The 72089-nt window shown below is 45.5% G+C and overlaps 1 protein-coding gene and 2 pseudogenes across 1 annotated transcript; all 3 read left to right on the top strand.

Moving 5' to 3' along the window:
- The first annotated feature begins 5484 nt into the window (after positions 1 to 5484).
- Positions 5485 to 6347, top strand: LOC119841604 (annotated as a pseudogene).
- Positions 6348 to 26885: 20538 nt separating this feature from the next.
- On the top strand, positions 26886 to 36972 carry LOC119841603 (olfactory receptor 1M1-like). Its single transcript, XM_043496163.1, has 6 exons — positions 26886 to 26978; positions 28322 to 28414; positions 30466 to 30739; positions 31025 to 31399; positions 32763 to 32826; positions 36786 to 36972. Exons 1-6 carry the CDS (start codon positions 26886 to 26888, stop codon positions 36970 to 36972), a joined length of 1086 nt encoding a protein of 361 aa, XP_043352098.1.
- Positions 36973 to 37170: 198 nt separating this feature from the next.
- LOC122456549 lies at positions 37171 to 70647 on the top strand (annotated as a pseudogene).
- The last annotated feature ends 1442 nt before the right edge of the window (positions 70648 to 72089 follow it).

The raw sequence follows: 72089 nt of genomic DNA, 5'->3' as shown, positions 1-72089 counted from the left end.
CTTTAATTCATTTTTTTGTCAAACTTTGGTGGTAAATATTTTAATGTGTATAGCGTATTTCTGTCTGGGGCGAGGGAGACCTGTGTGACACTATCTAAGTTAAGATTTGAAAAGTTGCCTAGTGCTCTTTGGTGCTCATTTCCTATTAATTTTAATTAGTTCATTTCTTTTTGTTTGGATGGGGGAGGGAAGTCGGGTCTTACGAGCTTTGAAAATTTTGGACAGACATCTTATATTTGCATTTTATATATCTGTATCAATACCTATATTTATATCAGTATCGATATAGAAATAAATATTTCAATGTTGCATTGACCCTGCAAAGATGTATGAACAGGCATAACATTTCACATGGCAGGACACTGAGACTCCGATCCCTCCACAGACTTTCATTTTTTTTTTTAACCAACTACAGATCTGCATAGAAACTGCCCAATCAAAGGTCTCCACTCACGGTGGTGGCAACATTTTTCACCTACATTTCAGAGGCGTAATTTAAAATGGAAGTTCCTAATCAGTGGAGAATGAATGTCATTGGCTTCAGTGGGAGTGGAAGACACCCAGAACCACTCAAAAGATATTAAGCTACTTGCAGAATTTGGGCATTAGTGTTCATGTATGGATGAGTGAAGAAGAGTGCTTTACTGAAATATGAGTCTGGGAAAAAAAGCTCACTTTTAATAAAGACTATCTTTTGCAGTACCATCTTTTGTATAAAGAAGTATGTATTAAATGTATGAAAGATGAATGCTCAAAAAGTAGAAGAAAGAAAGAAAGAAAGAAAGAAAGAAAGAAAGAAAGAAAGAAAGAAAGAAAGAAAGGGTAACTGTTCGCAAGTACTCAAATGAGCCATGTCTAGAAACTATATCAGTTCATCTCTATTTTACTATTGTAACAGGGCTTCTTCTCCACCTCAGTGGGTCTCATGCTTCCTTCTAGCGGTAGATCAGGATAGTGTCTTGTCTCAGAATTTCCCCTCTCTGTTTATAGTGGGAGGGGAAATTTTGTCTCCAAGCAGCCTTTCCGTTTCTGGGCCTACTAGGCTCTCACTGCTTCACTGGCGCTTCTGGCGTCCTCCGTGAACATCTAGGGAGGTGAAAGGGCTGGCGGGGGGGGGGGGGTGCAGTCCAGCCCTCTACTCCGGGCCCCAACCCAGGGAGCCTACATGTACCAGACTCACTCTGGTAGTTCCCAGGAAAACTGATAGCTTCCCTGGGTTACTTTCCCACACGCCTTGGTTTATTGTTTCCACTTTACTTGGGCGGGATTCCTCCCAACCCTCCTGCAGGGAGAGGAAGACCCCTTGTGACATTGCACCCCATAATGCTTTATAGAAATATGCTTATGAAAGTAAATTTGACATAACTGGAATATGTTTTATGCTAGATATGCCATATAACATATCTCTGCAAACATTATGATCTACTGGATATATTCATCCTGTTTGTATGCATATATAATTTTTGTATTCGAAGTTATAAATATTGGCTCTGTACTTGTTTGATTTTATGTCACCTTAGTAAGGCATTTGGTAAGCTTCTTTAGAAAGGAATTTTCAAGTTAAGTGCCCAATCAAGAAAGACTTAACCTAACAATGAACTTTGAGATGCCAATCCACATCTGAGCTTTCCTGGGAATGTGGCCTGGCTTGTAAGGACTGTCATGCATGGATGTGTGACTTGCCCATGTGTCATAAATATAATGGGAAGGGTAACCACCTTTCTGTGTACAGTGCTATAAAATCCCTCCTGGTCAGAGGCAAAATCTTTTCACCTGTAAAGGTTTAGGAAGATCAGGTAACCTCACTGGCACCTGACACAAAATAACCAATGAGGGCACAAATTACTTTAAAATCTGGACGGTTGGGACAAAGGGTTTGGTCTGTCTGTGTGATACCTTTGCCCGGAAAAGATCAAACATGCAAGCCTTTCAACTCCTGTAAAGTTAGTAAGTAATCTAGCTAGAAAATGCATTAGATTTCCTTTTGGTTTTCTGGCTTTTAAAATTGACTGTGCTGAAGGGAATGTGTAGTCCTCTTTTTGTAACTTATGGTTTTGCCTAGATGCATTTTCTATGTTTTGAATCTGATTACCCTGTAAAGTATTTACCATCCTGATTTTACAGAGGTGATACTTTTACCTTTTCTTTAAATAAAATTCTTCTTTTAAGAATCTGATTGATTTTTTTCATTCTTCTTAAGAGCCAAGGGTTTGGGTCTGTGTTCACCTGTACTAATTGGTGAGGATATTATTATTAAAACTTCCCTTGGAAAGAGGGTGTAGGGCTTGGGGAGATATCTGGGGGGAAGACATCGCCAAGTGGGCTCTTCCCTGTTCTTTGTTTAAAACGCTTGTTGGTGGCAGCATACGGTTCAAGGAAAAGGCAAAGTTTGTACCTTGAGGAAGTTTTTAATGTAAGCTGCTAAGAATAAGATTGGGGGGGGGTCTTTCCTGCAGGACCCCACATCTGTATCCTAGAGTTTAGAATGCGGAAGGAACCTTGACAGGCCTCATTGACTCCAATGTATAGAGGGTGGATTTACACCACATAGCTCCACTGAAATGAAAAAGTCAGTTCTCCAGTGGCAAAAATAGTCCTAATTACTCTGAAATCAATGGAAATGTATCAGTTTACACCAGTTCAGTACGTGGCTCTAAGCTTTAGGATTTTGTTGTTTTGGGTGCCACTTATTGACCAACATCAAGCAGTCAGGGCAGCCTGAGCTGTAGGTTTCTCTAGCAGCTGTATCCGAAGAGCTGCTGATGCAATGCAGGAAAGAAAATATTTGTGCTCACTTTGAGTAAACTGTGTGAAGCTAATGAAAGAACAGGGTATTCCAGGTGCTACTATGCTCTGACCTATTTTAGGTCTCATGTCTTTCCTAGAAATCAATCTTTTACTCTGAAGTCCCTTTGGGACACACTTCTGCCTCAGCCCTGCCTTGTTTTTAGCCACAGCTCCTTCCAGGGATGCTGCCATCATGTGAGATCCAGGGTTTTGTGTTTCCCTCTGGTGATGTATGCTCAGCTAGGGCAGGTTATCTGGGAGGTTTGCTCTGGAGGTGAGAGCAGAGCTGGGCCCACAGCCCTGGATAACAGATTCAACTATTTAGCTCCAGAACAGGGAAATCCTTGGCTGTGACTGTCTTTGGAGACTGCACTAGCCTGGACCAGCTCTAGAGTCCCTGTTTCCATTTAGGGCTTGTCTACATAAACAGTCAGTTGACTCTACACCAGACTAGTTTGCCAGGGAATAACTCTGTGTGGCCTGCTGAGGAGAATTAGAAGCTGGTTAAAGTGCTTTTGTCTGGTCCTCTTTGAAATGGGACTAGATCAAAGTGCACTAACTGTAAGTGTGCAGTACCAGTTAGTCCTCTGCTGGCTAGTGCAGGGTGGACTCACACCCCTTCCTGCTATGAATTAAATGTTCATGTAGAAAAGCCCTTAGTCCTTCAGCTCTCAGCCAAACCTGCCCAAGGAGGGGAGCAGGGAGTACCCATCTGTGGAGTGGATCCTGGTCTTGTAGGAACCGGAGAGAGACCCAGGAACTAGCGAAGGAACATGGTAATAGCCGCTCAATAATACAGTAGTAGGTGCATGATAGATAGATAGACCGATAGATATATAGATTAGATTATATAATGATGAATAGTTCTCACCACTGGAGGACCAAATGCATCACAAGCTGGGAAAAATTCCAGACACCAACACAGTAAGTTTGCTATTTCAATTAAATATGTTAGGGTATTAATATACAGGGCAAATTGAAGCATATGATTATGAATTATAATTTGAACATTTGCTATTTATTCAATCAGCATCTATAACCCGGCAGACTCTTTTTTTAGCAGAAAAAAGAAATGACTGTTCAGAGAAATCCCCCCAAAATCCCATATTTTTTGATTTTGGCAACAAAAAATAAACATTTTCAGCTAAAAATTGCTGAAAACTGAAAAATTTCCACTGAAATTCCCCACAAACAAACCAAACAAAAAATGTTTTTCTCTTTTCCAAGAGAAAGAAAGAGAGATGCTACTTATGATGATAATACCTGAGAGTTACCATGAAAATTTAATTGAAAATCCAATTTTCCTTTGAAAAGAATTTAAGAAGAAAATTTAAGTAGAAAATTTCTTCCCCTAATTGGAAGTACCCCTAATTGGAACTTGCTTTAAGCAAGTTTGAGGAACACTCATATTGTCTAATAATACTGTAATTCCAAACCCATTAATTCTATTGCACCCATTTTTATTTCAGTTTCAAAGGGATATCTGCAGGATGATAAAACTTAATAAGCAGTAAAGCCAACAGCCCACAGGCTATGTTTACACAGACTGCTTCCTCTGAACTGAGCGTAAGAGGTGAACCAAGTGGCCAAAGCCTGTTTAATCTGAGACTGCCCAGGGTCAGAGAGTAGGTCAAAAAAAAAAAGGTCTCTAAACCAGACTTCTTGGTCTCGCTCCATAACCAGTGTACAACACTGTTACCAGCTGAGCCATAACTTGCTGTAAATGGATGTGCAGAACACGCACATGATACAACACAGCCCATCCCCCTAAGAGGTCACAGTCACGTAGACAAGGCAGAGTAAGGGAGGGAGGGGCAACAGAGGCATGGAAAAAGGAAATGACTGGTAGAAGGTCTCACAGCAGGTCATTGGATAGAGCACAACTCTCCTGAGTGCCACTGACCCACATAACACAGACATAACTTTAGGAACATAAATGACACAACAGAACAGTAACCAAGTGATGCTACTAGCCCATCATTACACAAACAAGAAAGGGAACGTTTTGGTGCCCTAAATCAACGTTGGCATAGGACGCAGACAGTTATGTGGCATCGGGGTGTAATCATTACAGATGAGCTGCAGCTTAGGATGCTGGGAGGGTCCATGTCGTATCTCCCTGCAAAGTGGGAACCAGATTTTGCTGGCATTTTAGTATTCTAGTGTCATGCCCAGGTTGTGAGCCTGTGGATTGTCACAAAACAGGGGACCTTCGTTGCAAGTATTGTTGGATTTGGGATGTAATTTGTTCCAGATATCACACACTGTGTCAATGCAGCAAAGAGTCCTGTGGCACCTTATAGACTAACAGACGTATTGGAGCATGAGCTTGACTGTGTCAGGTCACATCTTAGAGCAGACCTTCAGAGGGAGTAAACTGACATGTCTCCTCTGGCTGTAGCGAGACATGCCGATTGACATTATTGTGAAAACACACCTGACTGGTGGTCTGATTAGAATAAAAAAACATAGAATCACAGGTTTAGAAGGGACTGCAAGGGTCATCTAGTTTATCCTCCAGCAGAGAAGAGCACTCACCTCTCCTAGTTAAACTAGATAATGAGTGCGGTGATCTTGTGACAGTCACATCATAATATGTTACAGAGAGAGAATTAAAATTATTCCCTCAGTCACTGTAATCCTGATCATTGCCGTTCTCCTTCTCTCCACAGCCATGAAGCAATGACTGAGAAGAAAATGTCCAACCAAACCACTGTGACTGAGTTCCTTCTCCTGGGATTCTCTGATGTTTGGGAGCTGCAGATTTTACACTTCTTGCTGTTTCTAGTGATTTACTTGGCAGCCCTGATCAGGAATGCACTTATCATGACAGCAGTAGCCCTCGACCACCATCTTCATACCCCCATGTACTTTTTCCTGATGAATCTGTCCATTCTAGACCTTGACTCTGTCTCTGTCACTGTCCCCAAATCCATTTTCAATGATCTCATGAACACTTTGTTGAGTTCCTATTCTGGATGTGTTGTCCAAGTCTTTTTCTTCATCATCTTTGCTTCAGCAGATGATGCTTTACTGACTGTCAATGTTATACGACTGATACATCACAATCTGTCAACCGCTTCACTATGAGAGAGTGATGAGAAGCAGAGATGGTGACCAAATGACAGCCAGCGCCAGGATCAGTGGAATTCTCAATTCTGCCTTGCATACCAGAAACACATTTGCAGTCTCCTTCTGTGGAGGATCAATTCTTCTGTGAAATCCCCCAGCTGCTCAAGCTTGCCTGCTCAGATGCATTCTTTGGTGAACCTAGGCTTATGGCCTTTAATGTGTTCTTTAAAGCCTTCTCCATCCACCTACCTCACCTCATTGTATTCTTTTTTATTAATTTGCACTGCTTGCTTTGCCTCTCTGAAACCCACCTCCAGGTCGCCATCGGGTCTGGATCTCTCATGGTGGCAGTTCTCTATTCTTTGGTGCGTCCGATGATGAATCCGATCATCTACAGCATGAGGAAAAAGGAGCTCAAAAATTCCCTGTGTAAACTGAATGTGTGGAGGATATTCACCAAGAATAAAATGTCTCTGTTTCTCCCATGACCGAGACTTTATTCTAAGTTTCTTTATTGATATACTCAACTGATAATACTCAATTGATATACTCAACTCAATTTTATCCCCAGAATGCAATCTCTTTAAGCAGTACTAAAAATCCAGACTAACTCCACTGAAATCTGTGGAGTTATGATAGGGATATACCAGTTTTAAATGACATCAGCACCTATCTTTGTTTCTATCTCTCTATGTATCTTAGGTATTTATACTGCCATCATACCTGTGCTATCTGAGTGTCTTTCACATACAATTAAATAACGATTACTGAATCCATAGTGGACTTCATGGAATCTCTGACTTTTTTATTTGGGAGAAAATATATGCTTGCAGTCTGAGAGTTTCTTTTTGTTTGTGTGACACAATGTTATCAAACCGTGACCTCTCTATTGTACTAAGCATGCAAGCCTTGGCCCAGTTCTGTTCATTCCCTAGGCCAGCCTCTTATACAGTTGTTCAGACAGCTACCATGCCCAGGAAAGGTTACATTCATATGTTATGTTTTGTGTTTTCATCAGTAGATTAATTTGTTTCTTTGTTTCAGGTATTATTTGTGGTTGGGAGTTTGGAAGGGGGACTTTGCTGAGATGGGGGGGGGTGTAAATTTTTCCTATGTATTAGGGGTTGAATGTCATGGGCTCATTGATGGGATTTTCTGACAGAGTTGAAGTTTTTCTTCCTGCAAAGCTGAACGGATAGAAAAGAAGCTCCGTAGATATCTGAATGTTTGAGTTCCTACTGAAATGATTATTTTAATGTTTCTCGGATTTATTCTGTTATTAATGATACATTAGTGCACATAGAGTCTTAGATCACCACATTTTTATTACTTGAACCTAAATAAATCAATCAATGTTGTGTCATTCTTGTTATGGTGGAAAGACACTTTTGAAGAGAAAGTTTTACATTTTATTCCAGAAGTCAAATTGACCCTGGATAATGAGACAAATTTTGATCCCATTGAAGTTTTTAGTGTGATGGACAGCGAGTTGCCTAAATATTTTCTCTTAACTACTCAAGATAATTAAGTCTCAGGCAGACTGCGAAGAGCTACAAAAGGATTTCTCAAAATTGGGTGAATGGGCAACAAAATGGCAGATGAAATTCAATGTTGATAAATGCAAAATAATGTACACTGGAAAACAATCTCATTTATACATATAAAATGATGGGGTCTAAATTAGCTGTTACGACTCAAGAAAGAGATCTTGGATAGTTCTCTGAAAACATCCACGCAATGTGTAGCAGCAGTCAAAAAAGTCAAAGTGAACAGAATGTTGGCATTAAGAAAGGGATAGATAATATCAACGGCAAACAATGCTTTTCACAAATTAAAACTGCCATGTGTACGCCATAACCCCAGAAGCATGGAGCCTACTCTGTGTGCATCTCAAGCACCTCACACCTTCTTCTGCAGTATTTCCAGAGCTGAAGTAGGGCCCACCGCGTGGAAGCTAGCGATGTCCTGCAAGCAACCCTGCTGAAGCCATTGATAAAAACAATTCACAGTTGTTGCTGGCAGTCACAGAGCAGCTGCACTCTGTTGAGTGCCACTTCTGGTCCTGTGAAACAAGTACTGACTGGAGGGTCTGTATCGCTTTTCAAGTATGGGATTATGAGCAGTGGCTGCAGAACTTTCAAATGCAGAAAACCAGCATCCAGGAACTTTGTGCAAAGTTCTCCCCTGCCCTGCAGTTCAGCAACACAAAAATGAGAGCTCGTCTGACAGTGGAGAAGCGAGTGATGATTACTATTTGGAAGCCTGTAATACCAGACAGATACTGGTCAGTGGGGAATCAATTTGGAGTAGGTAAATCAAGTGTGGGAGCTGCTGTGTTTCAAGTGTGCATGGCCATTAATCGACATCTGCCACAAAGGGTAGTGAGTCTGGGAAATGTGCTGGACATAGTGGATAGTTTTACCGCAATGGGGTTCCCTAATTGCGGTGGGGCGGTAGATGGCAAGCATATCTCCATCTTGGCACCAGCCCATCTTCCCAAAGAATACATAAATCGAAAGGGATACTTTTTAATGGTGTTGCAAGAGCTGATGGAGCTCAGGGGGCATTTCAGCGACATCAACGTAGGATAGTTGGGAAAGGTTCAAAAAGCTGAAGTCCGGGACTTTCTTTCCAGACTTCAAAATTTGATGATATTGACATGCCTATAGTTATCCCGGGCAATCCAGCCTACCCCTTGCTCCCATGGCTCATGAAGACATACACCGGCTGTCTGGACAGCAGTAAGGAACAGTTTAGCTATAGGCTTAGCAAGTGCAGAATGGTGCCTGAATGTGCCTTTGGCTGTTTGAAAGGGTGCTGGAGAAGTCTACTAACAAGGTTGGTCCTTAGTGAGGAGAACAGCCCCATGGTTATATCTGCCTGCTCTGTGCTCCATAATATCTGTGAGAAAAACGGGGGAAATTTTCCGCAGGGGACGACAGTTGAGACAGATCATATGGCAGTCATTTTTGAGCAGCCAGACATCAGGGCAATAAGAACAGCACAGCAAGGGGCACTGCGTATCCGTAAGGCTTTGAAAGCCATTTCAATAATGAGTCACAGTAATCTGAGCTGCTTGTCTGCATTGTGTTTTCCCAAATCTTCACCTGGCTTGTATCACTGTCCCCCTAAAGCCAAGTCCCCCAACTAAGCCCCCTGCTTCTACTCAATAAAAAACATTTATTTCTTGAAACCATTTACTTTATTTAACAAAGTAAAGCAGAAGGACAGAAAGAAAAGGTAACCTTGTGGAAAAGGGGTTTTACAGTTGGAATGGCAAAAACATTTTCAGCTGTACAACATAACACCACATACCAGATCATCAAAGATCTGTGAATGGGTGCTGTCATAAATATAAAGAGAAGGGTAAATACCTTTAAAATCCCTCCTGGCCAAAGGAAAAACCCTTTCACCTGTAAAGGGTTAAGAACCTAGGAAAACCTCGCTGGCACCTGACCAAAATGACCAATGAGGAGACAAGATACTTTCAAAAGCTGGGGGGAGGGAGAAACAAAGTGCTTCTCTGTCTGTCTGTGTGATGCTTTTGCCTGGGACAGAACAGGAATGGAGTCTTCGAATTTAGTAAAAGAAAAGGAGTACTTGTGGCACCTTAGAGACTAAAGATATTTCCAAGCGGGCTCTTTCCCAGTTATATATCTGTTAGATGCTTGGTGTTGTCAGCAATAAAGTACAAGGGAAAAAGGAAAATAGTTTGTACCTTGGGGAAGTTTTAATCTAAGCTGGTAAAATAAGTTTAGGCGGTTTTCATTCAGCTCCCCACATCTGTACCCTAGAGTTCAGAGTAGGGAAGGAACCTTGACAATGGGTGAAGAGCGGGCCGTGGGAGTATGGACACGTGAGCAGGGAAAACAGTGGAAGGCACAGAGTTCTAAACAGCCTTGGAGGTGAGACATCATTTCTGTTTTTAACAAAAAGCATCCACAGAATAAACAAGCCTGGAATCCCAATATTTCCCATCAGTATCTGTATTATAAGGGGAGGATATATGTAGGCTTGGCAGAATTAATATTTGTGTATATATATGTAATTTTTACTGATAAGATCAATGTTTATTAGTAAGCATTTTTTTCTCTTTTTATCTCATTAAATTCACAGTTGTGGGAAGTTGCGGGGAGTCAGACAATGAGGAGGCCAGACAATCATTATTTAATGACAGGAGACACTGGGATATAAAAAGTTAAAGGTTTATAACCATGAAAACATAAAATTGTCAAAATGACATGTCAAAATATACAAAGCAAATTGTCAAATCTAATAAATTCTCAGGCAGCACTTTTCTTGCTAACCTGTAAATTTCGACTATTATTGATGGAGGTATTTATCATCATTTTGTGTGTTTGGGGAAACCAAGGTTTACTGACATTGAGCAATAAAAACCTAGTCTTTCCAAGCCTAAATATATCCAAACAAGTGAAGACGAGGTTCAGAAATAAGAAAAAAGTCTAATAATAGCCTATAGCTTCCACTAGAGGGTGACAAAGTGTAATAAGCACGCACAAGAGGATTGGGACAAACAATGAACTACTGTGACACACTGTCTAATGGCCTCTGAAGGGTAGCACATGATTACTAATCAGCTGTAGGTACATATGCTGTATAATGCTCTTTACAGAGCATTCATGTAACCTCGTATGCAGCCTTCAGTTCATAAAATACCTCAGTCATCCTTTCTTTCCCCTTGACTCCATTACATACCATAACAAAGCTTGGCACAATTCAATTTTTTTATGTTTATAAATTTGACAGATAATATCAACGCTTATTTTTAAGCGTCATGGGAGAGTCATTTATTTAAATTTTTATACTTGCGGGAAATAATGGAGGGGCCAGACAACAGGTTGAGAGGGGGGTCAGACAATAATTACTTAATGCCAATATGTTGAGATTCAAAAAGTTAAAGTTTTATAAGAATTAAACCACAAATTATCAAAATATCCTCAGATAAAGCTTGAATAAGGTATCAAGCAGCATTTTTCGTATGGTGCCTATCTTTACATTTCTGTTGTTATCTATCAATAGAAGTATATTTGTATTTGTACAGTGAAATCAAGACAAAACCTGAATCTTTCCAGGCCTGCCTGTAAATACCCCTTTCTCATGCTAGGAAAACTACTGCCTCCATGGCCCAACTATATATAACCCCTGTTCAAATACTTACTCTCGAATTAGCAGATGCAGGGGGACTGGGTCTTCTTCATCCCAGGTGAGGATTCTAACCACTGAGCTAAAAGTTACAAGGTGAGAGCCACCTGCTCCAGACAGATTTGGAAAGGGGATTGATCTGGTAGGTGAGTTGTGAGCTTGCCTACTAGATTGGGTCCCGCACATAGGAACTGATTCTGTGGGTGCTCTGGGGCTCAAGCACCCACTGAAAAAACTAGGGGATGCACAGCACCTGCTGGGCTGGATTAATCTTTTGTGGACCCCCCCCAGTGCCCAGATTGTGGCCCCACCCCCCACTCAGCCTCTTCATCTCAGAGGCTCCACCTGCACTCCACCCCCAAGGCCCCACCCCTGTTCTGTCTCTGCCCTCCAAGGCCACTCTTACTGCTTGCACAGAAGAGGGAGTGGGCAGAGAGAACTACCCACTGGCTAAACCAATAATCACTGCCTGTAGTCCCGCAGGGAAATCAGGTAAAGGAATACCTATCTTGCTCTGCTTTGTGGATTATGTTGAGGCTTAGGCATCCAAGCACTTGGCATGCAGCACCCACACATGTGCACACAGGCAGAAGGACAGGTAAGCAGGGAATTTTGGCAGTGAAAATTTAGGTGCCGGGTGAGTTTTGGTGCCTGGAGGGTTCAGCAGCACAATCGTGGGTTTTGTGAATCTCACTGGTGCCTGATTCTGGGAGTTGGGCACCTAAAGGGGCAGCTAGGTGCCTAACTCCCTTTCTGAATCTGGCCCTGTTTTACCTAATAGAACAGTTGGAAGTGAAGAGGGAATAACTATCACAGTTTATTTTGCAGTTAAAAATACATATTCTCATTCTTCCAAAAAGCTTGGGTAATTATCCTTTGGGTAATTATGGGGCACACAGACACACACCTGTTGGTTTCAAAGCTTCATTGACTTTAAGGCTAGAAGGGTTGATTGTGATCATTGAGTTGGACCCTTTTCATAACACAGTGCAAAAAACTTCACCCAATGAATCTCCCTCAAGCCCTTGTGAGCAGTTCTGTCAGAAAGTCAGCCCGTTTTGAATGGATGGGGTATCACTTGTCTCAGCACATTCCCACTCATGATGAGTGAGAAAGAGAGGGGTAGTTACAGCTAGGCCTGGAAATATTCAGTTTTTATCTTGATTTCACTCTACATGAGAGAGAGAAAGACATTGACATTAATTGAAAATTCCTATCTGCAGAAATGTCCAAGATATTTCACCTTTCTGCATGAAGGATAAATAATGAGCCCACAGAGGCTGTCGCTTTTACACAAGGCACAATGTACAGCACCAAGAATGGCACCAGAATCAGCGCATCCTGACTGGCACCTGATGGTCCCTTTTTTGAAGGAAATTGAGTATATGAAGATTGACTGAAGAAGCTGTATCCTTGTCCTGAAATGCTGAGCGAAGGGGTCATATCACATGATTCCAGATACAAATAGAGCCATCATAGAGGTAAATAAAGTTTCATTAAACATTTCACTTGTATAAGAATTGCAGGAGGACAAGACCTGACAGCTGATCTTCCATCCTCACTGCTCAGTGCTAGATTTTACCCTTCAGGTATGCCTCACCGGCGTATCAGGGAATTTTAGTGATAGATAGACAGATACTGTGACAAAGTTCCACCTCTACCTTGGAGGGTCTTTCACTAATTGTTGTATTTACTCACCTTGAAGCTTCACGGCAGCCCTCAGTTTGGCCATTTTCGTGAACACAAAGTCCAGGTCAATTCCTCCTCTGTCTGATCAGCACTTGGGATGTTTGGGGGGAACCCAGACCCGCCCTCTACTCCGGGTTCCAGCCCAGGGTCCTGTGGAATGCCGCTATCTAGAGTGCCTCCTGGAACAGCTGTGTGACAGCTACAACTCCCTGGACTACTTCCCCATAGCCTCCTCCCAACACCTTCTTTATCCTCACCATAGGACCTTCCTGCTGCTGTCTGAAAATGCTTGTACTCCTCAGTCCTCCAACAGTACATTCTCAGATCCTAGTACCTCTTGCTCCGAGCTCCTCACACGCATACCACAAACTGAAGTGAGCTCCTTTTTAAAACCCAGGTGCCCTGATTAGCCTGTCTTAATTGATTCTAGAAGCTTCATGATTGGCTACAGGTGTTCTAGTCTAATAGCCTACCTTGCTTGTCACCATGAAAGGTTTTCCTCCTTTCCCCCCCTGCTGCTGGTGATGGCTTATCTTAAGAGATCACTGTCCTTACAGTGTGTATGATAAACCCATTGTTTCATGTTCTCTGTGTGTATATATCAATCTCCCCTCTTTTTTTTCCACCAAATGCAGCTGATGAAGTGAGCTGTAGCTCACGAAAGCTTATGCTCAAATAAACTTGTTAGTCTCTAAGGTGCCACAAGTCCTCCTTTTCTTTTTGCGAATACAGACTAACACGGCTGCTACTCTGATTCCTGGGAAAGCTCAGATGTCGACTGGTGTCTCCATGTTCATTGTTGGCTTAAGTGTTTCTTGATTGGGCACTTACTGAGAATAGTCTTTCCAACTACTTCACTGAGGCTATTTAAAATTAAATGAGCCAATATTCATAATTTCCAATACAAAAATGATATATTCATGCAATTATGATGAATGTATTCAGTAGATCATAACCTTTGCAGAGATGTATTACATGGCATATGTAACATAAAACATATTCCAGTCATGTTATCTTTGCATTTATAAGCATATTTCCCTAAAGCATTGTGGGATGCAACAGAGAGGTAGCTGGGTGGAATGTGGTGGCCTGTGATATGCAAGAGGTCAGACAAGATGACCTGATCGTCCCTTCTGGCCTTAAACTCTATGAAAATCGGTTTCAGAGTAGCAGCCGTGTTAGTCTGTATTTGCAAAAAAGAAAAGGAGTACTTGTGTCACCTTAGAGACTAACAAATTTATTTGACCATAAGCTTTCATGAGGTACAGCTCACTTCATCGGATACATGATGGCAACCTAGGCTGGCCTACCGTCTTCATATACCTCCAGCAGGTTCCCATTTCTCACTGTGGTTCCCCCAAGCAGCTACTGCTTCTTTCTTGAGTGTCCCTTCAAATCTTGCCAGATATATGTTGTCGTTGTAGTTTCTGTTCTTGGCCTATCCTTGGCTGTTTTTAAGGGTATGTCTACAATGCAAGAACTGTACTTGCTAAAGCTATGAAAAGGGATTTTCCATTGCTGTAGTCAATTCATCCCCCAATAGGGAGTATCTACTTGACAGAGAAATTCTTCCCTTAACCTAGCTGCATCTACAGTGGGAATTAGGCTAACTTAACTACAGTGGGAGTTAGGGGTATGAAATTAGTTTGACCTAAGTTTTAAGGATAGACCAGGACTAGACCAACCTGTTTTGTAGCCTCAGCAGGAGATGGAGCTACAATCCTAGCCAATGGTTCTGGCCTTGTCCCTTAATTGTTCTTGCGTCAGTTGATAGGAGGTTATCTGGAGTCATCTCTTCCTTCCTGACTGTATTCCAAACAAAGTTCTATTGAGTTGAACCAATTTATTCATACACAGTCCATTGCAGGAAGCCTGGGTCAACGGACTCAGGCTAGTGGGACTTGAGCTACCACGCTAAAAATATCTGTTTAGATAGTGATTTCCAGTTGTGCCTCAGGTTCTGGATCCCACAACACTCCCTAGGCTTCAGAACTGCTGTCAGAATGTCTACCCAACTATTTGGAGTGCAGACACTAGAGCCCAGGAAGCCCAAGTCTGCTAACTCAAGTTGGGTGGCTCACTGCCATGGGCTGTGTAGACATATCCACAGAAAACATCTCAATAACCAGGTCAACATAGAGTATCCATCAGTTCTTACATGGCAGCTCCAACTCCATTACAAATGTATTATATTTTACAGCTGGGAAAAAAATGTTGGTAGAGCATTTTCCCATTGAAAAATGAAGTTTTGTCCAAATCAAGAAATCCTCTTCATTGTGTTAGTTGTGGCTGATCAGCACCTTCACATACCCATGTACTTTTTCCTGGGGAACTTGTCCTTGGAAACCTGCTACAACTCCGCCATCCTGACCAGGTGCTGGCCAGTCTCCTGACTGGAGACAGAACCATTTCTGTTAGTGGTTGCATCACACAATTTTATTTCTTTGGTTCTCTGGCAGCTACAGAAAGTTATTGCCTTGCCATAATCTTATCACCGATATTTAGCAATTTGTAACCCCTTGCATTATGCAGCCCTTATGACAAGCAAATGTTGTCTTCTGCTAAGGTTGCTTCTTGGATAAGTGCTTTCCCGGCCAATTGCTTAGTGATATTTTTGTCATCACACTTAACTTTTTGCAACTCCAATGACATTCCCCATTTCTTTTGTGACTTCTCCCCAATTGTAAAACTCTCCTGCAGTGACACCACCCTCATTGAACTTCTGACTTTCATCATGGCCTTTATAATCACAGTGACACCATTTCTGTTAACTCTGACATCCTATGTTTGCATAATCACCATCATCCTGAGAATCCCATCCACCAACATGTCGGAACTTTAACATGAAAACCTCCTAAGCTTACCAGCTTTAACCAGCTCAGGTTAAAACTTCCCCAAGGTACAAACTATTTTACCTTTTGCCCTTGGACTTTCGCTGACACCACCAAACGTCTAACCTAGGAAACAGTCTGTTTGGAAATGTCTCTGTGATACCTTTGCTGGGAACAGATCAAGGATGCAAGCCCTCCAACTCCTGTAAAGTTAGTAAGTAATCTAGCTAGAAAATGCGTTAGGTTTTCTTTATTTTGACTTGTGAAATTTGTTGTGCTGGAGGAAATGTGTATTCCTGTTTTTGTGTCTTTTTGTAACTTAAGGTTTTTCCTAGAGGGATTCTCTGTGTTTTGAATATGACTGCCTGTAAAATTATCTTTCATTCTGATCTTACAGAATTGTTCTCTTATCTTTTTTTTCTAATAAAGTTCTGTTTTTAAGACTCTAATTCAGGTTTTTGGGGTCTTAAAAACCCAAGGCTGGTCTATGCTCATCTTGTTTATCTTCAAGCGTCCCCAGAAAAGGGGGTGTAAGGGCTTGAGGGGGTATTTTGAAGAAATAGGAACTTCAAGTGGTCCTTTCCTTGATTGTTTGTTAAGTCACTTGGTGGTGGCAGCGTTTAACTAATCCAAGGCAAGTTGTGACTTAGGGAAGTTTTTGACCTAAACTGGTAGAAATAAACTTAGGGGGTCTTTCATGAGGGTCACTACATTTTTATCCTAGAGTTCAGAGTGGAGAAGAAACCCTGACACCTTCCTCCTCTTGTGACAGCCCCCTCCTCTTTCTATTACTCCAGAGGTGAATTGTCTCTTTAATTTTTCATTTTAGTCCTAAAGCTCTTTCAGTTTATGCTAGGGTGACCATATTTCCCTAGGGACGTTTAATGGCAATCAATCAGAACTATGCAGTACAAATATTCAAATGAACATCAGTTTGACTGAGCCCCCGTTTAAAAGGAAATACTGCCTAGTTAGATTCTTTTTATTTACCTTCTTGTCTTTAAGGCGTTAGGTTTCACACAAGGGGGGTGACGCACAGAACCCTCCCCTCCCCCCCTCACACACTCGGGAAGAGGGGACAAACACACAGACGCCCATACACCTCTCTCCCACAGGGGTGGGGTGCGGGTGACCAACTGACCTTTTCTTCCGTGCCTTGTGTTTATCACCCTCAATGCCTGACTGGGCCCCGGGGACTGACCTGCCTCTCCTGATACCGAATACCACATCTTCTTGAGGCGACATGTTTGGGGGCATGCAGGGTCACATGCCCCCCTCCCCAGATTTTTGCCATGGTTCACACCAGAATGTGGCCAGCAGCAGACTTTCGGCACTGTGAGGGAAGGGATGGGATTTACTTCCAGCCACAGGGAAGGAAGTGAGGGGAGGGCTTACGTGGCCCATGTCTTTGCAGAGTACATCAGGGCTTCGCTAGATATGGATCCGGATAGGCCGTCTCTAGAGAATTATCCGTTTGTCAGAACACTTAAGGTCCTTACTAAAGATTGATTTGGGAGGCCAGAGCACTTCAGGACCTAGCTAGAGATTGATGTGGATGGTGCTCAATGTGCAAGGAGTCTCTGTGCACCTTGTGAGATTGTTGCTAAAGATGTTCTGTTCCCCCCCAAAAAATCAGACTACCAATCCCCCCAAAAGAAAACTAAATCTAAAAGTTTCAACCCCCTGTACCAAAGCAGAATTTTTTCACCCCGAAAAGGGAAAAGAACTGGAAACTTCATGATTTCTATGAGGAGCTTCCTTATTGTCATCCATTTTACATGGAAGGTGCTTAGGTACTACATTGAAGGGCAGCTTTATAAGTCCCTTCAATGTAGTACCTAAGCACCTTCCATGTAAAATGGATGACAATAAGAAAGCTCCTCATAGACATCATGACGTTTCCAGTTCTTTTCCCTTTTCGGGGTGAAAAAATTCTGCTTTGGTACAGGGGGTTGAAACTTTTAGATTTAGTTTTCTTTTGGGGGGATTGGTAGGTCTGATTTTTTTGGGGGGAACAGAACATCTTTAGCCTCAGAATAACAATCTCACAAGGTGCACAGAGACTCCTTGCACATTGAGCACCATCCACATCAGTCTCTAGCTAGGTCCAACAAACAATCAAGGAAAGGACCACTTGGAGAACCCTATTTCCTCAAAATACCTCCCCAGGCCCCTGGGGATTAGGATGCCAATTGCACCTGTTTTGTTCTTTAAATGGGGGCTCAGTCAAACTGATGTTCATTTGAATGTTTCTACTGCAGTTGTGACTTAGGGAAGTTTTTGACCTAAACTGGTAGAAATAAGCTTAGGGGGTCTTTCATGCGGGTCACCACATTTTTACCCTAGAGTTCAGAGTGGAGAAGAAACCCTGACACCTTCCTCCTCTTGTGACAGCCCCTTCATTAAAGCACATGGGAAAATGGGAGATTTCCCTGGGGATTAGGATGCCAATTGCATTTTGACAGAGGAAGCCTTGGTCAAAGTGCCGTATTCCTGGGTATGCCTAGGCTGGGTTACATTTGGGAATTACCTTCCTTCTGTGTGCCTCAGTTTTCTTGCCTATGAAATAAGGATGATGTCACTTGATATCCTTTGAGATCTGCTTTGACATCCATGGCTGGAAAGTGGTATGTAGGAGTTCAATATGATCATTAAAGGGATTGTAACTTATTTCCCATTCACTTGGGCTCTTCACACACATTAAAGCACATGGGAAAATGGGAGATTTCCCTGGGGATTAGGATGCCAATTGCACCTGTTTTGTTCTTACACTGTTTTAACAAGTAACACAATATCAACTCCCCTCTGAAAGGAACCCAGAGCATCACAGGCATCAGTCCTTAGGGAGATTCCAGCAGCAGCAGCAGCAAGGGCCGGGGGCAGCTGCTTTCCCTCATAAACCCTGTAGGAACCCAGAGCAGGAGGCAGTAAGGGTCTGTGTGATGCCAACAGTCAGCCTGGGCAGCAAGAGGCACCTGTCTCAGCAGCCACAGTCAGGGGTCTTCCCAGAACCTGGGACAGGAAGGGTGTCTGAAAGCAGCCCCGGTCCCTGGCCTTGGAGAGCACGCTGTTGCATACTGAGGATTGAAGGTGAGTGTCACTAGCCTCGGGTCAGATCTTCAGGTCCTTGTTCTTATGCAGCCCTTGCTCTGAGACACCCTCCTGGACAGTGTCCGCACGTGCTGGGAGCTGTGCCAGAGGAAGGACTTCAGAGTCAGGTTCTTTGTGGTTTGCAGCTAGAGCTACGGATGGATCAGAAAGGAGACCCAGCTCTCACCTCTGCCCTTAGTGTCTGTTGTCTCTACACTATTGTGCTCTCTGGCTGGCTGTCCCCCTCTCTCTCTCTGACAACTGATTATTTGCTCAGGGACCTTGCCCCTTAGGTTGTCACCTGGCTCTCCAGACTTTTCGGGGAGGCAGATTCCAATGCACCTTCCCAGCCCAATGCTGACATTCTGAGTGTCTCCTGCTGAGTGTCTCCTCCGTGGGTTTCAGTGGGAAGCAGAGAGGCTACCAGGGTTTCTTGGGTAGTACTGAGCTCCCCCCAGGAAAGGGTGTATTTTAGAAACATACTGAATGGAGACTGGAATCCTTACAGATTAGGAAGCATTGACCTGTGTCTGTGTCACAACTTTTGCCCAAGCACTGACTGCTCTACCTTAATTTTTGCAGATGATGGGTATTAACAGCAGTTAGGGCACCAACATACAACTTTGAAGACCTGGGAGGGGTCTCGTCTCTCCTCAGCCGCAGCCTTTCCGGGCGACCTAGGGTAAGTCACTTTGGATCGTATTTTGAAAGGTATTTAGGCACCTAGTGGGATTTTCAGAAGCACAGAGGCTACTAATGTTATGTCATAGGGATAGTGTGAAGATCAACGCATTAGAGATTGTAAGGAGCTTGGACACTGCAGTAACAGGGGTGGCTAAGTACCTGGCACAGGAAGACTTTCACCCATATCTCCCACCCGAGGCCCTGGTACCACTGCAGTGATAGAGTGGCTGGGAGTGATGAATTATGGCTTTCCTGTGGCAGCTGGGATACGGCACAGACTCTGCCTGCAGTTTCACCCAGTGCCCTCCAAGTCATCTAGCAGTTTGGAATTGTTACTAATTGTTTGGTGTTTACACAGCACCCAGCACAATAAACACCTGATCCCATGGCACTGCCACAACATAAACAATCAGCGATTGAAAGTCAGTAATTAATAGTTACAATTAATAGCTGGTAATTCCTCTAAGCAGTTTTTGTGTGTCTGGACCAGTCACTACTGCGCTATGAGTGAGAGGAAGCTGCGTGTGGTTTGATTTGTGCCACAGGCATGGCTGGGGGCAGAGTCACTTTCCCGTCTGTACTGTTGGTCAGTGTCACTCCCTCCTCGTAGGCACTGACATAGTGCCACCTCCCTCCTGCCCTTCTCCGGGGCAGCTCGTATGTCTAACCCTGGCCCCAATTACAGCACGGGTAGTGGCTACAGTGGCTGAGTAACTCAACATCGGCTCCCAGCACAGTGCTGTGCGGAGAGGGTTGATGCCATCCTTGGCTGTGTAACCTGGGTGGTGGAGAACAGGAGCAGGGAGCGGATTTCACCTCTGCAGAGAACACTGGTCCTACTGATACTGGAGTACCGTGTGCAGTGCTGGGGAGCACATTTTAAAACAGATGTTGAAAGAGTGGAGAGGGTGCAGAAAAGAGTCTCGAAACCGATCTGTGGGCTGGAAAACATATTTTACAGTGAAAGACTTAAAGATCTCTTCAGTTTATCAAGGAGAAGACTGAGAGGTGACTTAATTACTATCAGTACCTTCATGGGGAGAAAACACTGGTTAGAAAAGGGCTTTTTCGTCAAACAGAGAAAGGCACAGCTAGAACCAATGGCTGGAAGCTAAACTCAGACACATTGAAATAAGGCACAGGTTTTTCCCAGTGAGATGAACTACCGGGGAAATTGTGGATTCTCATCTCTTAATACGTTCAAATCAGGACTGGCTGCCTTTCTGGAAGGTATATCTTAGCCAAACATAACTTATTGAGCTCAACGCCAGGTAAGTAGGGAAATTCTGTGATTATTGTTAGCCAGGATCTCAGAATGGATGATATAATGCAGGTGAACCCAACGCGGTGCCTGTGGGCACAATGGCGCCCTTTGGGGCAGTTGTGTACACACGCAGGACACCGCGCCTCTAAAATGTGGGTGCCGAGCATGACCACCAGAGAACCACCCGCCAACATGCTGCCGACGCTTTTTGCTGTTGCCACGTCTCGGCAGCATTTCGGCAGGTGGTTCTCCGGTGGTCATGCTCGACACCCACAACCTGAAGCAAATACTCACCAGCAACCACACACCACAGAACAGAACCACTAACCCAGGAACCTATCCTTGCAACAAAGCCCGTTGCCAACTGTGTCCACATATCTATTCAGGAGACACCATCATAGGGCCTAATCACATCAGCCACATTATCAGAGGCTCGTTCACCTGCACATCTAGCAATGTGATAGATGCCATCATGTGCCAGCAATGCCCCTCTGCCATGTACATTGGTCAAACTGGACAGTCTCTATGTAAAGAATAAATGGACACAAATTAGATGTCAAGAATTATAACATTCAAAACCAGTTGGAGAACATTTCAATCTCTCTGGTCACTCGATTACAGACGTAAGAGTGGCTATCCTTCAACAAAAAAACTTCAAAAACAGACTCCAGCGAGAGACTGCTGAATTGGAATTAATTTGCAAACGAATACAATTAACTTAGGCTTGAATAGAGACTGGGAGTGGATTGGTCATTACACAAAGTAAAACTATTTCCCAATGTTTATCCCCCCCTCCCACTCCCTAATGTTCCTCAGACGTTCCTGTCAACCGCTGGAAATGGCCCACCTTGATTATCACTACAAAAGTTTCTCCTCCCCTGCTCTCCTGCTGGTAATAGCTCATCTTAAGTTATCTGTCCCCTTACACTGTGTATGGTAACACCCATTGTTTCATGTTCTCTCCCCACTGTATTTTCCACTAAATGCATTCGATGAAGTGAGCTGTAGCTCACGAAAGCTTATGCTCAAATAAATTTGTTAGTCTCTGAGGTGCAACAAGTACTCCTTTTCTTTTTGCGAATACAGACTAACATGGCTGCTACTCTGAAACGTCTCATAAAATAGGTTTTCCATTCCTTTGATCGTTTTAGTAGCCTTTCTCTGCACCTGTTCCAGTTTGAATTCATTTTTCTTAAGCACGGTAGACCAGAATTGCACACAATACTCCAGATGAGGTCTCACCAGTGGCACTAACACTTCTCTACTGGAAATCCTTCATCTGATGCATCCTAGGACTGTAATAGCTTTTTTTCAGAGCGACATCACATTGGTGGCTCATAGTCATTCTGTAATCAACGAATACACTCAGATCTTTTTCTCCCTCTGCCACTTCCAACTGACACATCCCCAGCTTATAGCAAAAAATATTTTTGTTATTCCCTAAATGCATGACCTTGCACTTTGCACTATTAAATTTCATCTCATTTCTATTACTCCAGTTTACAAGGTTGTCCAGTTCTTCTTGTGTGATATTCCAGTCCTCCTCCATATAGGCAATCCCTCCCAACTTTGTGTCATCCATAAATTGTATTAGCATACTCTTGCTTTTTGTGCCAAGATCAGTCATAAAAATGTTAAATAAAATTGGTCCCAAGATTGATCTCTGAGGAACTTCACTAGTAACTGCCCTCCAGCCTAACAGTTCACCTTTCAGTATGACCCGTTATTGTCACCCTTTTAACCAATTCCTTATCCACCTTTCAATTCTCATATTAATCTCCTTTTTCTCCAGTTTAACTAATAATTTCCCATGTGGAACTGTATCAAATGTCTTAATGCAATCCAGGTAGACTAAATCTACTACATTTCCTTTGTCTAAAAACTCAGTTATCTTGTCAAAGAAAGAGATCAAGTTCGTCTGGTATGATCTACCATTTCTAAAACCATGTTTTATTTTATCCTAATTGTTCACCTTTATGTCCTTAATTACTTTCTGTTCAAAATTTATTCTAAGACCTTACATAAAACTAAGGTCAAACTAGGAAGCCAGCAGTTTCCTGGATCACTTTTTTGCCCTGTCTTAAAAATAGGAACTATATTAGCAATATCCTGCCACTACCCCTAAGCTCTTCATTGGACTTAAAGATTAAGTATTTGTTTAGGTATCAGACCATGCCTAGATTACTTTTGATCTCCATCCCATCCTCAGTTCTTAGTGGTCCCACTTCTTTCCTTATTTTCTTCTTCTTTATATGGCTATAGAACCTTTTACTATTGGTTTTAATTACTTTTGCAGGGTACAACTCTGCTTGGCTTTTCGCAGTTCTCACTTTAGCCCTAATTTTCTGACCTCCAAGAGGTAGGCTTCCTCGCTGATTCCTCCTATCTTCCATTCCTTGTAGGCTTTCTGCTTTCTCTTAATCACCTGTTTGAGATGCTTCCTCATCCAACTTGATCTTCAACCCTTCCCTAAAATTTTTCCCCCCTTGCTTAGGATGTAGCTTCAGATGCGTTCTTCAACTTTGACTTAAAGTAACTCCAAGCCTCTTCCAGATTCAGATCCTTCAGTTCTTCAGTCCAGTCCCCTTCCCTAACTCATACCCTTACTTTTTGAAAGATTTGCCTTTGGAAATCAAGGACTCTAGTTGCGGATATATTTTTGTTTATCCTCCCATTTAGTTTAAACTGAATTAGCTCATGATCATTCAAACCAAGGTTGTCCCCTACAACCAGTTCTTCTATACAGTCCTCATGACTCATCAATCCCAAATCTAAAATGGCATCACCTCTTGTTGGTTTGGCAACTATTTGATGAATAAATCTGTCTTCTTTGACAGCCAGGAAAATCTGGGCCCAACAATTATTAGTAGCACTTGTCCTCCGATCAACAATTGGGAAGCTAAAGTTCTTCTTCGAGAGCTTGTTCATGTCCATTCTAACCAGGTGTGTGCATACCAGCCAGAAGTATTTCCCTTAGCACCTTCCGTAGGGTCAGCCTGGGCATCCCGTGGAGTTGTGCCTTCATAGAATCATAGAATATCAGGTTTGGAAGGGCCCTCAGGAGGTCATCTAATCCAACCCCCTGCTCAAAGCAGGACCAATCCCCAACTAAATCATCCCAGACAGGGCTTTGTCAAGCCTGACCTTAAAAACTTCGAAGGAAGGAGATTCTACCACCTCCCTAAGTAATGCATTCCAGTGTATCATCACTCTCCTAGTGAAAAAGTTTTTCCTAATATGCAACCCTAAACCTCCCCCACTGCACCTTGAGACCTTTGCTCCTTCTTCTCTCATCCGCTCCCACTGAACAGTGTAGATCCATCCTCTTTGGTACCCCCTTTCAGGTAGTTGAAAGCAGCTATCAAATACCCCTCATTCTTCTCTTCCATAGACTAAACAATCCCAGTTCCCTCAACCTCTCCTCATAAGTTATGTGTTCCAGTCGCCTAATAATTTTTTTGCCCCCGCTGGATGTTTTCCAATTTTTCCACATCCTTCTTGTAGTGTGGGGCCCAAAACTGGACACAGTACTCCAGATGAGGCCTCACCAATGTCGAATAGAGGGGAACGATCACGTCCCTCGACCTGCTGGCAATGCCCCTACTTATACAGCCCAAAATGCCATTGGCCTTCTTGGCAAAAAGGGCACACTGACTCATATCCAGCTTCTCGTCCACTGTAACCCCTAGGTTCTTTTCTGCAGAACTGCTGCCGAGCCATTCAGTCCCTAGTCTGTAGCGGTGTATGGGATTCTTCCCTCCTAAGTGCAGGACTCTGCACTTGTCCTTGTTGAACCTCATCAGATTTCTTTTGGCCCAATCCTCTAATTTGTCTAGGGCCCTCAGTATCCTATCCCTACCCTCCAGCATATCTATCTCTCCTCCCAGTTCAATGGCATCTGAAAACTTGCTGAGAGTGCAATCCACACCATCCTCCAGATCGTTTATGAAGATATTGAACAAAACCGGCCCCAAGACCGACCCTTGGGGCACTCCACTTGATACCAGCTGCCAAATAGACATGGAGCCATTGACCCGCTGATCCCGACAATCTAGCCAACTTTATAGTCCATTCATCCAACCCATACTTCTTTAACTTGCTGGCAAGAATACTGTGGGAGACCGTGTCAAAAGCTTTGCTAAAGTCAAGGAACAACACGTCCACTGCTTTCCCCTCATCCACAAAGCCAGTCATCTCGTCATAGAAGGCAATCAGATCAGTCATGGTGCCCAATATAGTGCCCCGTCGAATCCCCACCCCCCCCAGTTCCTTCTTACCGCTGGTGACCGCTAGTTGGAACTTTTCTCGCCGTTGTGGCAAGTGCTTTGGCAGTCTTCTGTAGTTTTTTGAACATACAGTGTAAATATTTCTTTAGTTAGTTAGTAGTTAGATACAGTTGTAGTAGTTTAGTTTTGTTTGGAGGGGTTCTGTCCCAATGTTTCCCCACCTCTGGGCTATGCCCAGGTCTCCAGGATTTAAGCTCTGAGGACTATGGCAAATTTATGCCCAAGAGTGACCCTCACTCTTCCTGTCTTCAGTGCCTCGGAGAGAGTCACCAGAAAGAAAGGTGCAGGATCTGTAAGGGTTTACGACCCAGAACCCTTAAAGACCAGGAGCATAGACTTAAAATCCTGCTAATGGAGGCCGTGCTATGACCACACTCTAATCCCGGATCTGCCAAATCTTCGCTGAGTACCTCTTCATCCGTGCACAGTGCTCTGGCATCCACAGTGTGTGAACCGGTGCCGACTAAGGACCCTAAGGCCCCTTGGCACAGTCACGGCTTGGGTCATAAGAAGCCATCCTTGGTGTGGCATGGCTCTGAATCCCCGGCGCCGTTAAAGAAGAAGGGGCTGGAGAGTGGTCGTTCCCCCCCACCAAACCTAAAGGGTCGGTGGCATCCACGAGTGCCTCGGGACTGACTGCCTTCTCCCTACAGCCCTCCAGAATCTCGTCCATTCCTGCCCTCGCTGGAGTCCAGTCGAGTCCGAACCCCTCATGGTCCCTGGATCGCCAAGGCAACCACTTCCAGCTCCCATCAAGGCCAAAGGCATTTGAGGTGACCAAGGACCTGCTGCACTTCCCGGTGCTGACCTCCCCACAGAGGAGGGACAAGTCGCCAGTGACTGCGAGTGACCTCACTTCCAATCCAGGGTTAAAATAGCACTGAGATTCACCAATTTCCATCCCCGGTGCACCTCTCCCCAGCATGGCCAGTACATGTAAGGAGCCGCACTGATCCCCGGCCTCTTGGCACCGGTCGCCGGCGGCCCAGGGCACAGCTCCTTTGTGTTCCTCCTACTTGGAAGCCTCAGAGTTGAAGGTGGACTCCTATCACTCCAGCAGGTCCAGGAGCAGGAGGTCCAGGTCGCTCTGGAGTCATCAGCCCTACCCAGCAGTAGCAGCCATCATCCCAATGGCCCTTTTAGACACCCTGAACGTATCACCAGAGCCAGGGTCAGGTCCAAGGTCCCAGTCAGCATCAGTGTCTTCAGCATCCTTTGTTCCACCGTAAGCAACACTGGCACCACCTACCAAAGTGCTGGCCACACTGTTACAAACAACAACTCCAGCACTGACCTTTCCATCAACAGCACCGCCGACAGCTGCAGCTCCAAGACTGCCAGCCTCAACGAGGTCAGCACCGCCGGATTTAGCATGGGCCAGTGGCCCTGGCACCACATCCCATCGAATACCACATGCCGACCACAGACCCAAGGGGGCATTGAAGGCAATGAGCAAGGTCCTCAGCCAGTTCTCTCCTCATCATATAAAGCGGTCACAGGAGTATCGGTGGCTCCAGCTCTGGAGGATAATCGGGTTCTCCAGCAGCTCCTGCACCAGACTGCCCAAAGCCTGGTCATACAGGCAGAGGAGGTGGTGGAGGAGTCAGACCCAGTTGTGGACATCCTCCCAGTCCTCAGGTCCATCATGGGTAGCCCTGCCACTGATAAAGACAGTAGTAAATACAGGGGCAAAGCATCAAGGGATTCTATTCCCGGTATTTCCTAATACCAAAAACCAAGGGTGGCCTCAGACGCATCCTGGACCTGTGGCAGCTCAACAAGTTTGTAAAGAAACTCAAGTTCCACATAGTCTCGCTGACTTCCATTATCCCCTCATTGGATCCATGAGACTGGTATGCCACCCTCGACCTGAAGGACGCATATTTCCACGTACCAAAAATTCCTCCTCACAGATGTTACCTCAGATTTGTGGTGAACAACAGCCACTATCAGTTTACCGTCCTCCCTTTTGGCCTGTCAGCAGCACCTTGCGTTTTCACCAAATGCATGGGAGTCGTCATGGCATTCCTGTGCAAGCACCGGATTCAGGTTTTCCCATACCTGGACGACAGGCTGATCAAAGGCCACTCCAGATCCCAAATGGATGATCAGGTCAGCTTCATAAGAAGGACCTTCCTCGAACTAGGTCTCCTTCTCAGCGAGGCCAAATCCACTCTGTCCCCAGTGTAGAGAATAGAGTTTATAGGTGCCAGTACTGGACTTGACCAAGGCCAGTGCATACCTCCCAGAAACCAGGTTTCAGTCTCTAGGGAACATCGTACGGGGCCTCAGGCAGTTCCCAACAACTACAGCAAGGAAAGCTGTGTGCACCTATGTAGTACAACATGCTAGACTCAGACTTTGCCCACTTCAGTCATGGTTGGCATCAGTTTATCGACCAGCCCAGGATGCTCTGGACAGCATCGTAACCTTGCCCCACCCTGTACTGGACTCCCTCCTGTGGTGGCTCAACCCACAGGTGGTTTGTGTGTGAGTACTTTTCACCAGCCCCCAGCTATTCCTTTCATTAGTAACAGATGCCTCAGATCTGGCCTGGGGGGCTCATTAGGGAGACCTCAGGACTCAGGGCCTCTGAACTCAGGCAGACCTTGCTCAGCATATCAATGTCAGAGAGGTGAGAGCAGTGCACCTGGTGTGCCAGGTTTTCAAAGCCCACATAACAGGCAGATGTATATCACTCCTCATGGACAATATCATGATGATGTTTTATGTCAACAAACAGGATGGTGCACGCTCCTCTCCCCTGTGCTGGGAAGCCCTCACACTGTGGGACTTCTGTTTAGAGCACTCGATACACCTGCAGGCTTCATACCTCTCCTGTGTACAAAACGAGCTGGCGGACAGTCTCCGCCGAACTTTTAACGGCCACAAGTTGTCCCTCGGGGCAGATGTGGTGAGCTCAATTTTCCATTTCCTCAGATAGACCTGTTCATCGCACATGGCAACAGGATGTGTCAACTATTTTTCTCCTTCATGAATCACAGCCCATGTTCCATCATGGATGCCTTCCTTTTCCAGTGGGGGGACCATCTGCTCTACACATTCCCACTGATACCGCTGGTCCACAAGGTGCTCCTGAAGGTCCACAGGAATCGGGACTGGGTCATATTGATAGCTCCAGCATAGCCACACCAGCACTGGTTCACGTCGCTCCTGGAAATGTCCATGGCAACCCCACTCACCTTAGCAGGTCCCAGACCTGATCACACAGGATCACAGAGAGTCATTCCACCTCACAGCTTGGATGCTCCATGGCTAAATGCCATGGAACTGTCCTGTTCTGATCAAGTCAGACAAGTTCTCCTTGGCAGTAGAAAGCCCTCTACAAAGGCAATGTACCTTGCCAAATGAAGGAGGTTCTCTCTCTGGTTGGAGCAACACCATCAGTCGCCGACCCTTTCATACTGAACTATCTCCTCTATCTTAAACAACAGGCTTTGTTCTTCTCATCAGTAAAGGTCCACTTGGCCATCATCTCCGCCTTCCATCTGAGTGCAGATGGCTTCTCGGACTTTGCAAACCCCATGGTTAGCCGTTTCCTCAAAGGCCTCACCAGGCTTTACCCGCAAACTCATCAGCCTGTCCCAGTTTGGGACTTTAAGCTGGTTCTCACCAGACTTTACGGGTCCTCCATTTGAGCCACTGGTGATGTACTCTCTGCTTTCTCTCTCTTACAAGGTGGCATTCCTGGTGGCTATAACCTCATCTAGGAGAGTGTCAGAGCTCAGAGCACTTACATCTGAGCCCCCTTACACAGTATTTCATAAGGACAAGATTAAGCTCAGACCACACCCAGATTTTCTCCCTAAAGTTGTCTCCCAGTGTCACATGAGCCAGGACATCTTCCTCCCAGTGTTTTATCCTAAGCCACATTCCTGCAACAAGGAGCATAGACTTCACTCATTGGATGTCTGCAGAGCACTGGCCTGCTATATAGAGAGAACTAAGCCATTCTGAAAGTCCATGCAGTTATTCATAGAGGTGGTGGACAGGATGAAGGGCCTCTGCATCTCATCCCAGCACATCTCGTCGTGGATCACATCATACATTTGGGAATCTTATGGCCTGGTACAGGTGCTAGCTCCACCGCTCACTCCACCAGGGCTCAGGCCTCCTCGCTACATTCCTGGTGCAGGGCCCCCACGCAGGAGATCTGCAAAGCGGCAACATGGTCCTTAATACACACATTTATGATGCACTTTTTGATCATACAACAGATCCGAAACGATGCAGCCTTTGGCAAGCCATGCTCTAATCAGTGGATGACTCCTGAACTTTGGCTTGTGAGTCACCTGGTTGGAATGGACATGAACAAGCACACGAAGAAAAAAAATGATTATTCAACTTCTAGTAACTGTTATTCTTCAAGATGTATTGTTCATGTCCATTCCAATACCCACCCTCCTACCCCTCTGTCCGAGTAGCCAGCAAGAAGGAACTTAGGGGTGGGGGGGTCGTCAGGGTGCTATATTGGAGGCCAGGAAGGTGTGACTCCCAGGGGATGTCCAGGCCAACCCTACAGATGCTGCTAAGGAAAATCTTCCAACTGGCCTGCACGTGGCGTGCATACACCTGGTTGGAATGGACATAAACACCACATCTTGAAGAACAACAATTACGAATAGGTGAGTAATTCTTTTTTCCCATAACCACACAATTCCTAGTAGTATTTTTTTTATTAAAACCATTAAAAAGATCTCTCCACATTCAGATCATATCCTTGAGGTCTGCAGCACACCCCAAGCACTATTCTAGGGATACCTCTAGTAGCTTTCTTCTCCGAAGTGATTTTGATCCAAACAAACTCTATCTTATCTACATCATCACTTCTAATTTCTTTACAGTCTACCTTATCATTCGTATGCAATGCTACTCCACCACCTTTGCCTTTATTTCTGTCTTTCCTGAACAGCACATGCCCTTCAATATCTCTACTTCAATCATGACTACTATTCCACCATGTTTCTGTTATTCCTATAATATCTGGCTTCACTTCATGCACCAGTAGTTCTAGTTCCTCCATTTTTTTACCCAGGCTCCTTGCACTGGTGTAGTAATTATTATAGTGTAGTAGTTATTGCTGCTTGGCTTCGCCCGTTTGGGTACAGTCATTCTACTGCCAGTATCACCTGTCTTACTGGTATCAGCACTATCCTTCCTCTTAAAGTCCATTCTCCTACCCTCTGTTGTTCCTTTCTCCATTTCTGTATCCTTTCTCACTTGATTTTCCTCCATCTCAAGGTTAAAATATGGTGTGGAGATTACATGAGCATGTCCCAACCATCTCCTCTAAGTTTCTAGTTTAAAGCTCTTTTAATCAGTTGTGCCAAACTCCATCCCAGAATGGTCCCTTTTGATCTTAAATCTAAGAATAGATGACAGCCAGGTGACAGTTGGGTGGGGAATTTTATTCAAAAAGTCTCAAAGTAAAGAAGTTTCTCTGGTATGAGAGAATATAAAACCAGATCTCAGTTTGCAGTTGGAACCCTTATGGAATCAAATTATGGAAATCTGCTTAATTTCATGGTACACCCAAATCTTTCGATGCTCATTACTTTTTCACTGTCACACGATACAGCTCATGGAGAAAGGAGAAGGAGAAAACCAAACAGCCGTCACAGAATTCATCCTCCTCGGGTTTGGGGATCTCCCTGAACTGCCGACCCTTCTCTTCCTGGTCTTCCTAGTGATCTACATTGTGACCGTGGCTGGCAACCTCCTCATTATTGCTCTAGTTATGATTGATCAACACCTTCACACTCCCATGTACTTCTTCCTGGGGAACTTGTCCTTTTTGGAGACCTGCTACACCTCCACCATCCTGCCTAGGTTGCTGGACAGTCTCCTGACTGGGGATAGAACCATTTCTGTTGGGGGCTGCAAGACACAGTTTTTTTTCTTTTGTTTTCTAGCAACTACAGAGTGTTATCTCCTGGCAGCAATGTCTTATGATCGGTATTTAGCCATATGCAAACCATTGCACTATGGATCCCGTATGAATGGCAGGCTGTGCCTGCAGCTAGCAGTGGGGTGTTGGATAAGTGGATTTATACCTTGTACAATAATGATGTCTTTTATGTCAGAATTAATTTTCTGTGGCCCCAATGAAATGGTCCACTTTTTTTGTGATTTCACTCCAATGCTAAAGCTCTCCTGCAGTGACACCAGCCTCATCACATTGGTTCTTTATATATTTTCCTTCCTAGATGCAGTTTTCCCATTTCTATTAACCCTGACATCCTATGTTTGTATCATCAGCACTATCCTGAAAATTCCTTCCACCACTGGGAGGCAAAAGGCCTTTTCCACCTGCTCCTCTCACCTCATCATTGTAGCACTTTTCTATGGGACCATCATGATTGTCTACATGCTACCGAAATCCAACACACTGAGAGCCCTGAACAAAGTGTTGTCAGTCATCTACACTGTTCTGACTCCTCTGACTAATCTGCTCATCTACAGCCTGAGAAACAGAGAGGTCAAGGATGCCCTGAGAAATGCTGTCAGGAAATGTATGGCCCTCATAAAGAATTCATATTAGTTGAACGAAACAAGGATCAATCAATCTGATTTCAGTTGTGAAAGAAGGAGGTTCTAAGTGGGCCCTGATACAGAAATACAACATACAAGAGCTATGTGTGTGTGTGCACAAGATTTTTACTTTTCATCAAAACAACTGAAACTTGAAAAATGAAAAAGTTTTGCTTTTTGGCAACTGACATCTGAAAACCTTCAGATGGAAAGTGTTAAAAAAAAGAGTCATGCACTGTTGTTGTGGCTATGTTGGTCCCAGGATATTACAAAGACAAGGCGGGTAAGAAAACACTATTCTTTCTCCTGGTGAGAGACACAAACTTTCAAGGTTACAGTATAATTCTTCTTCAGGTCTGGGAAATGTACTCAGTGTGTCACAAGTTGGAATAGTTTGTTTAGCATAAGTAGTTAGCACATATTTCAAGGGACTGATATGAAGTGATCGCTTTGCCTTTTATCATTTTTTCAGTCAGTTCATTTGAGAACACAGTGATTGTCTGGTTTCACCCACATAGCTGTTGTCCAGGCATTTGATTCACTGCATGAGGTACAGCATATGTTGTGATAGGCACCTGTAGGACCCATGGGTCTTGAAAGGTGTGCTGAGGGGAGTGTTGCTCATCGTGAAAGTAGAGATATGTCTGCAGGTTTTGCATCTGTTGTTCTGGCAGGGTCTGATGCCACTTTGAGTTGGTGTGTCCTGATCTGTGGGAAACTTGCTTCTGATGATGATCTTGGAAAGGCTGGGGGGTTGTTGAAAGCCAGAAGTGAGGGTTAGGGAAAGATTTATTTCACGATGTGATCTTGTAATGGTCCCTCGCTCTCCTGTGAGGAGGGAGGCCACTTAGTCCGGTCCCATCTGGTCAGGACCAGAGTCCGCAGGACAGTTAAGAGCCCACAATAGGGCTGGGCAATCAATACTCACAGTTGGGTTTTAGCCTGGGTTTGGGTGGCTCAAGGTCCCAGCTCTTATACAGAGTCCATAACTGCGTTGCGGGCCTGGGCTTTAGGAGGCTCAGGCAGCCAGCAACAAACAGTCTACAGGAGACTGATAACAAGGGTCCTTCTCCAGAGCAGGAGCTTCTCAGGGAAGTGTAGGGAGTTGGCCATCTGGGATCCAGCCACAACACGCCAACTGAGCCACAGCTAGCTGCCCCGGGCTACTTCCTGCCTCCCCGGGGGTTGATATCTGTGGCATCAAGGCCTCTTCTGGTTCTTTGGGATACACCGCGGCAGGCACTCCGGGCCAGTCCTCATTGGCATCTCGGGATCAGGACCAGCCAGGTATAGGTTCCCCTCTAGGAGGCTGCAGAACAGGCAGAGCCGCCTTCTCCTCCGCAGGTTCTGCCCCAGCTGTGCTGCAGGGCCTGCCTTTTATACTTCCAGCCATGCTCCGGTACTTCCGGTGAGGAGGAAGGGGCGATCTAGGCTCCACCGTACAAGGGCAGTGTAATTGACCCTCAGTTTCCCATGGGGAGGGAGCCCCCTCGCCTCACTACAGAGACTGGTCAGTCTGCTCCAGCTGCTCTGCTGGCTGGAGCTCTCCCTCCCTGGACTGCTGCTGCTACTGCTGAGTGTGGGGGGGCATTGCCAGCACGCCCCTCCCCCGCCTCTGGAGACAGAAGCAAGGACCCCGCCACCACCACCTATGGGTCCCTCCTGCTTGGCCAGCTCACTGCTGCTTGCTGCTGTGTTGGAGCCACTGCTGCCGTTAAGAAGGAGGAAGAGGAGGATTCCTGCTGCAGGACATTGTGGAGGGGCTTTGTTCACAAAGGGAATGACTTTTAACATCTCTGCTCCTGGGGTGGTGGTGACTTTCATAGCTGTTGTGGGGAGCAAGGGGGAGAAGCACGGAGCCCTTCCCTTCATCCGTCTGCTCCCCCCTACCACCACCCCCACTGCCAACACCACCCCGCATACCAACTAGACCCACTCTTCACCCCTTGATGTGGCTGTTTGTTCTCCCCCTTTCACCACCTGGGACTGTTTGCAGCAGTGAGCAGTGACGACTGAGTTACAGAAGCGCACGTGTGCACACGCGCCTCCCCACCTTGGACTTATCCTCCCCCCAGCTGCATTTGGCTGGTGGGCCCCCCTCCCTGCTGTGCCCCCCAGCCTCCCTGTGTTAGTTTGCCCCTTCTCCCATGCAGCCTGCCCCACCCGCCACTTCCTTTGACCCTCTGGGAGTTTCCCTTACTGTTAGTTTGCCTGTCCCGCCCCAGCCCTTTGGTGTTTGCCCCGCCCCAAACTTTGGGTTTTGGTTTGGTTACCCTCCTGTGATTTGCCTGGCCCTACTTTTTCCCATGCCCTCCCTTGCTCCCCCCAGCTCAGACCCTCTTCCCTGCCCCCTCCATCAGTACTTGTGCCCCCTTTCAGTCTCCTTCCCCCACTATTCACAGCCTTCCTGATGGTATTGTAGTTCCTCCCCTTCCTAGTGCAGTCAGAGGAGCCAGTATCCCTACCTTGTAACTGTGCCACATTTTTGCCCCTACGTCGCCGCTGGTGCCCTCCTCCTCTGCCTGCAGCCTAGAAGGGAGGAGTGGTTGCTTCTTTTCTTTACCCTGGTGCCTCCTGTAGTCCCCCGCACTGATTTCCTCCTTACCTGAATACAGCCTAGCAGGGAAGAGTGATTACCCTGTTCCCCATCCACCCACCCCTCCCACTGGACCCTCCTCCTGTTCCTGCTCCTACCTTTGCTCCTGCTGACCCTATAGTCCCCACTTTGCCACTGTCCTTGCCCACCTCTGCGGCTGACTTCTAGGTCACCACTGGTCCAGACTCCACCACTGCCATGGTCCCCCTTCCACTGGAAAAAGGGCCATAGGAACAAGAAGGGCAAAGGCCCTGCCCAGAAAGCAAAATGTCCTGCGGGTGCCACTGTGCTCCCCACCGTGGCCCCGACACTTGCCATGACCCCTCCATCCCCTCCACCACCTCTGGGGGCGCTCCATCTCAGGCTCCTAGAGCGAACACCCAGGTGGCTGATGCCCATCCATGCACCACTGCACCATTCGCCCCAACTGCCACCTCCGGTACCATCCCTGGTGGCTGGGGTCCTTTCCCCTTGCTGACCAGGAGGCATGGTGTCCGCTGTCTTGTGGTGCCTTCCTTGCCCCACGTCGAAACTTACTTGCGGGTGTTGGCGAGGATGGTGGGGCCCACAGCCATCATGGTGGCCTCCCAAAGGAATGGAAAAGTTATGTTCTCCCTAGTGTCAGAGGCCACCGCTTAGCAGGTGGTGTAGAAGGGCCTGGATGGGGGAGGGAGGTGTTTATCCCCCTAGAACTCCTGGAGGACCTGGGCATGTGGGTGGTGTTGACCTCCGTCCCACCCTTCCTCCCCAATGCTGCCTTCTTGCCTACCCTCTCCACTATGGAGAAGCCCATCTTGATCATCAGCCCTCTCCTGCTGGGCTGTAAGGACCCTGCCCTCCGTCACATTCTATCCTTCCGCTGGCAGGTGCAAATCCAACTGCGGCCGGCAGCACGTGACGGGGTGTAGCTCCAGGGGTCCTTGGTGCCTTACCAGGGGGCCCGTTACCTGGTTCACTATACAACTGGGGAGTATATAGACGAGCAGTGGGGCACGTCTGGAGGGACTGCCCTCTTTATCTTTGTAAAGGTACCTTTACCTATGTATGGGTGGAAGACAATCAATTGTGTCACTACTGGTTGGACTTTATTACTGTATTTATTTGTCATGTTTCAATCTGGCAAGGGCCTATACCTCTGGCATTTGGCTGGCCCGGTTCTCAGATCACCACTTGGTGACTGTTGTAACAGGCTGGATCACAGAAACTCCCTTGGGGCTGCCAACTGATGTGCCAAGGCTACTTCTGCCCCTGCCTTCCCAGCCAGCTTGGGACTCCAGAGCCCTGCCTGGCTGTGCCAGACATGCTTGCCTTCCACAAACACAGATCCAGCTCTGAACCACGTCCCACAAACTGTAAGATTAACTGAAAGCAGCTTAAGAAGTGTTCTTGTCTTTAACACTCAGATGCCCAACTCCAAATGGGGTCCAAACCCCAAATAAATCCGTTTTACCCTGTATAAAGCTTATACAGGTTAAACTCATAAATTGTTTGCCCTCTATAACACTGACAGAGAAATATGCACAGCTGTTTACCCCCCACTCCAACCCCAGGGATTAATAGATACTCTGGGTTAAATAATAAGTAAAATGTGATTTTAATGAATACAGAAAGCAGGATTTAAGTGGTTCCAAGTAGTAACAGACAGAACAAAGTGAATTACCAAGCAAAGTAAAATAGAACATGCAAGTCTATGCCTAAAAGAGTAAGGAAACTGAATACAGATAAAAACCTCATCCTCAGAGGTGTTCCAATAAGCTTCCTTTACAGACTAGACTCCTTCTAGTCTGGGTGCAGCAGTCACTCACACCCCTGTAGTTACTGTCCTTTGTTCCAGTTTCTTTCAGGTATCCTTTGGGGGGTGGAGAGGCTATCTCTTGAGCCATCTGAAGATAAAATGGAGGGGTCTCCCAGGGGTTTAAATAGACTTTCTCTTGTGGGTGGACACCCCTCCATCCCCCGTGTACAATCCCAGCTCCAGACAGAGTTTTGGCATCACATGGACAAGCACATGTCCATGCATGACTGAGTTCCTTACCAGCCAAGCCACATTCCTGGAAAAACTCAGATGTGGATTAGCATCTCCAGGTTCATTGTTGGCTTAAGTGTTTCTTGATTGGGCACTTACTGAGAATAGTTTTTTCTCAGGAAGCTGAGCAACTGCTTCACTGAGGCTATTTAAAATTAAGCAAGTACATAGCCAATATTCATAACTTTGAATACAGAAATGACACATGCATACTAATAGGATATTCAGTAGATCATAACCTTTACAGAGATATGCTACATGGCATACATAACATAAAACATAATCCCATTATGTCATATTCCCATAAAGCATTATGGGGTGCAATGTCACAACTGTGATGACCTCTCTCATCTTGGAGAGGCTGGGGCTGGCCTATCGGCATTTTAATAACAGTTTGCTGGAGTATGTGGGCTTTGTGACATACTTCCGGGAGTTCTGGCTGGCCTGGCGGGGGCAGTGGCATGCTTTTCCCTCGACAAGGCAGTGGTGAGATGTGGGGAAAGTGCGTGCAAGGCTCTTCCGCCGTTACTACACCCAGGGTGTCAGCTGGCGGAGGGATTCAGTGATAGGGCAGTTGGAGTGGGAGGTATTAGAGCTAGAGAGGCAGCTGGCCTCCAGCCCTGAGGATCCACCCATCTGCGCAGTATACTGGGAGAAGCAGGAGGAGCTTCGGGCCTTCCTTCGATCCCGCATCCCTCTCCTTTGTGAGATGGTTCATGGCTCCCACTTCTTCTATGCTCTCGAGAAAAAGAGAAGCCAAAAAGCTTGTCACCTGCCTCCTGGCAGAGGATGGCGCCCCCCTCATGGACCTGGAGGAGATGCGTGGAAGAGCCAGGGACTTCTATGCCAGCCTTTTCTCCCTGGATCTGACCAACGCCGAAGCATGCCTGGTGCTCTGCACCAAACTCCCAACAGTCAGTGCAGGTGACTGAGACCAGCTGGAGTTGCCTCTCTCTCTGGCTGAGCTCTTGGAAGCCCTCCGTCTTATGCTCACCAACAAATCTCTAGGCATGGATGGGCTGACTATGGAGTTCTACTGCATGTTCTGGGACGTCCTCAGCCCAGACCTCATCAGCATCTGGGCCAAGTCCTTGAAAAGCAGGGTCCTCCCATTCTTGTGCAGGAGAGCCATGCTTGCCTTATTTTCGAAGAAGGGGGACCTCCACGACCTACAGAACTGGCATCCCATCTTGCTCCTCAGCATGGACTACAAGGTTGTAGCAAAGGCCATCTCACTTTGGCTGGGGTCCGTGCTGGCAGACAGTGTCCATCCCGACCAGATTTACACCATCCTGGGCCGGACCATCATCGATAATCTGTACTTGGTCCGGGACCTCTTAGAGCTGGGGCATAGGGATGGTCTGTCATTCACCCTCCTTTCCCTGGACCAGGAGAAGGCATTTGATAGGATGGACCATGGGTATCTCCTGGGCACGCTGCATGCATTCGGCTTCAGTCCCCAATTTGTGGGCCTTCTTCAGGTGCTGTACGCTAAGGCGGAGTGTCTGGTCAGACTCAACTGGACCCTGACTGAGCCAGTGAGCTTCTGGAGGGGAGTATGGCAGGGGTGCCCTCACTTGGACCAGCTGTATGCTCTGGTGATTGAGCCCTTCCTCTGTCTACTTTACCGGAGTTTGACAGGGTTAATTTTTCAGGAGCCGGAGCTGTGGCTGGTCCTGTCGGCATACGCCGATGATGTGCTCCTCGTGGTCCAGGACCAGGGTGACCTGGTGCGGGTGGAGGCCTGCCAGGCCGTTTACTCGGTGGCCTCCTCTGCCTGGATCAACTGGGTCAAGAGCTCTGGCCAGTGGTCGGGGACAGGTGGCAGGTAAACTCCTTCCCACCCGAGCTTCAAGCCATCCAGTGGAGCATGGGTCCACTGCTCTATCTTGGCATTTACCTTTCTGCCAAGCATCCCATTCCACCGGAGAACTGGCAGGATTTGGAGGCAAGAGTGGGTGAGTGGCTGCAGAGATGGACAGGACTGCTCTGGAATCTCTCCCTGCAAGGGACGGCACTGATGCTGAACCAGCTAGTCCTGTCCATGCTCTGGCACCAGCTCAACACCCTGAAACCAACCCCAGGGATCCTGGCCAGGGTCCAGAGGACAGATCTGGCATTTTTCTGGCCAGGACTACATTGGGTCTCTGCAGCGGTCCTGAGTCTTACCCTGGAGGAGGGAGGTAAGGGCCTGGTCTGTCTACATAGCCGGGTCCGTGTCTTCCACTTCCAGGCCCTGCAAAGACTCCTTTACAGTGCAGGTCGTCCGGTGTGGAGCACATTGGCGCACACCTTCCTCTGCCACCTCCGAGGGCTCTGATACAACCGGCAGCTTTCTTTTCTCCATCTGAAGGGGTCTTCTGCAAGACCTCTCAGAGCTTCCAGCCTTCTACCAGGACCTCCTCCAGACCTGGAAGCTCTTTTTGGTGACCAGGTCCATGTGGCCACCGAGGGGGCAGACCTCCTTGCGAAGCCCCTGCTACACAATCCCGATCTATGTGTGCAGGTGGCGGAGTCTCCCTCGGTGTGCCAGAGGTTGGTCCTGGCAGAAACCACCAGGGTCAAAGACCTCCTGGACTACAACAGAGAGGACTGAGTAGATTCCTGGGTGCTCTGCCAGCACATGGGGCTCTCCACCCTTCCAACTCCCCTGTGCGTACTCCAGGAGGTGGAGGCTGCCTTGTCACTACTTCTCTCATCTTCCTACGGTGGGTCCTCCCCACCCACCTCTCACCCAGGGCCCTCCAGACCTTTTTATTGGGCCCCTGTTCCATGAGCCCCCCTCCCAGCTTCCCTGCTCCCGTACTCTGAGCCAGCTGCATACCCTGCAGCCAGTTTACTTCCAGACAGTGCCCAGAGTCCAACTGTACACACTTATGCTCTACACATTGCATTTCCTCACCCTCGTGTCCTGTCCCGACACCAAGTGATGGGACTACTTACCACCTGTGGAGAGTGAGGAGTCCTTGTGGGCCAGCCACCCTCAGCTATTGCACCTTGGTCCCACAGCCCACTGGAGACATTGGTTGGCGGCTCCTTCACGGAGCTGTGAGCACAGGCATGTGTCTTGCGTGGTTCACCCCTGTTCCCTATGCCTGCCCCTTTTATGGAATAAGCGAAAGCCTGGTGCATGCCTATCTCAAATGGGCCAGGTTGCTGCCCCTATTCCAGCTCCTCCAGAACCTCTTTTGAGGTTCTGGCTACAATTTTTCCCATACCTGTCAATTTTGGCACACCCTATCCATGGCCCCATGAAGTCACAAGACCTCCTCGTCAACCTCCTCCTGGCTCTGGCCAAAGTCACCATACCAGGAGGAGCATGCTGGATGAGGGGGTGCTCTGCGACTGTGGGGCCTATTTCCATTTCTACTTGGTCTCACATATCTGCAGAGTTCCTCTGTGCAGCCTCTGCTGGCTCCCTAGACACCTTTGAAGAGCAGTGGGCGCTCTCTGGGGTTCTCATCTGGTACCCTTGTTTTGAACCTGTTACCATCACTCCAACCCCTGTTTTCTCATTAGGTGCCCCAAGTATTCAGTTGGAACCAGGTCCAGTGGTCCCTCCCACTAGGTTGGGGGAGAGGCCTTTAGAAGTGGACGGGCCACACCCAGCCCACAGTTTAGTGCACCCATGTCCCCTCCCTGGGCGCTTGTGCCCCCTTTCAGTTGCTCTCCCACAGTTCACAGCCTTTCCAATGAACTTGTAGGCTGCAGCCTAGCGGGGAGGAGTGGATGCTTCTTCCCTTCCACCTGGTGCCCCTTGCAGTTCCTCCCCCCACTGTGCTGGTACCCTCCTTCCCTGCATACAGCCTAGCAGGGAGGAGTGGTTAGCCCTGTTCCCTCTCTTCCACTCCCCCGACCCTTTTGTTGAACCTCTCCTCATCTGCCTGCCACCTAGCAAGGAGAAGCAACTGTCCCTCGCCGCCGCCCCCCCCCCGACCCTTGCTATAATGGAGGAGATGCAGTATGACAGCTGGCCATCATCATCTCCTGGCTGCTCACCAGAAGACGGTGCAGTACGACTGCCAGCAGGACTGAATCTCCATGAGATGAAACTTAGAAAGGGAAATGACCTGGCTGAGTCACTCCCATGTCTGCCCAGGCGCACCTGACTGACCTCACTGAGGTCGGCTAAAAGAGCATCCAGGAGTACAGCAACGATGGCTACTGGTCATACTGCACTGTCTGCTGCCAAAAGGCAATGAGCTGCTGCTGTGTAGCAATGCAGTACCACGTCTGCCAGCACCCAGAAGACATACTGTGACGGTGAGCTGAGCGGGCTCCATGCTTGCCATGGTATGGTGTCTGCACAGGTAACCCAGGAAAAAAGGAGTGAAACGATTGTCTGCCGTTGCCTTCACAGAGGGAGAGAGGGAGGTAAGGGGGGGCCTGACGATATGTACCCAGAACCACCCGCAACAATGTTTTTGCCCCATCAGGCATTGGGATTTCAACCCAGAATTCAAATGGGTGACAGAGACTGAGGAAACTGTGGGATAGCTACCCATAGTGCAACGCTCCAGAAGTCGACGGTTGTCTCAGTACTGTGGACGCACTCCACCGACTAAATGCACTTAGAGCATTTGTTTGGGGACACACACAATCGACTGTATAAAAACGCTTTCTAAAAAAACAACTTCTATAAATTCTACCTAATTTTGTAATGTAGACATCAGACTCTGTGCTTGTGAGAAGGGAAGTATTGCCTCTTAGAGACGCCCAGGGGGATGCTATATATATTTGTCCCAGGTCACTGGATGGGGGCTTGAGCCGGTTTTGCATTGTGTTATTGGAATGGAACCCCTAGATACTGAACCCGGCCCTTGTTGCTGCCAACTCTGACAGGCAGAAGCATTACATTAGTATCTCAGAGTCTCTGCATGGTTTTGTAAAAGTCACATTTACTGACTGCTTTGCACAAGGCTCCTGTGACCTCTCTGTTTCTCAGGATTTAGATGAATCAAGGGCTCTGAAGCAAAGAGAGAGCACTTTGTTCAGGTCTCTCAGTGTACCACTTTTAGGTAGCATGTACACAGTGTTTCTCCAATGTGCATCTGCCATGGATTTAGCGTAGGAAGAATAACACTGCAATTGAATCAGAAGAACATAGAGTTAAAAGTTTATCAAATCTCATGAATTAATTCCATAAATATTCAGAAACTCCCCTGGCTACATCCTGAAGTTTTAAGGTTAAATGTAGATTTCAGAGCTAAATGCCAGGGGATATCTCTCCAAGAAAAGGTCATTGGTAGTCTTGCAGACCATCCATTCCCATATCACAGCAATGACCATTCCATTTCTCTGGTAGCTGAGTCCCTATGGCAGAGATCAGACAATTTCTTTATCTACTATCATATCTAATCTAGTGACATGCTGTAGCTTAATAATGATGCATAAATGCTGTATTTCAATTCTGGCAATGGCTAGAATCATGCTATGTTTTAGGGGTCAAAAACAATAAATACATGAACTAAAAATCTTGAACTGAGATGTTCAGTGCAGTCTGGTGTCCTCAATTCTTCTACTAGAATTATCTTATATTAATCAAACCATATATCCCGATATATTCAGTATTTCTCTATCCTGGGATGAAAAGGAACAATTTTCATCACCTCAAAAGAGATCAGTTTATGCCATAAATTATGAAGTGGAGTAAATTCTTCCTTTGTTCATGTGATGGTGATGGTGATGTGTTGAGGGACTGGCAACACCTTTTCTGTTTCCCGATGTTCACTATGTAGCAGTAATAAAATACAGCTCTTTGGATGATGGCTCTTAGTAAGACATAGAACTGGGCCGATGTGCAGGCCTAACTGGGGAGTGACTCTCTGCCCTCCATAATGACTGTGGGATTATAATACGAAACAAAATGGTACTGGGGTGGGGCGGAAGCTGGCTCTGAACTTGGAATCTAGAAACAATCTGGCCTGTGTGATCAGGGCTAATAAGACTCTGTCACCACTCTTCACCCATTTGGAACACACATAGTCGGATCGTCTCTGGTGTGAATCAATGTAGCTCCATTTGTGTCCATGGGGCTGACCCCCAACTGAAGGCCTTACACCAGATATGGGGAGAACAGAGTAGCCACCTTAGCCTAATGGGCACTGAGGTGGCTGAAATAAAATGGCTAGCAGTCATACTGCACCGTCTGCTGCCAGCCTAAGATGTATAAAGATAGATGAAGTGGATCAAAACAAGAAATAGACCAGATGTGTTTTGTATTCATTTGTATTCATTTTCTTCCCCCTCCCTCCCTCCATGAAATTAATGGCCTGCTAAACCCAGGGTTTTGAGTTCTATCCTTGAGGGGGCCATTCTGTTTCTCCTTGATGCAAAGCCACCTCCTTTGTTGATTTTAATTCTCTGTAAGCCAACCCTGTAAGCCATGTTGTCAGTCGCCCCTCCCTCCATCAGAGCAATGGCAGAGAATCATTTCGCGCCTTTTTTCAGCGCAGATGCCATAGCACTGGGAACATGGAGCCCACTCAGATCACCGTGGCAATTATGAGCACAATAACACCATGCGCATTATCCAGCAGGATATGCAGAACCATAATCTGCAACAAAAGCAAAACCAGGCAAGGAGGTGACTGCAGCGTGGTGACAAGAGTGATGAGGACATGGACACAGACTTCTCACAAAGTACAGGCCTCTGCAATGTGCACATCATGGTGTCAGTTGGGTAGGTTCATGGCGTGGAACACCGATTCTGGGCCAGGGAAACAAGCACAGACTGGTGGGACCGCATAGTGTTGCAGGTCTGGGACGATTCCCAGTGGCTGCGAAACTTTCGCATGCATAAGGGCACTTTCATGGAACTTTGTGACTTGCTTTCCCCTGCCCTGAAGTGCAAGAATACCAAAATGAGAGCAGCCCTCACAGTTGAGAAGTGAGTGGCAATAGCCCTGTGGAAGCTTGTAACACCAGACAGCTACCGGTCAGTTGGGAATCAATTTGGAGTGGGCAAATCTACTGTGGTGGCTGCTGTGATGCAAGTAGCCAATGCAATCACTGAGCTGCTATCAAGGGTAGTGACTCTGGGAAATGTGCAAGTCATAGTGGATGGCTTTGCTGCAATGGGATTCCCTAACTGAGGTGGGGCCATAGATGTAACCCATATCTTTATCTTGGCACTGGAGCACCAAGGCAGCAAGTACATAAACCAAAAGGGGTAGTTTTCAATGGTGCTGCAAGCACTGGTGGATCACAAGGAATGTTTCACTGACATCACGTGGGATGGCCGGGAAAGGTACATGACGCTCGCATCTTCAGGAACTCTGGTCTGTTTCAACAGCTGCAGCAAGGGAGTTACTTTCCAGACCAGAAAATAACCGTTGGGGATGTTGAAATGCCTATAGTTATCCTTGGGGACCCAGCCTACCCCTTAATGCCATGGCTCATGAAGCCATACACAGGCAGCCTGGACAGTAGTCGGGAGCTGTTCAACTGTAGGCTGAGCAAGTGCAGAATGGTGGTAGAATGTGCATTTGGGTGTTTAAAAGCGTACTGGCACAATTTACTGAGTCGTTTAGACCTCAGCAAAACTAATATTCCCATTGTTATTACTGCTTGCTGTGCACTCCACAATATCTGTGAGAGGAAGGGAGAGACATTTATGGCGGGGTGAGAGGTTGAGGCAAATCGCCTGGCCGCTGATTATGCACAGCCAGACACCAGAGCGGTTAGAAGAGAACAGGAGGGCGCGCTGCGCATCAGAGAAGCTTTGAAAAGCAGTTTCATGTCTGGCCAGGCTATGGTGTGAAAGTTCTGTTTGTTTCTCCTTGATGGACCCACACCCCCCCAGATTCACTCTACTTTCCTGTAAGCTAAGCACCTTCCCTTCCCCCCTTTGATCACTGCTTGCAGAGGCAATAAAATCATTGTTGCGTCACATTCATGCATTCTTTATTTATTCCTCACACAAATAGGGGGATAACTGCCCAGCTAGCTCAGGAGGGGTGGTGGAGGAGGGAAGGACAAGGCCACACAGCACTTTAAAACTTTAAAATTATTGAATACCAGCCTTCTGTTGCTTGGGCAATTATCTGGGGTGGAGTGGCTGGGTGGCCGGAGGCCCCCGCACCGCATTCTTGTGTGTCTGGGTGAGGAGGCTATGGAACTTGGGGAGGAGGGTGGTTGGTTACACAGGGGCTGTAGCGGCAGTCTGTGGTCCTGCTGCCTTTCCTGCAGCTCAACCAGACGCTGGAGCATATTAGTTTGATCCTCCAGCAGCCTGAGCATTGACTCCTGCCTTCTTTCAGCAAACTGACGCCACCTACCATCTTCAGCCCGCCACCTCTCCTCGTGGTCATATTGTGCTTTCCTGCACTCTGAGATTGTCTGCCTCCACATGTTTTGCTATGCTCTGTCAGTTTGGAAGGACAGCATGAGGTCAGAGAACATTTCATCACAAGCATTTTTTTCACCTTCTAATCTTCGCTAGCCTCTGGGAAGGATAAGATCCTGTGATCCTTGAAACATGTGCAGCTGGTGAAGAAAAAGAAAAGGGGAGAGTGGTAGTTAAAGAGACACTTTTTATAGAACAATAGGTGCACTCTTTCACGGTAAACCTTGCTGTTAACATTACATAGCACATGTGCTTTCATTACAAGGTGGCATTTTGCCTCTTATTGAGGGTATGCCAGTTCGGTGTGAGAGATCACTCATGCAGGGCCAGGCAACAGAATTTGGCTTGCAGGTAGCCATGGTAAGCCAAAGTCTTTTGGTTTCTTTAACCTTCATAACATGTGGGAATGGTTTCAAACAGCAGCACCTTCATTTCCCATAAGAAGTAGCTGTTGGGTTGCCCATTTGAAATGTGTTGGCAATTTAAAAGGAGGGGCTGCGGTTAACAGACATGTTGTCATAAATATAAAGGGAAGGGTAAACACCTTTAAAAATCCCTCCTGGCCAGAGGAAAAATCCTTTCACCTGTAAAGAGTTAAGAAGCTAGGATAACCTCGCTGGCACCTGACCACAATGACCAATGATACTTTCAAAGCTGGAGGGAGGGAGAAACAAAGGGTCTGTCTGTGTGATGCTTTTGCTGGGGACAGAACAGGAATGGAGTCTTAGAACTTAGTAAGTAATCTAGCTAGATATGCGTTAGATTATGATTTCTTAAAATGGCTGAGAAATTAGACTGTGCTGAATAGAATGAATATTCTTGTCTTTGAATATTCTTGTAACTTAAGGTTTTGCCTAGAGGGATTCTCTATGTTTTGAATCTAATTACCCTGTAAGGTGTTTACCATCCTGATTTTACAGAGGTGATTCTTTTACCTTTTCTTATATTAAAATTCTTCTAGTAAGAAATTGAATGCTTTTTTCATTGTTCTTAAGATCCAAGGGTTTGGGTCTGTGTTCACCTATGCAAATTGGTGAGGATTTTTATCAAGTCTTCCCCAGGCAGGGGGGTGCAAGGTTTTGGTGAGGATTTTGTGGGGAAAGACGTTTCCAAATAACTCTCAAAAAAATAAACCCGGACGTTTGGTGGTGGCAGTGGAAGTCCAAAGGCAAAGAGTAAAATAGTTTGTACCTTGGGGAAGTTTTAACCTAAACTGGTAAAAGTAAGTTTAGGAGGTTTTCATGCAGGTCCCCACATCTGTACCCTAGAGTTCAGAGTGGGGAAGGAACCTTGACACGTTAACAGACTTTTCCAGTAGCTGTACTGGCCGCGAATGCCAGGGCAAATTAATCATTAAACATGCTGGCTTTTAAACCATATTAACAAAGGTACAGTCTCCAGAGGTCTTTTCTCTGCCTTCAGGGTCCGGGAGCCCACCTTGGGTGGGTTTGGGGGGTACTGGCTCCAAGTCCAGGATGATAAACAGATCCTTGCTGTGAGCTATGTACAACCTCCTCCTCCTCATCATCATATTCCTCACCCCAAAAACCTGCTTCCATGTTGTCTCCCACTCCTTGGACAGAGTCAAAGCACAGGGTTGGGGTAGTGGTGGCTGCGCCCCCTAGAAGAGGTACCATCATAGAAGAGGAATGTCTCGGGCTCTGAACCGGAGCAGCCGTTTGCCTCTCTGGTTTTTTGGTAGGCTTGCCTGAGCTCCTTAATTTTCACGCAGCACTGCTGCAGGTCCCTGTTATAGCCTCTGTCCTTCGTGCCATTGGAGATTTTTTCAAATATTTTGGCATTTCGCCTTTTCGAACGGTGTTCTGCCAGCACGGATTCGTCTCCCCATACAGCGATCAGATCCCGTACCTCCCATTCGGTTCATTCTGGAGCTCTTCAGTGATTCTGGGACTGCATGGTTCCCTGTGCTGATGGGCTCTGCATGGTGACCTGTGCAGGTGAGCTCGCCGTGCTGGCCAAACAGGAAATGAGATTCAAAAGTTTGCGGGCCTTTTCCCGTCTACCTGGTCAGTGCATCTGAGTTGAGAGCGCTGTCCAGAATGGTCACAATTGAGCACTCTGGGATAGCTCCTGGAGGCCAATACCACCAAATTGCATCCACACTACCCCAAATTTGACCTGGCAAGGCCGATTTCAGCGCTAATCCCCTCATCAGGGGTGGAGTAAATAAATCAATTTTAAGAGCCGTTTAAATCGAAAAAAAGGGCTTCGTTGTGTGGATGAGTGCAGGGTTAAATCGAGGTAACACTGCTAAATTTGACCTAAACTCATAGTGTAGACCAGGCCTGCGTGTAGCAAAAGCCTTTTAATAACAGAGAGAAACAACGTGGCATTATGTTGGGGAAACACCACCAACAGGTTTCATAACACAACCCATGAGCAAAAACCCACCCCAAGCAAATTGGGCCGTGTCCTTTCCCTTTGGTTCTTGAGTACAGCAATCCAAAAGTCACCCAAAGTCCCAAAAGTTCAACAACCCAAAAGTCTCTGTCCCTGGTCAGTGCAGCCCCAGAGTTCGAAAGTTTATCTGCAGAGTTTTACCTCCCAGCCCGGGTGGAAATGGGGGGGTGAGTTAAGGGGCATCTTACGTGGTCCAAAGTCAACTGTCCTGCCTCTCCATAGGGCTCCACTCTGCTATGCTCCACCGTGAGCCACTCCAGCCATTCCGCAAACTGCTCTGCAATATATCTTCAGGACCCCCCACTACTTAACACAGCGCTCAGTGATTTCAGCTTGTAGAAGGGGAGCCTCAATGCTAGTGTACTATTGGCCCAAAGCAAATTCAGCTCAGCAGCCTGTAACTAGGCTCCTAATAGGATACAAAACTAGCTCTAATATTCTACAGTGAAGAGAGGAGCAATTGGCATGCAGGGCCTTCACCAGGGGCTCATATACCACGTATTAATACCTATCCCCAGCCTCTCTCAATTCACTGGGTTTTTGGAACCCATGACCCTTGCCTAGAGCGTGCTGCTTAGTTTATGGTGAGTCCCTCCATCATAACAAAAGGCAAAGTACAGTTCCACTGTCCTTGATTCACATAATCAGGATAATAACAGTTTATTCTTCTTGCTCCAATAACAGAGAAATTGGGGCTCCTACAGCAGCCAAAGTGACCATCTAGGTGGGGTGGGTGTGTCTATGCAAATGAGATCAGTCCCTGAAGTTCTTTTCCACAACCCATCACAACTCACCACCAGATGTCAGGGTAGAGCTCATCCTGATTCTGCTTACACTAACTTAACCTGAGGATTTCAAAGCTGCCAGGGTGATTGAAGCAATTAACCCCCATTGAAGTTAAGTCCAACAACCCAAAAGTCTCTGCCCCCGGTCAGTGCAGCCCCAGAGTTTGAAAGTTTATCTGCAGAGTTTTACCTCCCAGCCTGGGTGGAAATGGGGGGGGGGGTGAGTTAAGGAGCACTTTACGTGGTCCAAAGCCAACTGTCCTGCCTCTCCATAGGGCTTCACTCCGCTATACTGAAAACCCACATTGAATAACTCAGCACTTATGTGACACATAATTGGAGATGATCTGCATGGAAGAAAAGGAGTACTTGTGGCACCTTAGAGACTAACAAATTTATTTGAGCATAAGATTTTGTGAGCTACAGCTCACTTCATTGGATGCATTCGGTGGAAAATATAGTGGGGAGATTTATATACACACACAGAGAACATGAAACAATGGGTTTTATCATACACACTGTAAGGAGAGTGATCACTTAAGATGAGCTATTACCAGCAGGAAGGGGGGGGGAAGGAGGAAAGCCTTTTGTGGTGATAATCAAGGTGGGCCATTTCCAGCAGTTAACAAGAACGTCTGAGGAACAGTGGGGGGTGGGGGGAGAAATAACATAACATGGGAAAATAGTTTTACTTTGTGTAATGACTCATCCACTCCCAGTCTCTATTGAAGCCTAAGTTAATTCTAGCCTAAGTTAATTGTAGCCTAAGTTAATTGCAAATTAATTCCAATTCAGCAGTCTCTCATTGGAGTCTGTTTTTGAAGTTTTTTTGTTGAAGGATAGCCACTCTCAGGTCTCTAGAGCTTAGCTGTAGCACTACATTGCTAATAAGCGATGGTCACATAAACACCACCCTATATCGGAAACCTACTGACCGCTATTCCTACCTACATGCCTCTAGCTTTCATCCAGATCACACCACACGATCCATTGTCTACAGCCAAGCTCTACGATATAACCGCATTTGCTCCAACCCCTCAGACTGAGACAAACACCTACAAGATCTCTGTCATGCATTCTTACAACTACAATACCCACCTGCTGAAGTGAAGAAACAGATTGACAGAGCCAGAAGAGTACCCAGAAGTCAGCTACTACAGGACAGGCCCAACAAAGAAAATAACAGAACGCCACTAGCCATCACCTTCAGCCCCCAAATAAAACCTCTCCAACGCATCATCAAGGATCTACAACTTATCCTGAAGGACGACCCATCACTCTCACAGATCTTGGGAGACAGGCCAGTGCTTGCTTACAGACAGCCCCCCAATCTGAAGCAAATACTCACCAGCAACCACACACCACACAACAGAACCACTAACCCAGGAACCTATCCTTGCAACAAAGCCTGTTGCCAACTGTGTCCACATGTCTATTCAGGGGACACCATCATAGGGCCTAATCACATCAGCCACACTATCAGAGGCTCGTTCACCTGCGCATTTACCAATATGATAGATGCCGTCATGTGCCAGCAATGCCCCTCTGCCATGTACATTGGTCAAACTGGACAGTCTCTACGTAAAAGAATGAGTGGACACAAATCAGACGTCAAGAATTATAACATTCAAAAACCAGTCGGAGAACACTTCAATCTCTCCGGTCACACAATTACAGACCTGAGAATGGCTATCCTTCAACAAAAAAACTTCAAAAACAGACTCCAGCGAGAGACTGCTGAATTGGAATTAATTTGCAAACTGGATACAATTAACTTAGGCTTGAATAGAGACTGGGAGTGGATGAGTCATTACACAAAGTAAAACTATTTCCCCATGTTATTTCTCTCCCCCCACCCCCCACTGTTCCTCAGACGTTCTTGTTAACTACTGGAAATGGCCCACCTTGATTATCACCCAAAAGGCTTTCCTCCTTCCCCCCCCCCTCCTTCCTGCTGGTAATAGCTCATCTTAAGTGATCACTCTCCTTACAGTGTGTATGATAAAACCCATTGTTTCATGTTCTCTGTGTGTGTATATAAATCTCCCCACTATATTTTCCACCAAATGCATCCGATGAAGTGAGCTGTAGCTCATGAAAGCTTATGCTCAAATAAATTTGTTAGTCCTAAGGTGCCACAAGTACTTATTTTCTTTTTTGCGAATACAGACTAACACGGCTGCTACTCTGAGATCTGCATGGAATTACTGAGACAGTATTTATAGTGCCGTGCTGTCTCTGTGTTACACATCATATCGGAAAGTGAGAATGTGAATAGCTCTGTCACTCTCATGTTCAGCACTGATACACACAGTATGATGGTATTTTCTCCATGTTGTTGGGTAACCGTTCACCCTACATGAGCGGTGTTTACAGCATCTTCAAATGCACATTATATAAAGCAAAAAAATCCATTAACTACCCAAGTAAATCACTGTTCATTTCTTCTCTGTGTTAGATAATAAGGACTTGTAATCAAAGTCAGACAGTTTCATACAAACAGAATGCAACTGGTCACATCATGTTTGTTGCTGCAGATAATTTCTTATGCCCCTACGGACACAGTGGAGAATCCAGCTGGAGCTCTGATCACTGTTGTCCATCTAGGTGGAAGGACCAGGGAGGAAGGTGGTCGTATCCATGGTCCCATCATGGAGTTTTTAACTGGGCACCAGGCAGAGTGGAGACAATTTTAACCAATTTTTTATTTTCATAATAAAGCCATTTTTGATCAAAATCAATATCTGGACAATAAAAATAGGTTTCAGAGTGGTAGCTGTATTAGTCTGTATCAGCAAAAACAATGAGGAGTCCTTGTGGCACCTTAGAGACTTGGTAAGGCAACTCCCATCTTTTCATATGATGTGTATTTATACCTCTCTAATGTATTTTCCACTCCATGCATCTGATGAAGTGGGTTTTAGCCCATGAAAGCTTATGCCCAAATAAATTTGTTAGTCTCTAAGGTGCCACAAGGACTCCTCATTGTTTTTACAATAAAATTACTAACTCCTGGTACAGTATAGATGGGGCTGTAAGCCTGGGAAATCTGCCACCCCATAAATTGTGCTTATTGCCATCATTTGCATACACAATGGCATGTAGCCAATCTGTGACTTCCAGGAGCAAAAATCCTCAATGGCTAATGATGGAACAGTAGATGGGGAGGGCTTTGAGTTACTACAGAGAATTCTTTTCCAGGTATCTGCCTGGTGAGTCTTTCCCATATGCTCAGGGTCTAACTGATAGCTATATTTGGGTAAAGAAGGAATTTTCCCCGGGTCAGATTGACATACACCCTGGGGGGATGTTTGCCTTCCTCTGCAGCGTGGGACATGGGTCAATTGCAGGTTTAAACTAGTGTAAATGTTGGAGTCTCTATAATGTGAAGTATTTAAACCAGTGGTCACCAACTGATTGATCGGTCAATCCATAGCCCCAGGGGTGAAGGGCCAGGGGTCTTCCTCTGCACTCTGTTCCTGCCTGCAAGCACCGCCCCCACATTGGTCCAGAGAGCTGTGGGGGTGGTGTTTGCAGAGAGGGGCAGCGTACGGAGTCACGTGCCCCCCCACCCCTCTCCAGGGGCCGCAGGGGCGTGTTGGCCCCTAATGGAAGTGGTGTGGGAGCCTGCCTTAGCCTCACTGCGCCCACCACCAACTGGGAGCTGCTGGAGGTAAGTGCTGCCCAGTGGGAGAGCGCACCGCAACCCCCATCCCTGAACACCCTCTTGGAGCCAGCACCCGATACCCCCTTGTTAGGGTTCCTTCCCCACTCTGAACTCTGGGCTACAGATGTGGGGACCCGCATGAAAGATCCCCTAAGCTTATTCTTACCAGCTTAGGTTAAAACTTCCCAAAGGCACAGATTCCTTTCTTGCCTTGGGATCGCTGCCACTACCAAGTGATTTAACAAACAATCAGGGAAAGGACCACTTGGAGTCCTATTCCCCCAAAATATTCCCCCAAGCCTATACACCCCCTTTCCTGGGGAGGCTTGAGAATAATAGCCTAACCAATTGGTTACAAAATGGTCAAAAAACCCAACCCCTGGGTCTTGGAACAATGGAAAAATCAGTCAGGTTCTTAAAAAGAAGGATTTTATTTAAAGAGAAAAAGGTAAAAGAATCACCTCTGTAAACTTAGGCTGATAGTTAACCTTACAGAGTAGCAGTAAATTCAAAGAGCACAGAGGAACCCCCTCTAACCTTAGTTTCAAAGTTACAACAAAACAGGGATAAACCTCCCTCTAGCAAAGGAAAAATTCACAAGTTGAGAAAACAAAAATAAACTAATATGCCTTGCCTGGCTGTTACTTACAAGTTTGAAATATGAGAGACTTGTTCAGGAAGATCTGGAGAACATGGATTGATGTCTGGTCCCTCTTAGTCCCAAGAGCGAATGGCCTCAGAAAACAAAGAACCCAAAACAAAACCTCTCCTCCCAGCAGATTTGAAAGTATCTTTTGTCTCCATTGGTTCCTTTGGTCAGGTGCCAACCAGGTTATTTGAGCTTCTTAACCCCTTACAGGTAAGGAAGAATTTAGGCTACCCCTATTGTTATGACACCCCTCCTACACCCCAAACCCCCTCATGCACCCCAAGCCCCAGCTCTGACCCCTCTCCCAGAGCAAGAACCCTGTACCTCCTCCTGCACGCCAACACTATGCCCCAGGCTCAGCTCAGAGCCCCCTCCCACACTGCAAACCCCTCGGCCCGAGCCCAGAGCCCGCACCCCCTCACAAATCTCAACCCCCTGCTCCAGCCCAATGAAAGTGAGTGAGGGTGGGGGAGAGTGGGAGATGAAGGGAGAGATGGAGTGAGTGGGGCGGGGCTTTGGGGAAAGGGTGGGGCCTCGGGGAAGGGGCTGGATAGATCCTGAGTTGCCCTTAGATTCAAAAAGTGATTGTGAGTGTAAAAAGTTTGGAGACCACTGCTATAAACCATGATCTGAGAACTTCAGTAACTCAGCCAGAGGTTATTGGTCTATTACAGGGGTGGGTGAGTCAGGTTCTGAGCCCTACAGTGTGCAGGAGGTGAAACAAGATGATCATGATGGTCCCTTCTGGCCTTAAAGTCTATAAGTCCATATCCCTCTGCAAACCAGCCACCTCCTTTGCACTCACACTGGGTGGACACAAACAGCAGGCCCCACCAGTGACCCCTGGACACTTCACCAGGAACTGCTTCATAACTTGTATCTGGGCTGAACCCAGCTGGGACCAGCTCTGGCAAAACACCAGAATCAGGCTCACCACCCCCTTGGAAGCAGGGAGGTTGGGCGAACAAAGAGGTGGACACACAAGCCAGGCCCACTAGCACTGTGCAGACCCAGCTTGGGTTTGCCAAGGCAAACTGAGGCTGTACCTGTGGTCAGTTTGGCAAATGTTCACCAAGGAGAGACCTGGCCTGTGGCCCTGCAGGGACCCAGCTGCTCCCCACGGCACAGAGCAGTTCAAAGGTGTGGGGGGGAATTCAATCATAGAATATCAGGGTTGGAAGGGACCTCAGGAGGTCATCTGGTCCAACCCCCTGCTCAAAGCAGGGCCAATCCCCTATTTTCACCCCAGATCCCTAAATGGCCCCCTCAAGGATTGAACTCACAACCCTGGGTTCAGCAGTCCCATGCTCAAACCACTGAGCTATCCCTCCCCCCAGTTGTTACAATGAGTGTCCCCAAAACTGATTGCAACGTCAGTCACAAGTATTTTGATATACCCTGAAGTTTGTCAGAGATTTATTTGCAAAAACTATGTGGTAAGGGCAAGTCAGCTGTACTGCTGAATACAACATTAAATATTATGGAATACATGATGCAGCTCTTCTCTGTTTTACATTTTCTTAATCAGTATTTCTAAGCCGATTTTATATTTTAAATGTACTCTTAAGCCTTCATAAAGTAATCATTCCAGATTACTACATATTTAATTCACCGAAACAAAGACATTTGTTAGGTCCTTATTCCTTCACCGGCTTACTTCCTTAGTCCTTCTTGCATGAATAGAGAGCAACAATACCCAAGTCCAAAGGTGCAAACAATTTGATGTTTAGTGGCGTGAACTTCCAGCAAGCATGATTACAGTTTCCTTCCTTAGTGTCCCCCTTCCCAGCTCTGACACCACAGAGCCTTACCTGTGTCCCTGTTCCCATTCCCCACCCTTAGCAAAACATGATTCCAATTTCCTCACCCCCATTCCCTGTTCCCATTCCCCCCCCTTACTTCCTGATTGACTACAGACTATATAGTAAAACTTGAGTTCTGCTTAGCTATACCTTAACCAATCATTTTCCTGAAATTTAACTAACCAATCCTAACATATTGTAATATGATTATTTAACCAATTATATCCCACCACCTTAATTATTTTACACCCAACAAAATTAATTATACAGCAGACAGAAACAATCACAGAACCAGACAGAGATTATACAGACAAACAATAGGGAATTGGGGACTACCATGACAAAACAACAAAGAAATGAGGATTTCACATCCCAGCTATTGATACGTGAGTTCTTGCCAGACAGGATACTATCAAACTAAGTTTCCTTTTACATCTTCTAGGCACTTCCCTTTCTCTGTAGGCGACAGGCATTATCAGGACAGGATTGTATCCTAACAGCCCCATAGCACCTGATTTCAATGTGACTAGTTTGGAATGTGAGGATGTGACCCGGTCGCTTCCCAGCTTATGGCTGCCTCTGCTGCTTGGCCAAAGGCCTTAGCCTAAGAACAGGGCCTTAGACTGTCACAGTGAGAGAAAGACCTTACACCGGCAGACAGTGATTTTGATTCTTTCTTTTATACCTCTATAACTAGCTAAGTGATAAAAACACACCTAAATTCTTAGAGTACAGGCCTTTACAGACAGGCCTGAATATCTATATCCTAACAACATTATTTTAAATTAATCAGTCACAGAGGTTTAGTGTGTTCATAACAATGTTCATTGCTTTTAGAAAAAGGGAACACTAATTTACTTTGTGTGATCGCCATAAAAGCAGACATGTTTTGAAATTTCACCAACTTTAAAAAATATGTTTCCAAAGATTTTAGGCATAACAAAGGATTTTATACCTTACTGAGGAATTGATTTTGCTGGAGGGTTCTCTTAAAACTAGTTCATCAAAAATAAAGAAAGGGGAATGTGTTTGTCCAGCTATCTGGAAGGAAAGGGGTGTTGTCCCTTTAAGGGCTCTCTTCAACAGGGGTGTGAAGGGAGAAAGGGTTGGACAGGAAGACTTTGGAAGCAAGTTTTTTGTACTGTAGTAATTAAAATTAAAATGTGTATTTTAGATAAGAGTGGTCTTTGGAAGAATTTATTTAAAAAATTGTATGTCTGAAGATCCACGCACTACAGTAATGCACAACTGTTTTTGTCAGTAAATTCAGAAACTGACAATATATATCTGTGGGTTGGCAAATGCCTGTTAAATGGCTTCATTACCACTTGAATGATTCTTTAACAGTTTCAGTGTTGTGCTAATAGGTCTGGCAGGCTGGAAGGCTTTTTCACTTTTAAGCTACTAGATCCCCTCCTGAGGCCTTGGCTACACTTGCAGATGTACAGCGCTGTGAGTTAAACCCGCCTTCATACAGCTGAGTAGGGAAAGTGCTGCAGTCTATCCACACTGCCACCGCCAGCGCACTGTCGTGGCCACATTTGCGACATTTGCAGCGGCATTGGGAGCGGTGCATTATGGGCAGCTATCCCAGCATTCAAGTGGCTGCAATGTGCTTTTCAAATCGGGGTGGGGGTGAGGTGGAGTGTGACAGGGAGCGTGCAGGGAGAGAGAGTGGGTTTTTGGGGTGCTGAGAGTGCATCAGCATGCTGTCTTGTAAGTACAGACCCTCCTCCCTCCCTCTCTCACTCACTGAAAGCAAACAGCAGCTGTTTCTTTTTTTCTCATAGACCAGATTAAGCAGCTGCTTGCCTCCAACCCCTCCCCCCGACCCCCCTTCAAGCAAACAATAGCTGTCGGCATTCCAAACGGAGCCCCCCTGCCTGCCTCTCACTCATTCAAAGCAAACAATAGCTGTGTTTGGTTTTTTGATAAGAAGCCCCCTAAATGGAGCAAACAGCACTTCTGTGTCTGGAGTTCACATCAAAACAAGAGAGGACGCTTCAGTTAAAAGGATTATGGGGAGTTTTCGGAGGTCAATCAGTGCGTAATAACTTTACTCCCCATTTACACTGGGGCTGGAGCCTCTCAGCCAATGCACAACAGCTGTTAATCCTCTCGGGGATGTGGAGTACCAGCAGCGCTGTAGCCGCGGAGACACAGCACTGTACGTGCCTTGCCAGTGTGGACGGGGAGTGAGGTACAGCGCTCTGGGAGGCTTTATTGTGCTGTAACTCGCAAGTGTAGCCAAGGCCTGAGTAAGAGTCATCAGGCTGCAGCAGCTAGCTGTTGGAGCCTGCAAGAAGGGTCAGAACAGCGATAGGAAGAGGTGGAAGGATGGACACTAAAACCGAGGGGTGCCCCAAATTTCCGGGTGCCCTACACAGCCATGTATTCTGCTTATGCCTAAAGACAGCCCTGGTTGGACACCTCTGAGAATCTGGATAGCCACTTTGCTTCTGTCACAATCTCTGCATTTCATTGGAAACAGACCCCACAGCAACAGGAAGGCACTGGCTTGATGGGAAAACCCTGCTATATCTTTGAGAACTGCTGCTGTTGTATGTGCTGTTGCAGCACTAATGTTGCAGTCAGTCTGTTGTATGATTCTGTTGCCAATGGCTCTCATTTGGAATAGTGCACACCAAAGCAGCAGGTAGGAAATTAGGAAAAATACAGTTATGCTATGTAGGGCTACTGGAGGGCAGAGAAGTGGATCTTTATTCTGTGTAATCAGCTGTGGATAGTAGCAGATGTTGAGTTAGAAATGGGCTGTTATATAAATAATAGGCACCAGGTGACCTAAGAGAATCAAGAATGGGAAAGAGGCAACTATAGCAAGAAAAATCCACAATTGTACGATGACAGGATCATATGAACACCTTTGACGCTCTGGGCTCATTTGTTGCATTAAATGGACAAAACATTTCCTAGCAGCTAGACTATGCAATAGAAAATACCTGGCAGAACATAAGAAATGAGAGGTTGTGTCCTGAGGCATCTAGAGGGCAGAGATGTAAGGAATAGGAATTGTGCGGTGACTCTTTCCAATGGCCAATAGATAGCAGCAGAAACAGAAGGACAAGAAAGGGGAAGTCATACTGCCAAGCAACCATCAGAGGGAAGTGGTGAAGCAGTATAATACAGAGGAGATGTCAATGTAAATGGTGAGGAAATAAGTTTATGAAGCAATGGACCTCTATGCTATGTAAGGATCTGGAAAAATCTTTAGAAACCAAAGTGAGGAACATGTGAGTGAGCAATGTACATATGTAGATATTGAGGAATTCTATAGTAGTGATCATAAGGGAATCAGAGACACCCAATCTAGCTAGGCCTAGGATACAACACTACCTAAACATAGGAAAAGTGTACCATGGTGGAACAAGGAATGGGAAATAGTAGCAGATGTTAAGTGATGAGAAATGGGCTGTTACACTGAATAATGATCAACAGGGACACAAAAGCATCAAGAATTGGAAAAAGGCAGCTATAGCATCCACTGTAGCTAGCTCTAGAAGACAGCAGAGGGTAGGAATACATCAACAGACTGTCATGCTGTATAATAGGCACTAGGTGGCAGCACATTGGAAGAAATGAGGAAGAGTCAGGCGTATTAAGGAATAGATGTCACAACAAAATAATGTGGAAAGGTCAGTGATGCTGCAAGATGTCCACTAGAGGGCAGCATATTCTAAGTAGGAGAAATGGGCCGTTATTTTCTGAAATGCTCAGTGGATGGCAGCAGATGTATTATTATTATTAATATTTTATTTATTATTATGGTAGTATATTAGAACAGGCCATCACCTAGTGTTTCATCATTTTGTGAACTATTTTCCGCCATGATATTTTTTCTCTTTTATGATAAATCAATAAGTCACATTGGGCAATGTTTGAAACAAAGCTTTGGAGACAGCAAACTAGTGAGCTGGAAGATAGGTTGAAATAGGAGTCTTATTAAAAATTTCAAACATCATCACAATAAAAAAAACAAGAATGGGTGGGAATAATGTTTTCCCAATCTGTTTTGCAGTCAAAGTAATAAATAAAATAAATAAATAAATACAGTGGTTTCTTGCTCAAAGGCTGAAACAACAATTTTATTTGGGTGCATATGAGAAAACTTTCATTTAAAAAATCAGAACTTTTGTATGCCAACTTCCGGAAAGCAGGTATATGGATAAATGTATGATGCCAAAATGGAATGGATCTATAGACAATATCAAAATAATTTAAACCACTGGGGGGGAGGGGGCGTGGAGGGGACTGCCCTCTGCTAGATGGCACTAGATCTTTTCCAATGTGCCATTTTCTGCTAGTACCTAAAATAAGTATTCCAGAACTCAGATGCTTGTCTGTGCTTTGAGCAGAATGACCCCAGTTTTACCTATTAGGTTTCCACAGCAACATAGGAATTGTTAGACTGGATCAGACACTAGGTCCATGTAGTCCAATATCCTGTCTGACAGTGGCCAGACCCAGATGGTAAGAAGAAGGTGGAAGAACCCCGCAGGAGACAGATATGGAATAATCTGTCCACCATATAACTCCCACCAACCATCACGTTGCAAACTGTGATGCTTTGCAGCTTAGTAATAACTCTGACGTGCCCACAGGATAGTTACCCTAGAATAACCCCTGTGCAGGACTCTGTGCTTAGTTCTGCTTTTCACTACTTCTGTTATTTCTATTTAGGATGTGAGTTTGATCACATTGTTCTACTCCATATCTTTTGAGTCAGTAAAACCAGTGATAGGGGAAACTAGTCAGGCAACCTTCAAATGTCCAGGTTCCATTGCATAAATGGGGGGGGGGGGCTCTAAAAGAACTGAATATAAAAGGACACATTTATGGAAAAGCTTTTCCAACTGTCATCCCTACAATCTCTCTGGAACTTGTGCAGGTAAAGATTTGAGAACACCTCAGTGACACTTGGGATGAACATTCACTGAAGCAAAGAGATCAGGAAATCTAAGAAGTTCACTTTAAAATGGTGTTTTCCCAAAAAGTTGGCCCTGTGCATAACCCCAGTAACCTCAGGACTGAAAATACTGGACATTTCTTTTCCTGTTTCAATGATTTACTTTCTGTTGCTTCGAGAGAGACAGGAATCTCTCAGAAATGAGAATCTAACACACAGGATGGCCAAGCAAAAAATAGAGCACATCCCAGGAATGATACTGGAACTGTAGAGAAGCTATTGCAATAGTTATTAGCATACAGCCCAGACAGCTGTTGCATCGAAAATATGTGAACAGTTAGTTCGTGATGCAAAAGCATTAGAGAGAAGCACAGCTTCTGGGTCATCCAGAGAAGTACCCTGCCTTGCCCAGCCCTCACTCACTAATGAAGATCTATCATTTACCCTTAGTGTCCTGGGCTGAAAGAATTGTGTAGAGGAACGCCCTTGCACACTCGTCCTGATCCAGGCTTATGGGCTGAGATCCCTAAAAAGGAGAGTCCCAGCATGTTTTTTTTGGCCACCTCTGTTCCAGGACTGGTGTATATAATGTAAAAAAACAAGTTACATTAAGAAATTTCCCAGATGCCACATCACTGGATACTCCTCCAATGGAAAACCAATCTGAAAGATCCTGAATTCGGCTGCCACTCAGCAGAAGGCTGAGAATTTTGATAAATAAACAAACATTAGTCATTACTAATAACATCAAAGTTCCTTTGCAGAAATATTTCCACTGTGGGTGAGACTGTGTGAGAGATTCTTTCATCCAAATTTTTCATTTTCAAAGTATGGATTAAATGTACTTTGCATTCAGTTTCCTGTGTATTTGTTAAACTGCATGGTTTCAGCACCCAATCAGGGAGGCCTGACTCATCTTAGCCATTCTTACTCATGCAATTCTTCCATTGAATGCAACCGGACAACTGACATGAGCAAAGATTACTGAGTAGAGTCAGTCTCTGCTGGGCCATGCACTCCATGGGCACTGCATTACATTTCAGCCATGCAGAACGATGATTTCATACAGCAGGTAGCAGAAAAGAGATATCTCTGGGCGTAGGAGGCTGGTTCCATCAGGACAGTTGTTTGTACTGTCTGCACAGAAAACACAGCGCTAACTCCCCAGGCTCAGCCCCTATGGAGATGAAATCAAGGGAGATGCAGCCTTCCATTGAGAAGGATACAAGTATGAGGACTCTACGCTTTGTGAATGGAGGGGGAGGAGCATGCTCTAAAACAGATTATGGCAGCTACTCATCCATTCAGGTAGATGCAGGGGTCTTTGCTGAGAAGATCCAAATGAGGCCCAAGAACCTCAGAGGTGGAAACTGAGTCCTTACCACCAAACCCTATTAAATAAGATCTCATCACTTGAAACTTGAACCGTCCTGTAGTTACAGATGCGCACTCTCTTCCTGACTACATTTTTATGCCACCTTCCAAACAAGGGCATGAATGTGCTTTGTGAATATTGTATGCAGCTTTATTGTAGCTCTGTGGGTCCCAGAATATTGGAGAGACAAGGTGTGTGAGGTAATATCTTTTCTTGAACCCACTTCTATTGGTGAAAGAGACAAGCTTACGAGCCACACACAACTCAGCGTGAAAGCTTGTCTCCCTCACCAACAGGCATTGGTTTAATAAAATGTATTACCTCACCGACCTTGTCTCTGTGAATATGAGCAGTTTTAGCCTGACCTTCCCATATCAGCGCCAGTCCATGTCAATAGCACCATTTAACAAGGGTGAAATTGAGATACATGTCTTGTGAAAGGTCCTCAGCTGCGGATCTGGCCTATTGACTCCAATGGAGCTATGGCCAATTTACACTGGCTGGGGAGCTAGCTCAAGATTAAGGTACCCGTTAAGGTGAAGTGGCCCATTATCACTTCTGCAGTAATAGAACAAAAAAGAAGGGTTAGTTGGTTACAGAATATTGTAATAAATCATAAATCCAGTGTCTCTGATCAGTCCATGATATTTTGTGTCTAGCAAAGTGTCACGGTGTCCAGGATGGCTCAAAACTGAAAGCACAAAGCTTAGGTTAGACTGTCAGAAAACAGGGCAGACACCCCCACACAGGTGGTATGTTCTATAATTTAATTTAATCAAAGCAGAAACAAATGTGTGCTCCAGATCACTATGATTGTTTACCACAGAGCCACAACCGGTCCACTTAGACACTCCAGCCTATATTACCACCCAGACGAACTGGACTTACTGGTAACAGGTTATTAAAAACAAAAATCATCACACATTAGGTTATTTCCAGCTACAACGGGCTAGTCACTTACCCCAGATCAAAGTATACTCCAGATCTCACCAAAGACAATGATGGCAACCAATTTCTTTTGATAATATGGATTAGCTAAGAAAAAGAAATTTGAGTTATTGAGAGGTTAAAGCAGATAAAATACATTACAGATGATTCCGAGTCTGGAGTCCAAATGATGCTGACATGTCGTGCCGGTTAGTTTTCCATAAGTTCCTCATGGTTTCCCAAAATGGCTTTGAGATCTTCTGTCCAATTGTTTAGGGTTCCCTGTTCAGAGATGAACGATTACTCTGTTAAGCCAATATTATAGATCTTACTCACAGCAAACAAGCTGAGTTGTGTCTCCTTCCATGTACATTTTGATGAGTAGCAGCGGCCGATTGAACTGTGAATGTCCATTCTTAAACACGAAACGACCCTTGCTTTGAAGTTAACATTCTACTTCCTATGCATGCACAAGTAATCCATTTACAGTGATATACATAATGTAATTGCCAGCCATTCATTACAATAGTTTGTTTTGCATTCAGTAATAAGAGGATATTGGTACTCTTCTAGAAAGGTTGCAACAAACATTTCCTTCAGGTGACGATGTGACAGTATGTCAAACTTCATGCTGAAGAAATAGTTTTTCTAATCAAGTTGTAGAATAGATTGCAATGCACACAAATGAAATGATTATAGTCACTTTACCCATATAGAACCATGAACTGGCTACTGTCAGTGTATAACACTGTCCTCAACAAGATGGTATCAGTATTGTTCTATTTGTGATCAAACACTCCAATAGACCAATTCGAGGCCTACAGTTCTGGTACAAGGTTATCTAATTTGTATAACTGCTATGGTACTGAAGATCCACATGACCCTGAAACATTTCAGGGATTTAGAAAGAAACTTTTTGCACTTTTATAATTTGAGGTCACTGGTCTTCAATGCGTGCAGGCTCTGAGCTTTTCCAAGAAAATCAAGGGAGCTAAATGCCAAAATATCATAACAATTAGGTGGGAGTTGGGTGTTTGTTGTGTATATTCCCCCCCACTTCTGAAAATTCCAACCTGAATGTGAAAAGCACCTTGTTGTTCCTGCATTTTATCTGAGCAACAATCAGGGTAACATTTTCAATAACACTTAAGCAAACATCAAAAGTGACTTAGGAGCCAAAGTCCTGTTAACTTTCAGAGAGACTTATGCTGCTAAACCTTAGTAACTAGGACACTTTTGAAAATTGAATTTAGGCTCCTAAATCATGTTAACTGAATATCCAAGGTTATTGGAAGGAGACTGGCATCATGTGTGGTTGCACCGAGGGCAACAAAAGGTTTGTTTAGAGACAGTGAAAGCAGAGCTGGTGCTTGCCCATTGAGGGCCATAAGTAGGAATATTTCACCACTGCTTCTCCCACAATACTAATATAAGCAAGTTCCATTGAACTTCTCAGGGACCTAAGCAATTTCCTGGTGCCTGCTCTGAGTGCAAGCTCAGCTAACTATGCTGACACTTTCAAAGCTGCCTAAAGGAGCTGAAAGGGAATGTGATGTCTAAATCACTTAGGTAGCTCTGAAAATTTCAACCGTAAACTTTACTAGAATTGGTGAGTTATTTCTTCACAATCACGATAGCATTCACCCAGTCAACAGAGATTTGGTTTTGGATTAAATGTTTTTCTCTCTCCATGACTTTCCCTTTGAGATTAGAAGTTTGACTCTACCAACATTGTCTGAAAATGAATCAAACATTAACAATTCCTTGCTCATTATGTTTGCCATGCAGATGTGCCTCGGGAGATGGCACCTTCCAACAGAAGGATATATAATGAATCAGAAAAGACTGTCCCGATTTGGCAGAGGCTAACAGGGCACATTACCAGACCTGATGATGGAGACTCGGTACGTTCTGGCTTATGATGTTCTATTGAATGGGAACATGGAAGCACGTGAATGCGGTGTGGAGAGAAGGTGGACTGAATAATCTGGATCCTGGTCCCTGAAATCCTGAGTGAGGAGGAGACAGCAGAGACTCTGGATTCTCATAGACCCACCTTAGAGGTAAATCAACCTTTCCCCCCTTTGTTCCTTGAAGCTCAAGGTTTTGGAAGCAATGTAAATTTGTTAGGTAACTAATCCTATGGGAATCCAAGGGGAATTTAGCACTAATCTCTCTCAAACACCAAACCAAATGCAAAATGACTGAATTTGGAAAAATGAAAGACCTGTCAGCTCACTCATATTCTAGCACCTTATTTGGCCCCTATCACCATGGTATCTGATTACCTCACTGTCTTGAATGTATCTATCCTTCCACCACCCTTTGAGGTGTTGTTATCCCTGCTTTACCAATGGGGCACTGGCACACAAAGAGACAGATTTATAGAGGTATTTTGGCACCTAAATACACAGTCACCCCTAGTGGGATTTGAAATCAATAGGCATCAGTACTGCACCAACCTGCATTTTCAATACACTTTGAAAATCTGGCTGGCAGCTTACACAAGGGGTTTGTGACAAAGCAGGGTATTGAACCAACATCTTCTAAATCTAAGGTGAGCTCCTAAAACACTGGGTAAGACTTTATCCACTTTATACTTTTGTCCTGATTACATACAGGATTGTGACCCCGCTGGCAGCTCCAACCTTGGGGCGCTGGGAGCCATAGTGAGATGATGTGAGATGATGTTTGCTGCTGTACTCAGTGCTCTGGGTGCAGACATTGGCTATAAATAGACTTAGCAGAAATAGATTTTTCTTTTTGCCCTTTTGAGGATTAATATTGAGGGGATTTTTATCTCTAAGATTTTATTTCCCCCCCACACACTATATTAACTTTTACATTTGCAGGAAATTCAGCGGGGTAGGGTTTGGGTCGTCAGGGTTAGGGCAATGGGACTGCGGGGGGCTCCCAGCAGGGACACTGGTGGCTTCTTTCAGAGTAGCAGCCGTGTTAGTCTGTATTCGCAAAAAGAAAAGGAGTACTTGTGGCACCTTAGAGACTAACAAATTTATTAGAGCATATGAAGTGAGCTGTAGCTCACGAAAGCTTATGCTCTAATAAATTCAAAAACCAGTTGGAGAACACTTCAATCTCTCTGGTCACTCGATAACAGATCTTAGAGTGGCTATACTTCAACAAAAAAGCTTCAAAAACAGACTCCAACGAGAGACTGCTGAATTGGAATTAATTTGCAAACTGGATACAATTAACTTAGGCTTGAATAGAGACTGGGAATGGATGAGTCATTACACAAAGTAAAACTATTTCCCCATGGTATTTCTCCCTCCCACCCCACCCCCCACTGTTCCTCTGATATTCTTGTTAACTGCTGGAATTAGCCTACCTTGCTTGTCACCATGAAAGGTTTTCCTCCTTTCCCCCCCCGCTGCTGGTGATGGCTTATCTTAAGTGATCACTCTCCTTACAGTGTGTATGATAAACCCATTGTTTCATGTTCTCTGTGTGTGTGTATATAAATCTCTCCTCTGTTTTTTCCACCAAATGCATCCGATGAAGTGAGCTGTAGCTCACGAAAGCTTATGCTCTAATAAATTTGTTAGTCTCTAAGGTGCCACCAGTACTCCTTTTCTTTTTGGTGGCTTCTTGCCAGCCAAGGAGTCCAAGACACCAGGGTGAAAGGTGCAGGGAAGGTGGATGCTCTGACCCAGTGGAGCAGAGATTCATGGCCAGGGCTATGAGGGTGTCACTCCCATGACCGCTGGGTGCAGAGGATTCCCGGCCAGTCAATGGGCCTGTGACACCATCCTTACAGGAGCAAGACAAAGGGAAGAGGCTGCACTAATGCCCAAATGATATTGATATTTTCTGTTGTTGATTTCAGTCAGCTGATATCAAAATTTACCGACATCTATAGATTGAAATAGATTCCTGTCAAACTGAGCTATAAGCTTCAAAGAAGGCTCAAGGTGTTAGCTGTCCAAAGCCCATTGAAATCAAAGGGTCCCATCTTTCAAATCAGAGGATATTTTAGTTTAGACTTCAGTGAGAGAAGCTGAGTCTGAATAGAATTATTCCTGGGGTGTAAAATTAATTCTGCACATAGCTCTGTGCATGATCAGGTCCCTATTTAGTAGTTAATAAGGAGTAGTAATGGCAGACTAGACAGCCACAAACAGAGAGAGAGAGAGAGAGAGAGAGAGAGAGAGAGAGAAAGAGAGGAATTAATATTTTTAACCACTGATGAAGGTAGAGGTGAAAAAAAAATTCTGACACAAAAGTTTTCCATCAAAATGTCAGTTCATTGTGATCAAAGTGTTCCATGGGAAGATATCAATTTCTACAAAATTTTGTGGAGGAAAAACATTATTGAATATAAAATAATATAAAAGGAAATAAAATAATAGAAAAATAAATTAATAGAAAACACATTTAAATAATTATAAAATAATAAAATTCAAATAAAATATAAAAGAACATAAAAGTAATATAAAATAAAAAAGTTTATTAGGTAACTAATCCTATGGGAATCCAAGGGGAATTTGACACTAATCTCTCTCAAATTCCCATCCCAATGCAAAATGACTGAATTTAGGAAAATGAAAGACCTGTCAGCTCACTGCTAGGACTTGTTGTTAGATATTCGGCTGCATGTGTGTGTTCTCCCTGTGTGCTGCCCCAGCTCTATGCAGACAGCCGGCACAGCAGACCTCGAGTGGCGCGCCCAATGACCACAAGGTCCCTTAAGGTACGAAGGCACCCAGCCAGGTTTCTTGTTGATGAAGCACGGTAATAGCAAGTGACAGACTCTATGAGGATACTAAAACATGTATTGCCCATGACAGTGGACACAGCTCAGTGAATGGCAGGACTTTCCATTTCCTCCTCGGCTGAACCAAGACACTCTCTCAGAGATACCTCTTTATACCCTGATACAAACAAGTTACGTACTGCACCTCTGATATAGTTACTGACCTCTGACATGGCTAGTTATCACCCATCTCCTTGTACATGTTGGTTCAAGCAAAATGGCTCTATTGATCACACTGTCCTAATGACCTTATCTTTTAGGAAGGGTCAATGTGTTCCTGTTATCCTTGGGTAATGTTTTTGTACCATCCCCGATATCAGGATGTTCTGGTACCATTCTTCTGGAATGTTTTTGCATAAGTACTCTGTGCCCAATACTTCTTAGGAATGTGTGTTTCTGCAACGTTAGTCCTGTTCTTGCCAGATTCTGTGAATTTGCAAGCAAGCAGAGCCTTATGTTTGCTTACAGCCTGACTTTTGCTAACTGCTTTATATCAGCAAAGCTTGGCCCACTATTTTAGTCCTGGCCTCAAAACTGGAATGAAAACCAACATTTGAAAAATCTGCAATTACCAATTAATGGAAATATGAGTTCCACAAAACTCATAATATGAAAATAGCACATTTTTCACTAATTTTGAATTTTATACAGATTTTTTTTTTTGCACTGGAGGATACATTTCTGGCTAGCGTGGAACAAGGGATAGAAATTAAGAACACTAGGCACTGTTTGCCTCTGTGTCTCTTTCCCCAGCGCAGCTATGCATTGGGGGCCCTGCAGGAAAGTTTGTTAATACACACAAGGATCTCCCGGGAATCCTCCGTTGTGATTTCTAGGAAATTTTCCTGAAGGTATTCTGCAATTCTCTGCCAAAGGCTCCTTGGAAGATCTGCTTTGTTTCTTCCCCCACCATAGGAACCTCTGTCGTGCCAATAGGCAATTACTTCAGCAGGAACAAAAGCAGCACACAGGCGAGCAGCATACAGACCCATTCTGAAGCTGCATGCAAGCAGGAGTTGCACTCTTACATCCTCCATTACCCGCAATAGTGCGGTATCAGCTTCAGTCAGCCCCGGCTGTGGAAAACACTGTCAGTGTTCAGAATAGTGTCCCTAGGCATTTGTTGTGTCCCCTTTCTGAATCCTCCCTGATCCTTTGTCCCATATTGTACTATAGCAAGGAGGTGTAGCCTCCCTCAGAGATTGATAGGGAGGGACCACAACACACTCTCTGGAGTGCCGAACCATAAAAGCCATACCCGCCCTGACGGAAGCTGGAAGCGGAAATATAAAAGGCGAGCCCAGCACCTCAGTTGGGCTGGAGCATCCAAGGGAGACAGAGGCATCCTGCCTGCTGCTGAAACCTGCAGAGGACCCCTGCTGAACTGAGGACTGGCCAATTATCTATGGGCCGCCAGCTCACTGAGACACAGAGGAGTTGCTGGGGCTGCCACCTGAGGACTAGCCAGAACTCCCTGAGGAGACAGAGGACAATCAAAGTATGCAGGTACCAAACCCCAGGGATGCAGGGAACCGTGGAACTAGAGTACCGTCTGGTTGAGTGTTGACCTGATACTAGGTCAGTGTATTGCGGGTGGATCCCCGCTGCCCCAGTGACGGAATATTCTGCCACTGTTAGGGCCCTGGGCTGGGACCCAGTGGACTCGGGTGGGCCCAGGTCTCCCTACCCCCTTGCCCTCCTCTGGGGTGGCAGCCACCCCATCTTTAGGCCAAGAAGCCTGCGTTTGTCAGCAATCCACCAGAACCAGGATGCCCAACTGTTTGGTGCACCGCCTTGACTGAGGGTTTTGGCTCACAGACTACTACTATTGCTGGTCAGTCGCAGTACCCTTGAACTGTATCCGTAGGGAGATGTTTCGTAATGAAAGCTGAACTTACAAACAGATGTGAGAGCCTCATTTTAGAGAGTACTCCTCAGTGTCATGTCCCTTGCTAGAAATTAAAATCTGTGAATCGCTGTTTAATAAAAATTTAGTCTTAGAAATACAGTGATTCTTTATGTCCTGCACATTGTCGTTGCTACATAAATTCATACACAGTGGCAGTTTCCACATTTGCAGACAACAATCAGTGCTTAGGCTGCAATTATTACAAGGTCATTCAAGGCAGCAAAAAGAAAAGGAGTACTTGTGGCACCTTAGAGACTAACAAATTTATTAGAGCATAAGCTTTCGTGAGCTACAGCTCACTTCATCGGATGCAGTGAGATGTAGCTCACGAAAGCTTATGCTCTAATAAATTTGTTAGTCTCTAAGGTGCCACAAGTACTCCTCTTCTTTTTGCGAATACAGACTAACACGGCTGCTACTCTGAAACCTGTCATTATTCAAGGCAGCAAGTGAACAGTGCCTGGCTGAATGCATGAAAGAATGACACATTACTGGGGCTCATTGTCAAAGGGATGCTTCAAAGACTCCCTGATTTGAATAGCCCCCATTGAGCCCCCCAACAGCCCTGGTACCTGGCTGCTCAAAATCTGCTATCAGGCAGTCCACCACAATGCTTCACCACTGGGAAAACTTTTCCCCCTTTGATTCACATACTTTATGCAGCTTAGCAGACTGCTATGACGATAGGAATATTTTCCTCACTGCCAAAAAGGCAGCGCCAGTGACCTCTTAATCGTCCAAATGCACATTCAATGGTCATTCTGCACCTGCTGAAACTGTTCTTGAAGCTCTCCTTGCTGTTTCCAGGTTTCCAGTGTAAGACTTCATGAGCCATGGGAGTAAGGTGTAGACTGGGTCTCCCAGGATCACTATGGGCATTTCCACATCTCCTATTGGGAATGGTCTGAAAAGAAAGTGCCTGCATGTAGTTTTCTATACAGGCCAGTGTTCCTGAAGATGTGTGCATCACGCTCCTTCCCTGACTATTCCATTTTGATGTCAGTGAAATGACACTCGTGATCCACAAGTGCCTGAAGTGCCATAGAAATGTAGCACTTTCTGTTGATGTACTCTGTCTCAAGATAGTCAGGGACCAAAATTGGGATATGCCTGCCATCTTATTGCCTCGCCGCAGTTAGGGAATCCCATCGCCGCATAGCTGTCCACTATTTCCTCCCATTGCCAAGAGTTACAGTCCTTCATAGCAGGAGGCAATTAATGGCCCTACACACTTGCATCACTGCAACTCAAACAATGGACTTCCCAACTCCAAATTCATTAGTGGCAGTCTAGAGTCACAAGCTTCCCCACGACGACTGCCACTTGCTTTTGCATTGAGAGGGCAGCTCCTATTCTGGTGTTCCCGCACCACAGTGCATGGGTGAGCTCTGCACACAGTCGCAGGAAGGTGGCTTTGCAAATCCAAAAATTCTGCAGCCGCTGCTCGTCATCTCATACCTGATGCACAATCTGATTCTACCACTCAATCCTTATTTCCCTAGTCCAATAACGATAGTCTTGTCATAACGATACAGTTAAGGGTAGCCTAAAATTTCTTCTTACTTGTAAGGGGTTAAGAAGCTCAAATAACCTGGTTGGCACCTGACCAAAAGGATCAAGGGGGAAAGAAGATACTTTCAAATCTGGAGCGGGGGAAGACTTTGTTTGTGCTCTTTGTTTTGTGTGTTCCCTGGGGAAGCAGAGAAGCATCAGGTCAGAAAACTTCTTTTCCTAAAATGAGTCTCAATATTACAAAAAGAGCAAGTAAATAAGGCAAAACGCGTTAGATTATCTTTTGGTTTTAGCTTGTGAATTTTCCCTGTGCTAAGAGGGAGGTTTATCCCTGGTTTTTGTAACTTTAAAGTTTTGTCTAGAGGGGAATCCTCTGTGAAACGCTCATCACAGAATTCATCCTCCTGGGATTCTGGACTCATCCTGATCTGCAAATTCTTCTCTTCCTGCTGTTTCTAGTGCTGTATATGGCAACCATGGCTGGGAACTTCCTCATCATTGCACTAGCTGTGTGTGATCAGCACCTCCACACCACCATGTACTTCTTTCTGGGGAACTTGTCCTGCTTGGAGACATTCTACACCTCCACCGTCCTGCCCAGGATGCTGGCCAGTCTCCTTACTGAGGACAGGATAATTTCCTTCAATGTGTGTCTCACACAATTATATTTCTTTGGTTCTCTGGTTGCCACAGAATGACTTCTCTTATCGGTGATGTCTTATGATAGGTATGCAGCAATATGCAATCCAATGCACTACACAACCCATATGAGTGGCAGGGCCTGGCTCCAGCTCGCAGGTGGCTCTTGGATAGGTGGCTTCGTAGGTAATTCATAGATTCATAGATACTAAGGTCAGAAGGGACCACTCTGATCATCTAGTCCGACCTCCTGCACAGCGCAGGCCACAGAATGTCACCCACCACTCCTATGAAAAACCTCACCCATGTCTGAGCTATTGAAGTCCTCAAATCATGGTTCAAAACTTCAAGAAGCAGAGAAGCCTCCCTCCCGTCAACCATGCCCCATGCTACAGAGCATAACATAATAGCATAACAACATTGTCAATATCCCAGTTAACTTTCTGTGGCCCCAATCGTACTGACCATTTCTTTTGTGATTTTATCCCCCTGATAAATCTCTCCTGTAATGACCCTGAGCTGATGGAAATGTTGGCTTTCACACTCTGCTTGATTTTCTCACTGGTCCCATTCCTGCTTACTTTGATGTTCTACATCTGCATTTTCGCCACCATCCTGAGAATCCCGTCCACCACCGGGAGGCAAAAGACTTTTTCCACCTGCTCCTCCCACCTCATCATGGTGACCATTTATTATGGAACTTTGCTAATAGCCTATATGTTCCCAACCATTGACATCCTCAGAGACTTCAAGAAAGTTCTCTCTGCCGTCTCTGTTGTCCTGATTCCCCTGGTCAATCCCCTCATTTACAGTCTGAGAAACAAAGAGGTGAAGGAAGCCCTGAGGAAAGCTTGCAGGAAATTTGTGGTTGAATAATGCTAACTGATCAATTGCTTTAGGTTAAAATAAAATAGATATAATATGGGCTGGAATATGGCCTAAACCAAAGTGTACTGAAGTTCAAGGTCCTGTTTCCGTTATATTAATTGGGTTTCATGTCATGGACTTACAGAGTCACAGCCCTAGAGAAAGTGGAGACAGAGAGACCTCTAAAAACCTGTCATCCATTGTTTTAGGAACCATATCAGATTCCACAGGTGGATAGTACTGGGCTGATGGAGACTGCCCCTTCCCACTAATGGATATATAATGAATCATAAAAGACATTCCCCATTGCAAATAGGGTATGAGGCACAGAGCATGTTACCAGACAAGGCAATGGAGCCTCGGTAGCTGTTCTGGGATATGACATTCTAATTATGGGGAACTTGCCTCTGATAGGGCCGCATGCCTTTGGGCTGCAGAGCCGGGGGCTAACCCAGCCCTGGTTAGAGAAGGGTCCCCACCTTGGGAATCAGGCAATTTCCAATAAAGGGCAGAATGTGCATGTGGGAAGAGGCAAACTCAGGAGGCTAAAGAGAAACTTTAGAGAGTGAATGAGGGAAAACCCTGAGACTGGGGGAATTGCTCCAGCCCTCTGTAGAGATAGAGGTGGTTAGGGACTATTTAGAAAAGCTGGACATGCACAAGTCCATGGGGCCGGACGAATTGCATCCGAGAGTGCTGAAGGAATTGGCGGCTGTGATTGCAGAGCCCTTGGCCATTATCTTTGAAAACTCGTGGCGAACGGGGGAAGTCCCGGATGACTGGAAAAAGGCTAATGTAGTGCCCATCTTTAAAAAAGGGAAGAAGGAGGATCCTGGGAACTACAGGCCGGTCAGCCTCACCTCAGTCCCTGGAAAAATCATGGAGCAGGTCCTCAAAGAATCAATCCTGAAGCACTTAGAGGAGAGGAAAGTGATCAGGAACAGTCAGCATGGATTCACCAAGGGAAGGTCATGCCTGACTAATCTAATCGCCTTTTATGATGAGATTACTGGTTCTGTGGATGAAGGGAAAGCAGTGGATGTATTGTTTCTTGACTTTAGCAAAGCTTTTGACACGGTCTCCCACAGCATTCTTGTCAGCAAGTTAAGGAAGTATGGGCTGGATGAATGCACTATAAGGTGGGTAGAAAGCTGGCTAGATTGTCGGGCTCAACGGGTAGTGATCAATGGCTCCATGTCTAGTTGGCAGCCGGTGTCAAGTGGAGTGCCCCAGGGGTCGGTCCTGGGGCCCGTTTTGTTCAATATCTTCATAAATGATCTGGAGGATGGTGTGGATTGCACTCTCAGCAAATTTGCGGATGATACTAAACTGGGAGGAGTGGTAGATACGCTGGAGGGGAGGGATAGGATACAGAAGGACCTAGACAAATTGGAGGATTGGGCCAAAAGAAATCTAATGAGGTTCAATAAGGATAAATGCAGGGTCCTGCA

The sequence above is a fragment of the Dermochelys coriacea genome, chromosome 13 (genome assembly GCF_009764565.3).
Source record: "Dermochelys coriacea isolate rDerCor1 chromosome 13, rDerCor1.pri.v4, whole genome shotgun sequence".
Classification (NCBI taxonomy): Eukaryota; Metazoa; Chordata; order Testudines; family Dermochelyidae; genus Dermochelys; species Dermochelys coriacea.
Note: the sequence above shows the minus strand (reverse complement) of the source record. Positions and strands in the feature narration are given on the sequence as shown.

Bases quoted from the DNA above. Each gene is read 5' to 3' on its own strand.
- LOC119841603 (XM_043496163.1), top strand. From the start codon at position 26,886: ATGGCATTCCTGTGCAAGCACCGGATTCAGGTTTTCCCATACCTGGAC. The intron at 28,415-30,465 runs GTTAGCCGTTTC...CACACGATACAG, and splicing joins CGGACTTTGCAAACCCCATG to CTCATGGAGAAAGGAGAAGG. The intron at 31,400-32,762 runs GTATGGCCCTCA...TCTCCTCCGCAG, and splicing joins GAGAAATGCTGTCAGGAAAT to GTTCTGCCCCAGCTGTGCTG.